Here is a 72089-nt window from a genome sequence, read left to right as displayed (position 1 = left end):
GGAATAGTTTGAGGAGAATAGATATTTCATTCTTTCAGTGTTTGGTAGAATTCATCTGTGAACCCATGTGGTCCTGGGCTTTTGGAGTTCCTTGATTACTGATTCAATTTTGTTACCAATAATTGATCTGCTCAGATTTTCTGTTTATTTCTATTTGGAAGAGTGTATGATTCTAGGAATTTATCCATTTCTTGTAGGTTGTCCAGTTTGTTGGTATATATTTTTTGTAGTTGTCTCTCATAATCCTTTGTGTTCTGTGATATCAGTTTTTACTTCTTCTCCTCAATTTCTGATTTTATATATTGAGTTCTTTTTTTTCTTTTGGTCTGGCCAAAGGTCCTTTTAAAGAATCAGCTCTTGGATTCATTGATATTTTCCATTTTTATTTTTTTTCAGTCTCTATTTCATTTATTTCCACTCTGATCTTTATTATTTTATTCCTTCTATTAACTTTGGGCTTTGTTTGTCCTTCTTTTTCTAGTTCATTTAGCTGTAAGGTTAGATTGTTATTTGAAACTGAGATTTTATGTATAGTTTAGAAACTGACCAATTATTTTTTAGATTGGCAATACAGTTTTATATTCTTGTCAGAAATGTGTGAGTGATCCAGTTTCTCCACATCTTTGCCAACATTGTTAATGTCACTTTTTAAATATGTTTTTTGTTTTTTTTTTTAAAGATTTTATTTATTCATTTGACACAGAGAGATCACAAGTAGGCAGAGAGGCAGGCAGAGAGAGAGAGAGAGGAGGAAGCAGGCTCCCCGCAGAGCAGAGAACCCGATGCGGGACTCGATCCCAGGACCCTGAGATCATGACCTGAGCCGAAGGCAGCGGCTTAACCCACTGAGCCACCCAGGCACCCTTAAATATGTTTTCAATCTGATAGAAGTGTAGTAATATATCATTATGACCTCAAATTGTATTTCTCTTATAGTTAATGATGATGAACATCTTTTGACATGCTTACTTTTAATCGGTGTATTCTCTTCAGTAAAAGAAGGCATGCTTCTGTCTTTTGCCGATTTTTAGTTAGATTGTTTATTTTGTTAATGATCAGGTTTGAGAATTCTTTATATATTTTGGATTCTAGACCTGTGTCAGATATATAATTTTTTAAAAGATTTTTTAAAATTTACTTGACAGAGAGAGACACAGTGAGAGAAGGAACATAACAAGGTGAGTGGGAGATGGAAAAGCAGGTTTCCTGCTGAGCAAGGAGCCCAATGGTGGGGCTCCATCCCAAGACCCTGAGATTATGACCCGAGCCAAATGCAGATGCTTAATGACTGAGCCACCCAGGTGCCCCAGATATATAATTTTTAAATGTGTTTCTCCTAGTCTGTAGTTTGTCATTTCATCCCCTTACTAGTCTTTTGCACAGAAAAGTCTTTAGTTTTAATGGTGCTCAATTATCTCTTTTTCAACAAAATGTTGACCATTTCTTTATTGAGTGCTAGAGTTCTTTAGGGATGAATCTAAAGTATATTTTTTCTGAAAATTTTCCTAAAAGTTTTAGTTTTACACTTAAGTCCATGATCCATTTTGAATTAATGTTTATGTAATATACAAGATTTGGGTTGATTTTATTCATTAATTAATTTTTTGTTGGATGGATGTTCAATTGTGTCAGCATATTTTTTTTTTAAAGTTTATACTTCTTTCATTGAATTGCTCTTACTCTTTTGCCAAAAATAATTTGGGTATACTCTGTGAATATATTTCTGGATTCTCTATTCTGTACCATTGGTTTATGTGTCTATCCCCCTGCCAATACCATACTACCACAACTATTATACTATATATGACCATGTATATACTATACATTACTATAGTATGTGATTATATACGATTCTATTATAAGCCATAAGTTTGGGTAGAGTGACACTTCCCACTTTTTCTTTTCAATAATATTTTGGCATTAGGGATAATGCTTTTCTATATACATTGTAGAATAAGCTTGTCTATGTCAACATAAAACATAATAGTAATTACTTTATACTTACAGATGAATTTGCAGGAAATTGATATTTTTACTATGTTGAGTCTTCAATCCATGAACATATTATTTATTTTCATTCATTTAGGTCTTCTTTCATTTTTTTATGAATACTTTATAAATTTCAGTATTAAGTCCTATACATTTCTTGTTAAGTATACATCTAAGTATTTCATTTGCATGAGAACACTTGTACCTGATATGTGGTTTTTTTTAAAATTTAATTTAATTTAATTTTTTTCAGTATTCCAAAATTCATTGTTTATGTACCACACCCAGTGCTCCATGCAGTACATACCCTCCATAATATCCCCCACCAGGCTCACCCAACCCCCTCCCTAATCCCCTCCCAAACCTTCAGTTTATTTCTCAGAGTCCACAGTCTCTCATGGTTAGTCTCCCCCTCTGATTTCCCCCAATTCTCTTCTCCTCTCCATCTCCCAATGTCCTCTGTGTTATTCCTTATGCTCCACAAGTAAGTGAAACCATATGATACTTGACTCTCTCTGCTTGACTTATTTCACTCAGCATAATCTCTTCCAGTTCATCCATGTTCATATAAAAGTTGGGTATTCATCCTTTCTGATGGAAGCATAATACTCCATTATATATAGAGATCATATCTTCTTTTTCCATTTGTCTATTGAAGGGCATCTTGGTTCTTTCCACAGTTTGGTGACTGTGGCCATTGAATCAACAACAAAGTAAGCCAACCCCATACACAGGAAGGGAAATAATCAGGATTAGAGCAGAGTTCAATGAGTGAGAAACTAGATATATGTTAGAACACATCAATGAAACTAGAAACTTTTTTTTATTAAAGAATCAGTAAAATCAATAAACCTTTGGCCAAATTAATCCAAAGAAAAGAGAGAGGGCCCAAATTAATAAAATTATGAATGAAAAGGAAGAGATCACAACTAACACCAAGGAAATAGAAACAATCATCAAAAATTATTACCAACAGTTATATGCCAATAAGTTAAGCAACCTGGATGAAATGGATGAATTCCTGGAAACCTATAGATTTCCAAAACTGAATCAGGAGGAAACTGACAACCTGAATAGACCAATATCTAATAATGAGAGTGAAGCAGTGATTAAAATCCTCCCCAAAAAAAAGAGCCCAGGACCTGACATATTCCCTGAAGAATTCTACCAATATTCCAAGAAGAAATAATACCTATTCTCCTGAAGCCATTTCAAAAAATAGAAACAGAAGGAAAACTTCCAGACTCTTTTTATGAAGCCAGCATTACCCTGGTCCCCAAACCAGGCAAAAATCCCACCAAAAGGAGAATTTCAGACCAATATCCCTGATGAATATGGATGCCAAGATTCTTAACAAGATCCTAGCTAATAGGACCCAACAGTGCATTAAAAAGATTATCCACCATGACCAGGTGGGATTTATCCATAGGATGCAATGGTGATTCAGCATTCACAAATCAATGTGATAGAACAAATCAGTAAGAGAAGAGAAGAACCACATGGTCCTCTCAATGGATGCAGAAAAAGTATTTGACAAGATACAGCATCTGTTCCTGATTAAAATCCTTCAAAGTACAAGGATAGAGGGAACATTCCTCAAATTCATAAAATCTATCTATGAAAACCCCACAGCAAATATCAGTCTCAATAGAGAAAGGCTGACAGTCTTCCCTTTGAGATCAGGAACATGACAAGGATGTCCACTCTTGCCACGGTTGTTCAACATAGTACTAGAAGTCCTAGCAACAGCAATCAGACAACAAAAAGAAATAAAAGGTATTCAAATTGGCAGTGAAGAAGTCAAACTCTCTCTCTTTGCAGATGACATGATACTTTTTGGAAAACCCAAAAGACTCCACCATCAAAGTACTAGAACTCAGAGAGCAATTCAGTAATGTGGCAGGATACAAAATCAATATACAGTAATCAGTTGCTTTCTTATACACTAATGATGAAAAAATATAGAAAAGGAAAATAGAGAATTGATTCCATTTACTATAGCACCAAGAATGATAAGATACCTGGGAATAAACCTAACCAAAGAGGTAAATGGTCTGTACTCAAGGAACTACAGAATACTCATGAAGGAAATTGAAGAAGACACAAAAAGATGGAAGACCATTCCATGCTCATGGATTGGAAGAATAAACATTGTTGAAATATCTATACTGCCTAGAGCCATCTATAGTTTCCATGTCATCCCAATCAAAATTCCACCAGCATTTTTCAAAGTTCTGGAACAAATAATCCTAAAATTTGTATGGAACCAAAAGAGACCCTGAATTGCTAAGGAAATGTTGAAAAAGAAAAACAAAATTGGGGGCATCAGGTTGCCTGATTTCAATCCTACTACAAAGCTGTGATCACCAAGACAGCATGGTACTAGTATTGTGTTTTTAAATCAGTTTCCATGTTTTCTTTTGGTATATAGTAATAAAATCGATTTATTTGTGTTGATCTTTTATCCTGCAACCTGGTGGTCTTGCTTCTTAGTTCTGGACTTTTGTTGTTGTTGTTATTGATTCTTTAGTCTATTATATTCCTTAGCATGTTTCATACTTGACAATGAAGACATCTGCAAATAGGGACATTTTCATTTCTGTTTTTCAAAACTGCATGACTTTTATTTCTTCATGTCTATTATAATGAATAAGACTTTTAGTTCTATGTTGAATAAATATGTGAGAGTGGACATATCATAGGACTGAGTTACACAGTTTTCTACCATTACAATGATGTTAGCTACAGAATTTTTGTGAGTGCCTTTTATTAAGTTTAGGTAATTCTCTTTTATTCCTAACTTGCCAAGATTTATTTTTTTTTAATCATGATGGGTTTTACATTTTGCCAAATATTTCTTATGCATGAACTAATTTGTTCGAGTTTTTCTTTCTTAGCTTGCTAGAAATGATATGATGTTCATATCATTAACAGTAAGATGATAGTTGGCAGTGATTGATTTAAAATACTAATGTAGACCTGAATACCTGTAATAATTGCATTTGACTATAGTACATAATTATTTATATACATTTTGATTGTTATTGGAGTATTTTGTTGGGGATGTTTGTGCCTAAGCATATGAAAGATATTACTCTATAATATTTTCTTTTTACATTCATTGTCTGAATTTGGTATTAGATTAAAACTGACCTCATAAATTGAATTGTACGGTTTCTCTCATCTTAAAGAGATTGTGTAAAATTGGTGTAAATTTTTCTTCAAATATTTTGTAGAAATCACCAATGAAATGATCTAAGCCTGAAACTCTTAAATTGTATTAAATTTAATTAATGGGTGTTAGAACTATTCTCTAAGATTGTCTCTTCCATTTTGGCGGAATTTTGGTAGTGTGGTTTTCAAAGATTTGTTAGTTTATGAGTATAAGGATGTTCATTAAATTTCTTTTTTATCCTTTTAACCATTGTGGTGTCTGTAATGATATCCCCTCTTTCATTCTTGATATAGATCATTTCTGTTTTCTCTTTTATATTGTTGTCATACTTGCTAAAGATTCATCAATTTTATTGATAGTTTTCAAGACCAAGCTTTTATTTCATTGATTTTCCTTTATTGTTTTTTCTGTTTTTATTTTTTTTTTTCTGCCACTGTCTCCATTATTTTTTTCCTTCTGCTTTCTTTGGATGTATTTATTTATTTTTTTTTCCCCTAGGTTCTTGGGATAGGAACTTAAATTTAAGACAGTTTTTGTACTAATGTATGCACTTAGTGCTACTGTTTTCCTTTTAGCACTGTTCTAGCTATGATTAGCTACCTCATATGTTTTGATAGGGTACATTTTTATACGTATTTAGTTCTATACTTTTTTTTTTTTTTTTTGAGACATTCTCTTAGACTCATGACTCAATTATTTAGTTCTCCCATTTGGAGATTTTGTTATTGTCTTTCTCTTACTGGTTTCTTATTTGATTCCACTAGGCTCAGAGAACACACTTAGTATGATTCTGACTTTTATAAACTTGTTATTTGTATTATGGCCTAAGATATGATTTTCTTGGTGACTATTATATAAGAACTTATTTTTTTTTTTCTTCTGCCTTTGTTTGATCAAGTACTGTATATGTGTCAATTAGATCTTGTTGCCTGGTTGTGTTATTCAGATCTTTTATATCTGCTTTTTTGTGTGTAGTAATTCTATCAGTTGCTGAGAGGCAAATATTCATATTCAATCATAATTGTACATTTATATATTTCTCCTTTCAGCTCTACTTTTTTTTTTTTTCTTTTTGAACCTTGAGACTATTGTTTAATGTGTCCACACTCAGGATTGTATAACTTTCTGGTGAACTGATTCTTTCATCATTATTTCATTTTCCACTTTGTCAATATAAATGTTCTTTACTCTAAACTCTACTTCATCGGTTAGTAATAAGACTGCTTCTTTTATTTTTTTATTAATATTTTCATGATATTATTTTTTCCAGACTTTTATTTCAACATACCTATGCTATTGAGTATGAAGTGAATTTTTGCAAACATAGAGTTGGATTATATTTTTGTACCTATTCTGCCAATCTCTGTCTTTGGTGTATGTAGATTTTTACATTTAAGGTAATTATTGGTATTATAGTACTTAAAGTCTGCCATTTTTATTAGTATTGTTTTCTATTTGCTTCTTCTCTGTTTTTGTTCCTCTGTTAGTGGGATTCTCTATCTATTGCCCTTGACAATGGTGCCAAACTCATCTTATGTTCTTCAGAGTTCTCCCATTTAGTCTGAAGGAGGAATGAAACTATCTGTGCTGCATTCCAATCCTAGGATGGGAAATGCCAGACCTGGGTCATGTTCTTTTGTTCAGTGGGGAAATTTAAGACATGTAGCTGCAATGATGTTCCTCTCTTTCTGGCTTCTCTAGTCAATTTACTTCCTCTTCCTACCTTTACAAGCTTCCCTTTTGCTGTCTCTTGTGTTGTTCTAGGGTTTTTAGTTACACTTAATAAGGAACAGCAGCAAGAAAAGAAGAGAAGCAAAGAATATCTTGTCTCGATTAGAAATTTTCCTTGGTCTCTTCTAATTTACTTTTCGCACAAATATTTCTTGAGAAATCTGCTGTGAATTATATATTTTGTTAGACATTAAAAATACATAAATTAAGCCAACTCTCTTCCTTTAAAGAATTTCTAAATTCTTTAAAGGAAGAATTTCTAATATAAAGAGACCCAGATATAATATATTCATTTTACCCTGCTGATATGAAGAAATATTAAAGTCACCCATCTCAGGTCAAAAGTTTTTAATAGATGAATTTGAAACATAGACCTATGTAATCCTTTATAAGTTTAATATGATATTAAAGTGAATGAATAGCTCAAGCTGAGGAAATTATTAGTGTCAAAATAAGTCAGTCCTTGAGAGAGCTTGACATATTTGAGGTGTAAAAATGAGCTCAGTATGGCCAAGTACAAAGAGCAAGTGGGACATTCTGCTAATTGAGAGTGAGCAGATGCTAGGACCAGTTTATGAATAGCCAGAGGGATATTTTAAACTGTAAAGTAGCATTAATTCATTAGTACAATAATGTGGAACACTTTATGATATATGAATGTATGTTCCGTTATAGTAAGCTGGTTTCCAATCCTGTACCCTCTTTATCATTTAGTCCCCAGTGCTTCAAGGTGTGTGACTGCTAGCTTTTTGGGAGAAACAGTCCTTCTTTGTGGGACAGTCTTGATCAATAAACAGTGAATTGCATCTTTAGACACTGCACAGAAAAAATGCCAGTATTTCAAATCAGTTACTGCGACAACAACTGAAAAGGTCCCTAATATTACCAAATGTCTCCTGGGGAGATAATACAGCTTGCAGTAGAGAATGATTTACAATAAGCCATGGGCTGGTGGTTGGTAAAAACAAGACTTTCACAAAAATCCCTGGATGGCAGAAACTAGAGTAAAAAGAAATAATATCCTATCATTGAAAGCCAAGGAAATGGAAAGGGTGACTGGAGAGATTTCAGAAAGTCAGCAATGAGACATAGTTTATATTCCATATTTTCTACCTCAAGCCCAATTCATAAGACTATCTGAGAGGAATTTGAAGAGAAAAAGGCTTTTCTCTCCTTAAGTTTTAGATTCTGAAACTTCTCAATGTACTTCTATCAAACCAACATGTCTTACGAAATTTGTAGCAGGAATCAGGAGAGTTGATATTTAATTACACTGATTGCCTCCAGTTCCTGTGTAGGAGAGGGCCCAGAAATTCCATCATGCCCTTGTAGCAAGACAAATTTAATTGTGAATCTGGCCAGAGAGCTGTCAGAAAAGTAAAAGTTGCTTTCCATTTCAAAAGGTTTTATAAGAAGTAAATGTATTAATAAAGTTTAAATTTTAAAAAACTCTGCTCATAATATATATAATGCATATTAGTTCTCATTACTATTGACTATCTACTTTGTGTTTAACATTCTTGTAAATATCTATACAAAAAATATATTTCTTAGAGAACCTAAATTGAATCTAGTTTAAAGTTGTGTAAGAAAGAATTGTCTTGGGGCATCTGGGTTGCTCATTGGATGAAACCTCTGGCTTTGGCTCAGGTCATGATCTCAGGGTCCTGGAATTGAGCCTCACATTGGGCTCTCTGCTCACAGGTAGCCTGCTTCCCTCTCTCTCTGCCTTCCTCTCTGCCTACTCATGATCTCTATCTATCAAATAAATAAATAAAATCTTTAAAAAAAGAAAGAATTGTCTTTCTCCTTTCAATTATATAAATAATTCATAATGCTTCCATATATTGCAAACAGACTAGATATTTACCTTCATTTCAATTACAGTCCTAGAGACTTGGCTTGATAGATATTAATATCAGAGTCATCATTGATAATTCTTGTTAACTTTACAGTTACCACATCAGTTAGACTTAGCCTATGCTGTGCATTAGATAAACCCTAAAATAAGAATAATTATAGAATATAAAATATTATATTTGTTCATGTAGAAGTATGGAAATAGGCATACTGGAGCAGGCTAATCAACTCTGTTCCAAGAAATCCTCAACTCTAGGCTTCTTTCCCCTTTCATTAGATCCTTTCTAATGTGTGGCATTTATCCTCATGGCCCAATGTAACAGCATTCATGTTCTAGACAATAGAACAAAGAAAGAGGAAGAAGAATAAAGACTTCTGCCAAATACAAATGATGGAAGGCTCAATGACAAAACCACATGAGATCCTATTGGCCAAGACTTAGTCACACGGACATACTTACCTGAAAAAGAGGCTGCAAAATGCTAACTGACCATGTGCCCCCCAAGAATGATATTCCTATAGAGAAAAGAAACAAATGACATTGAGAGGCAATGAGAAGTCCTTACAAGACTTAACAAAGTTTTTATTGAAAAGAAACATATGAAGAATAAACCTTTAACTTCAAAATATTAAAGAATGATTTAAAAATATTATCCTTGGGGTGCCTGGGTGGCTCAATGGGTGCCTGGGATGGAGCCCCACATCAGGCTCTCTGTTCAGTGGGGAGCCTGCTTCCCCCTCTCTCTCTGCCTGCCTCTCTGCCTACTTGTGATCTCTCTCTGTCAAATAAATAAATAAAATCTTAAAAATATTATCCTCAAAGTTATATATAAATTATATATTTTCCAGATTTTTGCATATTGTTTCTAATTCAGGTCAAGGGAATTTGGAACTCAGAAAACATTTTAAGGCAGATTGTCCCTTGGATTATCTTATCCTGGTGATCCTTTATCATTCACAAATTACAGTGGGTAAAGTGAAAATTGAGCCTCATAAAAGTAATTTTATATATTGACTAGAAAAGTCAACCCTAATTTCATTCATGAACCCTAAGTTCATTCAACGAAGACAGAAAAGTTTACAGGCCTCATCTGATTTGCATAAAGGTATGAAATAAAGTAAATAAGATTGCTATTAAATTTAACTCATAGAAATTAATCAATATCTGCCCTTAATAAATCACGGACTAGAGATTTTTAGTATAAAAATGATTTTTAGTTCACATGTAGAATCTTAGAAATGAATTATTTTGTTAACTATTGCACATAAGTGTACCTTTCAGCCTAATCATCTTTAAGTCCTGAAAGTGTAAGGGCCTGCTTAACCAGAGCAAGCCATTTTGTTGTTTATGCAGTAAACTTAGATTGACCCTGCCCCCCCAGAGGAGCTTACTTAGAAACAAGTCTGGGAAACCAATAAAATATGACTGACCAGCCCGTGATAACAGAGCCCATATACCAGGATGTGTCAGGTCAGGGGGAGGTAACATAGCCCAGAATACAAGGATGAGTCAAGCCAGATGGAGAAATCCAATCAGGAAAATACCTCCCTAACCACCCAAGAATGTGGGCCCTGCCTTTTGGGTGCCAATTCTGACTAGAGTGATAGGCTAGTTCGAATAACTACTATAGGGTAAATTGTAATTCAATTGGCCACCTGTGTGTGGCCAGACTCGACCACATGGCCTTTTTTCTATAAAAGTTAGTCTGTGAGAGTGGGAAGGGTTGCCTCTTTGCAAGAGATGGCCCTGGCCCCTCAGTTTGATTCTCAATGCTTGGCGCAAAATAAAGCTTTGCTTGACCTTTGCTTTGTATCAGTCTCGCTCCTTTGACCATGGACCCAATAAAAGGAAATGAATTTATTTTTCTATTGCAAAGATCTTGCATTTCTTAAGATAATAATGTTTATAAAACAATTTCTAAAAGAAACTGTAGATTATTACATCATTAAAGAATTGACATTCTTTACTTGCTATTGGGATTTGAGAAACTGGCAGATTGACTTACTAACATTCCATATAAATAAGTCAAGGATTTTAAGTAAAATATAAAGTATTGATAATGTGAAAATGCTACTGATAAGATTGGAGAATATTTTATGACAGGAATACTACCCTAAGATAACTATTTGCTGATAAATTCCAGAAAGATTCCTTCTGAAAATCTAAGACCATGAAAACAATTGACTAAGAAACAGCATTTTGGTGAGATTACAGCTTTTAAGTCGAACATATATTACATACAATGGGGATATTATATCAGTTAATATAACATACAAAATTGGTCACTCAGAACACAAATGGGGTTAACTGCCCAATAAAGAAGTTTCTCAACCATTTGAGAGACCAAAATCACCTAGATGCAGGCAGATTATAGCTACCAGAAGTGCATAGAGGAAAGATAAATGTTTTAAGTGACTATTTAATTTAATATGAAAATTTTTACAGTGTTGCATGAAAAATAATAAAGAGAGCCCAGAACAACATTTCTTAATTTGTTAATGAGTTGTATCTAGTAGAGAGCTATTTGGACTACCGAATATGTGGTGGTGCAACACAGATGTTAGCAGTAGTAACACATTTCCTTTTAGTCATTTTTACATAAAAAACTAAAAGGAAGGACTCAATCTGCGGAAAGTGCTATTGTCATGCTATTGTTAATGGACAGGAAAATACATGTTTCTTCCCCTCCTCACTGTAAATATTCACTCTGTTGAAGTTCGAACCTTAGCCATGGATCACTGTATGGAAACTATGGAATATATTATTTAGGGTTCAATTGGGAAGTAAAACTACCATGAAGAATGGTGAATACAAAATTTAATTGTGAGATTGGACCTAACACAACTATGGGAGCTGATAAAGACTTGGCAAAGCTGAAGCAAGACCTTCTGCTCCAGGAGCAAGAGCTGCTGTGCCATGCCTACAAAGTGAGCCAGTAGAACAGCAGGAACCGCAAGTGAGCTGTAGCATTCACGTTCTACCCTGGATTCCACAGGGAGGTGGCTGTTGCTCCAGTTTCACCTTCCAAATCTCATACTCCTTTCTTCAGTGGCCAAGCCCAAGAACCACAAAGGAAAGGAAATGTTGGCAGTCTCAGCTTAGCCAAGTTCAACCAGTATAAAATCACTGCATCATTATATTTTCTGAGCCTCCATTTTTTATTGTCTAAAAAAGAGTGGGAAAAATATTTCCCTGAGTTAATGTGAGTTTGAAAATACATATGTTGAAAAGTATGCTAGTTCAACTCACTACCATACGGTTATGTGTCTTTCTTCCTCTGCCAGAACTACCACACCTGTGAAAAGCACTTTGTCATAAAAGGTAGAATTACAAAGACCATAAGAAGTCTTTCTCCTGCTTCTCTCAGAAGTATACCAATTCGCAACTCTTACTTGGAGAAACAGCCACATGGAGACGTGCTGAAATGTTTTTTCAATCTTCCAGGCTGTGTGTTCAAAGCATATTCCCAGAGAAATAATGCTATAAAAGATGGGTTAGGACAAAATCACAGATTTTTGATTCAGAAAGATTTGTAAAAGGACTCTGCTTCCTATTTAAAGTATCTTGATTTTCCACTAAATAGATAATAATATCAATATGTAATAATTATTGCCACCTACAGTTCTTTTCTGAGGACTATTAAAATTCCTAGAACATCTAAAACAATGCTATGCACAGTGTGCTTTTAACAACCAATATTTTGTTGTCTTTTCCATCCCCATGGACCAAACAGATGTTTGTAGATCTGCATGGAATGTACTCCCATTTATTTCATTGCTCTTATAGAAGACCTGCTCATTAAGTTGAAAATAACCTACTGCCAAGTAAATTTTTAAAGGTAAAAGTAAAGAAAATATCTGCTTATATTTAAAGGTTAAGAGGAAATAGAACAGACTTCTTCAAAAGATGCAAATGAGCTAGTTAGAAAATCAGAAAAGAAAAAACAAAACAAAAAGACTTTTATAGGTCAAATGATTCATTCTTCTGCTTGTCAAGAAATGGTATCAGTCTTTGAGATAATTCGTTTATCTCCATATCTAGCTTCCATTTGTAATGTTATAATTAGAATTTGAATCCTTCACTCTTCTTTCAAAATGGGGAGCAAGTAAGTGATTTCATAACAAGCTATCAGGTATTAGAGGTAAGCACTAAAAGCAGTATAATGGATTACACCTCATGGAATATTACAAAATCATTTTTGAACAGAAAACTATTTTAGCTAGTACTCATAAAGATTTAGACAAACAGATAGTATAGCTTTTAAATTAAGTACAAGAAGTGAAATTTTATGCTAATAGGCCATTAACTGGAACTAGCCTGAAATACTTACATGTAAAGAAATGACTTCAGGAGCAGATAAGCGGTGTAAAAAATTTCTTCTAAAAACAAATTTTATATCCTATGAAAGATAAATGAAACTTATAGAGTAGGTTTGGTATAATCAAATAATTAATAATTTCTCTTGGCTTAAGAGGATTGAAAATTATTATTAAAATTTATAGTCAGAGCTGGTAAAGCTGGGTCAAAGGGAAATTAATTTCATGCTATCTTTTTCTTAAATCACCTATTTCAATGTCTCTTCCAAGAGAACTAGCATGCCTATTTATATCAGGGACCTAGTTTCTCTCTTGGATTATAACTTCCTGTTAAGCTACAGTGTAAGATCAGTTATTTTTATCATATTCAGTTCTTAATTTAAAGTTTTAAACCTTAGCTTACTATTATTTATACTTCATTTGTTGAATAGTTTTGACCATTGCTATGAGTTAGAGCTTTTTTCTTTTTCTCTTTTCTTGCCTTTCCTTTCCTTTCCTTTCTATTCTGTTATTTCTTCTTTTCTTTCCTTTTCTTTTCTTTTTTTGGCACATTGTTTTCCTAAGATTAAACATACAGTGTCACATAGTTAAGAGCTTGGTGTTTGGAAAGTTCTCTGCCACATTCAGATTGTGACATCCAGGGTCAGTTATGTAACTTTTCTCAGCCTCAGCCTCCCCACCTGTAAAAGGAGGATGAAAACACTTAACCTTATATAATTGTTGTAAAGATTAAACAACATCATGTACATAAGATTATGTAGTATGGTGCTTGGTATATATTGAACTGTGATATCATTATTATTTCTAGATTGCATGAAATTTCAACAACATTACATTCTGATTTATAAAATCAACTCTGTTTAAAGTGACTTTCTGCAAGGTATTTTGTTTATCTGTGTCTTCTTTTCTCAATGGAGTAACAGGGGACTGTACTTCACATCTCCTTTAAAACTGTCCTTGGGGCACCTGGGTGGCTCAGTGGGTTAAGCCGTTGCCTTCGGCTCAGGTCATGATCTCAGGGTCCTGGGATCGAGTCCCGCATTGGGCTCTCTGCTCAGCAGGGAGCCTGCTTCCTTCTCTCTCTCTCTCTGCCTGCCTCTCAGTGTACTTGTAATTTCTCTCTGTCAAATAAATAAATAAAATCTTTAAAAAAAAAAATAAAAAATAAAACTGTCCTTTACTGCACTTAGCCTAGTACTAAGTGCACCTTGAGCAAGTCTTTCCCTTTATAGATATTCAAAACTTTTTCCCAAATGCCTGATGACAACTAGTATCCTTTCTCCCCTTATACTCATCTTGTATATTTAGTGCAACATAACAATAGCAATGCCCCCTATAAACCACCAGGCAAGACAACTGACAAACTATTTTCTTCATTCATATCACAGCTGAGTTGATTGAACTAATTTTCCTCCTGAGTATCCAGTACGGTAAGAATCTAGGGAAAAGACAGAATATTATTTGGCACATTGGTGAAATCTGGAAGAATGAACATTAGTGACATTTTACTAAATAACTATCTTCAAGAGATAGTAGGTAAGATGGCAACAGCTTTGTAGTTTTTCAAACCCATTCACAAAATCTGGTTAAGAAACTAAACCCAGAAACACACAGAAAACATTTAAAACAAAACTAAATGTCAAGGAGACATCTTGAAGCCCAAAATATGACAAACCACCAAAAGCAGCAACAATACACTCTGAGAAAGTCTGCACAAAAACAACAAACAAACAAACAAAAAAGGAGGTGAGGGGATGCACTAAAAGCCTGAGAATCTTGAACTTGCCAAAATTTACTAACAAGAAATGTCATCAGGGCAATCCAAGCACAGCAGCTAAAATTAGGAGCAATGATTTTTTCAGGCACAAATTTACAGGTGAATGTAATTGTATTTCTATGTTTGATTATGCTTAAGTGGCTTGGACCCCACAAATTCTAGAAATTAACCATCTGAAACCCTGATTAGAACTAGAGTGGAGGGGCATCTGAGTGGCGTAGTTGGCTAAGTGTCCAACTTTTGGTTTCAGCTCAGGTCATGATTTCAGAGTCATGGGCTCAAGCCCCAAGTGGGGCTCTGTGCTCAGTGCAGAGTCTGCTTGGAATTCTCTCCCCTTCTTCCTCTGCCCCTTCTGCTTGTGTGCTCTCTCTCTATATATATATCTGATATAAATATATAAATCTTAAAAAAAAAAAACTAAAGTGGAATTTATAAGCCAACGTAATCTAAAACCATCATAAATTAAACAAATCTACATGAGGAAGTAGTGATTCCAGTTCTAGGGTGAATGGGGAACAATTTATTATACCACAAAACTAGGAAATTATGTTACTACTGGGGTCATGGCAAAAGCAATCTAAGGCTAATTTGAAGAATCTTTCATTGGCTAAACATAAAATAATTTGAGCAACAAAAAGAATAGTAATTTCAGTGGTTTGTAGCACATCAAATTCGTGAAAATCCGTGAGTTCAAAAGAAAATCACCACCACCATACCACCACCATGAATATACTCTTGACTTAAAAAAATAATTTACTTCATACCTTTAGAAGATGTTAATGAAAAGTAATCATTATTTGAAAAGTGGGAAGTAATGGAAAAGAATCCAGTTTCAACCTGATTGTCCTGTAAATACTTTATCATTGTGTCTTATTTAATCAATATCTTGATGAGAGAAATTTATCTCCACAGAAGTATTCCAGCTAGTAATTGAAGAAGGAATACTTACCAGAAACTATTAGAGACATCACTTATTTAATGAAATATTAGACCTGGGCTTATAAAACCATTGACTGATAACATCTAGAAAATAAGAGAGAGAGCCAAAAAAGAGGGAAGAAGAGAAGGGAGAAAGGAAGGAAAGAAGGAGAAAAGATAGGAAAGAGACCACACACACACACACACACACACACACACACGATGGATGTACACATTTATTATAAAGTAACCTTACTTTTTTTAGAAGATTTTATTTATTTATTTTAGAGGCAGAAGGAGAGAGAATATGGGAGTGGAGGGAGGGGGAGAGGGAGAGAGAATTTCAGGCAGACTCCCTGCTGAGTGGTGAGCCAGACATTGTGATCTGTCTCATGACCTCAAAACCAGGAGTTGGATGTGCAATCAACCGAGCCACCCAAGTGCTCCCAAAGTAGTCAACATAAGAACTTGAAAAAGAAATAGATGAAAACTTGACATATAACATGCAGAGTACAGGAAATATAGGGACCAGAGAAATATATTAAATGCTAGCACAGGAATGCATCAGTAAAATGCAAACTGTGAAACACCGTATAAGAAACAAAGGACAAAATAACTGATTTCTTTTGAAAATAAATTACAAGGGGAAAAAAAAAAAAAAGAGGGTTATCTATACATTCAAAGAGACCCAAAAGTCATAGCAATAAAATGCAATGTATGAATCTTTAAATTCTGATTTCAACAACCCAACTGTTATGAGAAAATCAGAGAGAGATGATTAGTGTTTAGGATAAGATGATTATAGCATTGCCAAATATCAGGTATGATATTGTGGTTACAATTTTTAGGAAGAGTCCTTGTGTTTCATATATTTGTGGTGATATATTTGTAGGGTATTACAGAAGTGCTGATAACACTAACTTCATTTTTGGCCCTCCATCTTGTTCAAGCCCAAACAATGACCTCCTCAGGGTTCCAGGCCCCATAGAGGTTAATATATGTGCTAATTAGAACTCAGGAAGGCTTGTTTTGATTTTCCCTAGAGTAGTACAGTTTAAGTAACTAGTAGAGTTGACTGGTACACAGGAGGCCTCACTTTAAATACCTACCCTGTGAACGCACCACCATGCCTCTCTTGCTCCATAAAAGCTGGGGATTAAGGTCCTGACTGGGTATAGAAGTGGGGCAGAGAACAGCTGCAGGCTGACTGGATTATCTGTCTTCCCTCATCCATCACCTCCCCACCCCTGCCACCTCATCAATAAGTTACTCTGAGTAAGTCTCTGTAAAAGGGACAGAATGGCTTACTTTGTTTTTTGATCTTAAACTTCTCAGTCTATAGGATACTTACTGACTCTCTTCCATCTTCTAACAGATATAGCTAACAGATATAGTTTTGATATATGCAATTTGCTTCAAAATCATCCATTGATGATAGAGGGAATAGATGGGGATACTGATGAAACAAAATTAACATGAATTAGTCATTGCTGACACTATGTGGTAAGTATACAGGAGGTCATTTTACTATTATCCTTACATGTTTTTCCATAATGTAAGGTAAAAATATATAAATAGTTATTGATCCCACTATCTGTTATAATATTTTAGGGTATCATCATTGACAGAAAACTGTATTTCAGATCTTTCCATGTTCTTTTTCAAAACACTAAGGAAATACAGTAAGTGCTCATCCTCAGAAGAATTGAATGAAAGTAGAAAAGTGATAATGACTTTTAGAATCTGCATCTCTCTTTCACTAATACATAGTCATAAATCTCACTCTCTCTCCCTCATTGTAACCTATTTATTCCTCACCACCATCCATATATAAGAAATAATGCTTCTCTGGGCTGGAAATAAGATTTAAAGTAAATGTTGAACAACTTATCTTGGGACTCCTTAAATTTCTATTTGGATTACTTTATTTGAGTATTTCTTACAAAGTATAAGAATTTAGATATAAAATTTTTAAATTATATTATGCTAATAATTGTATTGTAATACAGGCAGAGAAATGCATTGTATTTCATGTTTAAGTTAAATGAGAGTAAATATAGGATATGTAGACAGGTACATCTTACTTGATGTAATAAATATCTTCCTGAAAACTATGTTTATTTGTCTGATTAAAAACAAATTGTCATTTAAGTTATTAAAATGGCAAGTCATTTTCATAGTATCCCATAATTTCTTCTAGATTTTCTTAGTTTTTGATCTGTGTTGTTACAGTTTTTGCATTAAACTTTTATTATATTCAAAACAGTAGGATATAAAGATCAAAGTTATTAAATCTATACTAATTTTATGAACAAGTTTCATTCCCTTTCTTTATTCTATAAGCAAAACAACTTCTAGTAGTAGTTTTACAGAAGAATTTATATGCAAGATTTGTTCTTTTAGCCTATATACCTTCTTCCTTTCCTCAGACTTAGAGTCTGCTACTCTTACTCCTGATTCTTTTACCTTAGAAATAGCAGAAGTCACATATCTTTATTTCAAGCCATACTGGTCATGTTTCATCATTCAGTTGAAAGGTGATAGACCATTTTAGTTCATGTTTGGTAACATTTTATTATTACAGGAAATATTTAAAGTGATAGTCTCAAATATCATTTTTCTGGATGTATTGATCAAAGCTAGAGATCACAGCTCTAATAGCCATGTCATATTTTCTGTTAAGAACAGGAAAATTTAAATAAGATACACAGGTAATAATATAGTTTAGAACATGTTGGGGGGAGGAGTCAAGATGGCGGAGAAGTAGCAGGCTGAGACTGCTTCAGCTAGCCGGAGATCAGCTAGATAGCTTATCTAAAGATTGCAAACACCTGAAAATCCATCGGCAGATCGAAGAGAAGAAGAACAGCAATTCTGGAAACAGAAAAACAACCACTTTCTGAAAGGTAGGACCGGCGGAGAAGTGAATCCAAAGCGACGGGAAGATAGACCCCGGGGGGAGGGGCCGGCTCCCGGCAAGCGGCGGAGTAACGGCGCACAAAATCAGGACTTTTAAAAGTCTGTTCCGCTGAGGGACATCGCTCCAGAGGCTAAACCGGAGCGAAGCCCACGCGGGTTCAGCGTGGCCTCAGGTCCCGCAGGGTCACAGAAGGATCAGGGGTGTCTGAGTGTCGCAGACCTTGCGGGTATTGGAACGGGAAAGCCGGCTACAGAGACAGAGCCGACAGTAAGCTCACAGCTCGGTGTTACCTTGAACTGGTCGCAGGCTCGGAGAGCTCGGAGCGCGGCCGGAGGTCAGGCAGACGGGAGTAACTGGGCGCTGTTCTCTGAGGGCGCACTGAGGAGTGCGGCCCTGGGCTCTCGGCTCCTCCGGGCCGGAGACCAGGAGGCCGCCATTTGTATTCCCGTCCTCCGGAACTCTACGGAAAGCGCTCAGGGAACAAAAGCTCCTGAAAGCAAACCCGAGCGGATTACTCACCCCGGCCCCGGGTAAGGGCGGTGTAATTCCGCCTGGGGCAAAGACACTTGAGAATCACTACACCAGGCCCCTCCCCCAGAAGATCAACAAGAAATCCAGCCAAGACCAAGTTACCTACCAAGGAGTGCGGTTTCAATACCAAGGAGAGCAGCAGAATTCCAGAGGAGGAGAAAGCCAAGCACGGAACTCATGGCTTTTTCCCTGTGATTTTTTTTTTAGTCTTGCAGTTAATTCAATTTTTTTCTTTTTCATTTTTTTGTTTTTTTCTTTTCTCGCCTTCGGGTAAATTTTTTTTTTTAAACTGTTACCTTTTTCTTTTTTAACGATTTTTTACTAGTTTATCTAATATATACATTTTTTCATTTTTACATTTTTCTCAGGTGTTTTCCTTTTTTTTTTTCTTAAATTCTTTTCTTTTCTTTTTTCTTTTTTTTTTTTTTTATTTGTTTTTTGTTTTTTTTTCTTTCTTCCTTTTTGAACCTCTTTTTATCCCCTTTCTCCCCCCTCACGATTTTGGATCTCTTCTAATTTGGTTAAAGCATTTTTTCCTGGGGTTGTTGCCACCCTTTTAGTATTTTACTTGCCCCTTCATATACTCTTATCTGGACAAAATGACAAGACGGAAAAATTCAACACAAAAAAAAGAACAAGAGGCAGTACCGAAGACTAGGGACCTAATCAATACAGACATTGGTAATATGTCAGATCTAGAGTTCAGAATGACAATTCTCAAGGTTCTAGCCGGGCTTGAAAAAGGCATGGAAGATATTAGAGAAACCCTCTCGAGAGATATAAAAGCCCTTTCTGGAGAAATAAAAGAACTAAAATCTAACCAAGTTGAAATCAAAAAAGCTATTAATGAAGTGCAATCAAAAATGGAGGCTCTCACTGCTAGGATAAATGAGGCAGAAGAAAGAATTAGTGATATAGAAGACCAAATGACAGAGAATAAAGAAGCTGAGCAAAAGAGGGACAAACAGCTACTGGACCACGAGGGGAGAATTTGAGAGATAAGTGACACCATAAGACGAAACAATATTAGAATAATTGGGATTCCAGAAGAAGAAGAAAGAGAGAGGGGAGCAGAAGGTATACTGGAGAGAATTATTGGGGAGAATTTCCCCAATATGGCAAAGGGAACGAGCATCAAAATTCAGGAGGTTCAGAGAACGCCCCTCAAAATCAATAGGAATAGGCCCACACCCCGTCACCTAATAGTAAAATTTACAAGTCTCAGTGACAAAGAGAAAATCCTGAAAGCAGCCCGGGAAAAGAAGTCTGTAACATACAATGGTAAAAATATTAGATTGGCAGCTGACTTATCCACAGAGACCTGGCAGGCCAGAAAGAGCTGGCATGATATTTTCAGAGCACTAAACGAGAAAAACATGCAGCCAAGAATACTATATCCAGCTAGGCTATCATTGAAAATAGAAGGAGAGATTAAAAGCTTTCAGGACAAACAAAAACTGAAAGAATTTGCAAATACCAAACCAGCTCTACAGGAAATATTGAAAGGGGTCCTCTAAGCAAAGAGAGAGCCTACAAGTGGTAGATCAGAAAGTAACAGAGACCATATACAGTAACAGTCAACTTACAGGCAATACAATGGCACTAAATTCATATCTCTCAATAGTTACCCTGAATGTTAATGGGCTAAATGCCCCTGTCAAAAGACACAGGGTATCAGAATGGATAAAAAAACAAAACCCATCTATATGTTGCCTCCAAGAAACTCATTTTAAGCCCGAAGACACCTCCAGATTTAAAGTGAGGGGGTGGAAAAGAATTTACCATGCTAATGGACATCAGAAGAAAGCAGGAGTGGCAATCCTTATATCAGATCAATTAGATTTTAAGCCAAAGACTATAATAAGAGATGAGGAAGGACACTATATCATACTCAAAGGGTCTGTCCAACAAGAAGATTTAACAATTTTAAATATCTATGCCCCCAACGTGGGAGCAGCCAACTATATAAACCAATTAATAACAAAATCAAAGAAACACATCAACAATAATACAATAATAGTAGGGGACTTTAACACTCCCCTCACTGAAATGGACAGATCATCCAAGCAAAAGATCAGCAAGGAAATAAAGGCCTTAAACGACACACTGGACCAGATGGACATCACAGATATATTCAGAATATTTCATCCCAAAGCAACAGAATACACATTCTTCTCTAGTGCACATGGAACATTCTCCAGAATAGATCACATCCTCGGTCCTAAATCAGGACTCAACCGGTATCAAAAGATTGGGCTCATTCCCTGCATATTTTCAGACCACAATGCTCTAAAGCTAGAACTCAACCACAAAAGGAAGTTTGGAAAGAACCCAAATACATGGAGACTAAACAGCATCCTTCTAAAGAATGAATGGGTCAACCGGGAAATTAAAGAAGAATTGAAAAAAATCATGGAAACAAATGATAATGAAAATACAACGGTTCAAAATCTGTGGGACACAACAAAGGCAGTCCTGAGAGGAAAATATATAGCGGTACAAGCCTTTCTCAAGAAACAAGAAAGGTCTCAGGTACACAACCTAACCCTACACTTAAAGGAGCTGGAGAAAGAACAAGAAAGAAACCCTAAGCCCAGCAGGAGAAGAGAAATCATAAAGATCAGAGCAGAAATCAATGAAATAGAAACCAAAAAAACAATAGAACAAATCAACAAAACTAGGAGCTGGTTCTTTGAAAGAATTAATAAAATTGATAAACCCCTGGCCCGACTCATCAAAAAGAAAAGAGAAAGGACCCAAATAAATAAAATCATGAATGAAAGAGGAGAGATCACAACTAACACCAAAGAAATACAAACTATTATAAGAACATACTATGAGCAACTCTACGCCAATAAATTTGACAATCTGGAAGAAATGGATGCATTCCTAGAAACATATAAACTACCACAACTGAACCAGGAAGAAATAGAAAGCCTGAACAGACCCATAACCAGTAAGGAGATTGAAACAGTCATTAAAAATCTCCAAACAAACAAAAGCCCAGGGCCAGACGGCTTCCCGGGGGAATTCTACCAAACATTTAAAGAAGAACTAATTCCTATTCTCCTGAAAGTGTTCCAAAAAATAGCAATGGAAGGAAAACTTCCAAACTCATTTTATGAGGCCAGCATCACCTTGATCCTAAAACCAGACAAGGATCCCACCAAAAAAGAGAGCTATAGACCGATATCCTTGATGAACACAGATGCGAAAATACTCAACAAAATACTAGCCAATAGGATTCAACAGTACATTAAAAAGATTATTCACCACGACCAAGTGGGATTTATTCCAGGGCTGCAAGGTTGGTTCAACATCCGCAAATCAGTCAATGTGATACAACACATCAATAAAAGAAAGAACAAGAACCATATGATACTCTCAATAGATGCTGAAAAAGCATTTGATAAAGTACAGCATCCCTTCCTGATCAAAACTCTGCAAAGTGTAGGGATAGAGGGCACATACCTCAATATCATCAAAGCCATCTATGAAAAAACCCACCGCAAATATCATTCTCAATGGAGAAAACCTGAAAGCTTTTCCGCTAAGGTCAGGAACACGGCAGGGATGTCCATTATCACCACTGCTATTCAACATAGTACTAGAGGTCCTAGCCTCAGCAATCAGACAACAAAAGGAAATTAAAGGCATCCAAATCGGCAAAGAAGAAGTCAAATTATCACTCTTCGCAGATGATATGATACTATATGTGGAAAACCCAAAAGACTCCACTCCAAAACTGCTAGAACTTATACAGGAATTCAGTAAAGTGTCAGGATATAAAATCAATGCACAGAAATCAGTTGCATTTCTCTACACCAACAGCAAGACAGAAGAAAGAGAAATTAAGGAGTCAATCCCGTTTACAATTGCACCCAAAACCATAAGATACCTAGGAATAAACCTAACCAAAGAGACACAGAATCTATACTCAGAAAACTATAAAGTACTCATGAAAGAAATTGAGGAAGACACAAAGAAATGGAAAAATGTTCCATGCTCCTGGATTGGAAGAATAAATATTGTGAAAATGTCTATGCTACCTAAAGCAATCTACACATTTAATGCAATTCCTATCAAAGTACCATCCATCTTTTTCAAAGAAATGGAACAAATAATGCTAAAATTTATATGGAACCAGAAAAGACCTCGAATAGCCAAAGGGATATTGAAAAAGAAAGCCAACGTTGGTGGCATCACAATTCCGGACTTCAAGCTCTATTACAAAGCTGTCGTCATCAAGACAGCATGGTACTGGCACAAAAACAGACACATAGATCAATGGAACAGAATAGAGAGCCCAGAAATAGACCCTCAACACTATGGTCAACTAATCTTCGACAAAGCAGGAAAGAATGTCCAATGGCAAAAAGACAGCCTCTTCAATAAATGGTGCTGGGAAAATTGGACAGCCACATGCAGAAAAATGAAATTGGACCATTTCCTTACACCACACACAAAAATAGACTCAAAATGGATGAAGGACCTCAATGTGCGAAAGGAATCCATCAAAATCCTTGAGGAGAACACGGGCAGCAACCTCTTTGACCTCAACCGCAGCAACATCTTCCTAGGAACAACACAAAAGGCAAGGGAAGCAAGGGCAAAAATGAACTATTGGGATTTCATCAAGATCAAAAGCTTTTGCACAGCAAAGGAAACAGTTAACAAAATCAAAAGACAACTGACAGAATGGGAGAAGATATTTGCAAAGACATATCAGATAAAGGACTAGTGTCCAGAATCTATAAAGAACTTAGCAAACTCAACACCCAAAGAACAAATAATCCAATCAAGAAATGGGCAGAGGACATGAACAGACATTTCTGCAAAGAAGACATCCAGATGGCCAACAGACACATGAAAAAGTGCTCCATATCACTCGGCATCAGGGAAATACAAATCAAAACCACAATGAGATATCACCTCACACCAGTCAGAATGGCTAAAATAAACAAGTCAGGAAATGACAGATGCTGGCGAGGATGCGGAGAAAGGGGAACCCTCCTACACTGTTGGTGGGAATGCAAGCTGGTGCAGCCACTCTGGAAAACAGCATGGAGGTTCCTCAAAATGTTGAAAATAGAACTGCCCTATGACCCAGCAATTGCACTATTGGGTATTTACCCTAAAGATACAAACGTAGTGATCCAAAGGGGCACATGCACCCGAATGTTTATAGCAGCAATGTCCACAATAGCCAAACTATGGAAAGAACCTAGATGTCCATCAACAGATGAATGGATCAAGAAGATGTGGGATATATACACAATGGAATACTATGCAGCCATCAAAAGAAATGAAATCTTGCCATTTGCGACAACATGGATGGAACTAGAGCATATCATGCTTAGCGAAATAAGTCAAGCAGAGAAAGACAACTATCATATGATCTCCCTGATATGAGGAAGTGGTGATGCAACATGGGGGCTTAAGTGGGTAGGAGAAGAATCAATGAAACAAGATGGGATTGGGAGGGAGACAAACCATAAGTGACTTTTAATCTCACAAAACAAACTGAGGGTTGCTGGGGGGAGGGGATTTGGGAGAAGGGGGTGGGATTATGGACATTGGGGAGGGTATGTGCTTTGGTGAGTGCTGTGAAGTGTGTAAACCTGGTGATTCACAGACCTGTACCCCTGGGGATAGAGTATTATGCCTCCATCAGAAAGGATGAATACCCAACTTTTGTAGCAACATGGACGGGACTGGAAGAGATTATGCTGAGTGAAATAAGTCAAGCAGAGAGAGTCAACTATCATATGGTTTCACTTATTTGTGGAGCATAACAAATAGCATGGAGGACATGGGGACTTAGAGTGGAGAAGGGAGTTGGGGGAAATTGGAAGGGGAGGTGAACCATGAGAGACTATGGACTCTGAAAAACAATCTGAGGGTTTTGAAGGGACGGGGGGTGGGAGGTTGGGGTACCAGGTGGTGGGTATTATAGAGGGCATGGATTGCATGGAGCACGGGGTGTGGTGCAAAAATAATGAATACTGTTATGCTGGAAATAAAAATAAATTAAAAAAAAAAAGAAATTAACAAAATGTAAATAAAAAAAAAAAAAAAAAAAAAAAAGAACATGTTAGGGTTTGATAATTATCAGTGTTCTCTCAATTTCTTTAGCTTTTAATATTTGATAATTAAATTGAGTCATGCTTTAAAATGTCAGCATCATTTAATATGGTTACAACATAGGAAATATCATAAGACAACTCCAAACATTGTCCAACTTTTTACATCATGTATCATCTTTTGTACATATTGCTTAATTCAGAATGGAATTTTTGTACCTATGTTCTTTAGCAGAGTATTGGTGTCAGGGTTCTACTGGGATAAGTATAAATGAAATGGGACTGATTATCTTTTAATTCTTATTCTTTAAAAAGAATTTATATAATACTGAATAATATGTCCCTTGGAAGTTAGGTAGAACTCACCTGTCATATCACTAGGGTTTATTTATTTATTTTATATAAATCAGGTATATTATTTGATTTATAATAACCAAATGTGTTACTGATTAAAAGATCATTTAAAATTTTTAATTTTTCTCATGTCAGTTTTTTCTTCTTCTTTTTTTTTTTAATATTTTATTTATTTATTTGACAGAGAGAAGTCACAAGTAGGCAGAGAGGCAGGCAGAGAGAGAGGAGGAAGCAAGCTTCCTGCTGAGCAGAGAGCCCAATGCGGGGCTTGATCCCAGGACCGGAAGATCATGACCTGAGCTGAAGGCAGAGGCTTTAACCCACTGAGCCACCCAGGCACCCCATCATGTCAGTTTTTTCAGTTAAGTTTTCTTCTAAGAAATCTGTCCTTTTTATCTTTTTAACTTATATGCATAAAGTTCCTCATAGATACTTATCAAGTTTGTAATTCCCACTCTATTTACAATTATGCCCGCTTTTAATTTCCTTATACTATTTTAAACTTTATTATTCTTTCTTGTTCAATCTGACCAGAATTTTTTTTTAATTTAATAAGTTCAGTTTGTTTTGTTGATCTGTTTATAGTTTCCTACTTCATGAAATTCTACTCTCATCTTGATTATTACCTTAATTCTACTTTGGATTTATTCTGTTCTTTTTCTAATTCTAACTCTGGGAGAGAAGCATACATCATTAATCATCAGCATTTTTCTTCCTTAAAAAAATGTATATCCACACATTTTCTTGGAAATATGATTTTGCTGTACTCTAGAAATGTTGATGTATTTACTTCTTTTTTCAAATGTCAAAATTTCATATTCATATCATATTTTAAAAATATAAGGTATTTAAACTAAAAATATTATCTTCTTTTATAATTAATTAATTCAAAAAATTTAAAGACTTTATTTTATTAGAGAGAATGAGTCTGGGGGAGGGAGAGGGAGAGAATCTCAAGCAAACTCCATGAGTTTAAGCTGGATTTGGAGCTTAACTGCTTGAGGCACCCTGGCACCCCTAAAATAAATTTATTTTTAATTGAAGCCATTTCTGATAGGAAATGTTTTCATATATTCAGATATGAGACTTATTTTAGAGCTGAGCACTGTTTTGTAAAAATTTTGTTCTTAATTTTTATTAGCAGAGTTCATATATATCCCTTGAGTTAAGCTTGTTAATTATGTTGAATAATTTTTTTTCATACTTCACAATGTTCTTTTACTGCTTCTTAACAATCAAGCATTGTGGAAGGTATATTGAAATATCCTATCATGATAATAGACTTGTCAACTTCCTCCTGTAGTTTATCAATTTTTAGTTTCCACATTTTATGCAATCTTAGACATCCCATAATATAACACACCATTTTATGTACCACTTTGTACAAACCAAATACTGCTAATTATTATACATCAATTATTGATTAGTTAATAATTACTGTTAATCAATGATTGTATATCACATGTGTATAAGTAAAAGTGAAAATATAAACTGATAAATTAAGTGAATTAAGTGTGACAAAGTGTTAGTATTTGAAATCTCAGTTATGGATGACTTTTAAGCATCATCAATGTTTATTTTTCCATTTCATATCATCTCTCTGTATTGCAGAGTATTATACAATATGGTAATAAAATATTTATTAGAAGAGTAAAACATTAATGTCTACAGAAACTTTTCTTAACCACTAACACTCTGCAAGCTGGGATAATGAGAATTTATTGTGACAAAAGGTTTTCAGACAATCATGACTTGTGTTCCTTCCAGGAATAGTTTTTAGAGGGCTTCTAAACTGGAACATCAAGGGGTCTCAAGGTGTCCATTTATGCCAACAGATTAAGGATTAAATTTACACACAGTCTAACAATTAAACTTTTTCATATTTGTTGCCAGGCTAGCAGCAATTGTAAAATTCTCTAGATGTTAAGACCCAACCTTATTCTAGAGAAGTTAAAAATATACTTTAAAAATGTCCTTTTTGGGGGCATCTGGGTGGCTCAGTGGGTTAAAGCCTCTTCCTTCGGCTCAGGTCATGATCCAGGGATCCTAGGATTGAGCCCGCAACAGGCTCTCTGCTCAGCAGGCATAGAGGCAGGCAGAGAGAGAGGGGCCTGCTTCCCCCCGCCCCTGCCTGCCTCTATGCCTACCTGTGAACTCTGTCAAATAAATAAATAAAATCTTTTAAAAATTTTTTTAAAAAATGTACCTTTTGAATTATTAAAATATGCTATTCAAGACTATTTTATTAGGTACATTTAAAGTTATAAATATAGCTTCCAGTGAATTTAAATGTTTATCATTATGAAGTGATCCCTTCTGTCTTCACTCAAGTTTTCTTTCTTTAGGTTACAGGGCATATTTTTTTCTCTCCCTTGTTTTGAACATTTCTGTCTATAGCTGAGGTTAAGGTTTATCAATTAGGTCCTGTAAGCCAGATTTGCCCTACCTATTTTTTTTTTTTTTTTAGGATTTTATTTTATTTATTTGACAGATGGAGATCACAAGTAGGCAGAGAAACAGGCAGAGAGAGAGGAGGAAGCAGGCTCCCCACTGAGCAAAGGCCCGATGTGGGACTAATTCCAGGACCCTGGGATCATGACCTGAGCTGAAAGCAGAGGCTTTAACACACTGAGCCACCCAGGCGCCCCTGGCCTATCATCTGTAAAGTTGCTCCCGCCGGTGATGGTAAGAAAGGAGGCTAAAAGGCAAATGGACCCCAGAGATGAACTTTATTGCAAGCACCCTCGGGCAAGGTTCCGCGACTCACAGAAAGGGAGAGAGAGGGGGATAGTGAGTTAGGGAAGTCGCACTGGGAGGGAGTTGTGAGGTCCTTTTATCAGGTTGAGGTAGGGCATAGCCTTGCACCCATTGGGTATGTGGTGATTGGTGGGTATGGGGCGGGGGTGGTCTGTGATGGCCAGTTTCCAATTTGGAAGCTCCTGAGTGGAATGTTTCGGTCTCCTGATGGTGATGTGGAGGCTGCAGTGAGGGTGGCGGGAAAGTCCGCCATCTTGGAGAGGGTTGGCGGGAAGATCCGCCATTTTGGAGTCCCGGTTTCCCAGCCGGCCCATCATTCCGACCTCTTTATGTTTATATTGGTGTCGGGGGCATCGACTTTGCTCTGGCTGCTTCCTGCTGGCAGTGGGAGGTCATTGTAGAGGCCATCGGATGTGGGCAGGCAGCAATACGGCTGTAGGAGGAGTTGGTTGACTGATACTCTGGTTGTTTCCTGCAGGCGCTCCTGTAGGCAGCATATAAAGCAGGGAGCAATAGAGATTAACAGGAGGAGTATACAGAAGGGCCCTGCCAAAGGGAGGAGCCAGGGTACCTAGGCTTGGGGGTTTAAGCCCCAAGTAGAGTCATCTTGATGCCTTGCTCGGACCTGTCCTTGAGTTCCTTGGCTTGGAGGTGACTATGCCCGACTGGTTGACGAAGTAGCAGCACTCCTCGTTCAAGTAGAGGCACGTTCCCCATTTCTCAGTGGTGAGGAGATCCAGGGCGGGTCGGTTTTGCAGGGTGACAGTGGCTAAGCTGGTGATTTGAGTCTGTAGGGTGGTGAGGGAGTCTGCTATTCCTTCCCTGTCTTCTTGAGTGACTGGGAGAGCTTATAATAGAAGTTAATGGAGGTTCCCAGCCCTGCTGCCCCAGTTTAGTCCTGCCCCTATTAAGAAGGGGAGGAAGGCAGCCCTCCTCTTCCGAGAGTTAGGGAACAGCCAAGATAAGAGTTGTTCAGGTGAATAGATGTTGGTGGTTGGAGACAGAAGGATGAGAGTACAATCCAAGGAATCATTGGCGGTTAGGCAGCAATAGATCCCTTTTGGGCAGGAGAGAAAGATTCCCGAGGGGGTGCAGTAGGGGAGAGTGGAGATGTTGTGGGTGGTGTGAGGTGTGGAGGAGGTGACATTCAGGATTGGTATGGGAGCACTGATAGGTCCGATGTGGACCGTCTTAGTGGAGGAACTGGGTATAGGCCAGGAGTTAGGAATCGGTATCCCGATGATGTTAGTGTGGGAGGAAAAAGGAAAACAGATCCAGCAGTCTTGCCCCCTGGAGACATTTTTCCAGAGGTTGTAGCTGGAATTTAGGAGGGTTAGGGTGAGTGGTTCAGTGGAGGGTCCCCCCCCCAACCCCGTATGGAATCAAGGTTGATCCCTTTATATTCGGTTTGTGCTTGTACCTGATTTAGAAGTTGTTGTACTTTCTTGAGGGAGTTGTTGCGGGTGGCCTGGTCCTAGAACGCCCCCCCCCACCCCAAATCAGAGAGTCCTATTTGGGCCAAATAGGTCCAGCAGACTTTTCCAGATTTGGGGTAATTAGTACGGGTGTCGGGAGGTCTGAGAGAGTTCAGAGGTCCAAAAGGTCTTTCCCAGGGCATGGGTCGACGTGCAGAGGGTTGGTGTTTTTCCCTGGTAGCAGGACTTGGGCAAAGAGTTATAGGCCGAGAAATAGCGTGAGGTAGCTGAGCCCCTCATGCAGTCACATGACTCTGCCAGGATCTGGGGACTCAGTAGGAGTACGAGAAGAAGCCCTAACCAAGTGGAGTTTGGTGGGGCCCACCATCTGGGAGGCCCACTTACTGTCAGTGGCGACCTGTTTAAGGTTGTTGATGTGCACCTGTGGCTGGTAGCCCAGTAAATTTGCTGCAGTTGGGGTGGTGAGGATGACAGTGTGGGGTCCTGTCCACTGTGTCTGTATGGGACCGAGGTTGCAACTCCTGAGGAGAACCTGTTCACCCGGGAGTAGTTTCCGGGGAGGAGTCTCATCATCCTTGGGGTCGTTTGGGGCCAGGATGACTGAGTCAGCATGAGCTCTCAGGAGGGCCCGAAGCAGTGTGAGGTAAGGCAGATACAAGAGAAGGGGTAGAGGAACAGCCGGGAGATTGTGATCTATGAGGAAGGGACGACTGTAGAGGAGTTCGAATGGGCTTAGTCCCAAGGGTCCAAGGGGGGCCACCCTAAGCCTGGTGAGGGCTAGGGGCAAGAGGGTAGGCCAAGAAAGACGGGTTTCCAGCATAAGTTTGGTGAGTTGGGCTTTAAGTAGACCGTTGGCCTTTTCTACTTTACCCAATGACTGAGGATGGTAAGAGATTTATAGTCTCTAGAAGATGCTGAGACTTTCAGCCACTTGCTGGGTTATGCTGGATATGAAGACTGGCCCATTGTCTAACTGGAGGGTTTGGGGCAGTCTGAAACAGGGAATGATGTGTTCAATAAGACTGCAGCCATGATGTCCACCGTCTCTCGGGCCATGGGAAAGGCCTCTATGAAGCCTATAAATGTGTCAACCAGGGTTAGTAGGTAGTGGAGGGTTTTATGACGGGGCATGTGGGTGAAGTCCAGTTGCCAGTCTTCTCCTGGCTGGTGGCCCCACAATTGGTGGTTAGGTCCTGGCCTGTAGATCCCACCCTGTACATTGACAGCTGAACAGACAGAACATGCCCTGTGAACGGTTTCAATGACCTTGGACAGGGAAGGGTGATAGAAGAGAGGTTGTAAGAACTGAAACAATGCCTTGGGGCCGATATGGAGCGACTGGTGAATTTCTGTGACTAAGGTGTGAGCCAGGTTTTCAGGTATGGCAATGTGGTTTGGATGTGGATCCACCCTTTGTCCCCCAGTTTGCCTCCCAACTTTTGGAGTGCTAGCATCTCCTCCTCGGTGTAACAAGGTTGGTGCACAGTGTTGAGGAAGAGTACAGGGGCGGGAGGCGCTAAGGGCCATCTGCCTGGCCACCATATCAGCCTTGTTGGAGATCAGGTCAGGGATAGTTTGGTGTCCCCGGCAGTGGACAATGGCGACCTCAGTGGGTAGGCACAGGGCCTTGAGGAGCCTGGCAATGAGCGGCCCATTTATGATAGGGGTGCCTTTGATAGTCAGGAATCCCCTATCTTGCCAAATAACCGAGTGAGTGTGGGATATGAGATAAGCATATATGGAATCAGTGTAAATAGTGATTCGCTGTCCCTTGTACAGGTGGAGCACCCAGGTTAGAGCTATCAGCTCTGCCTTCTGGGAGGTAGTCCCAAGAGGAAGGGGGACTGCTTCGACAACTGCCTCAGAGGTAACTACAGTGTAGGCGGTGTGACACAGGACATCTGGGGTCAGAAGGGAGCTGCCATCCACAAACAGGATGCGGTCAGGGTTAGTCAGGGGTTGATTAGAGAGTCCAGGGTAAGAGGGGGTAAAGTCCTCCAGAAGTTGAGGCAAGAGTGAGAGGGGTCAGAGGTAGGCGAGGGTGCAGGCACTAAAGTCATAGGGTTTAAGCTGGGGGAGACAGACAAAGATATCTGAGGGTTTTCGACAAATAGCAAATGGAACAGCTGCACCCGGGAGGGAGTCAACTGGGCCAGAGACCGATGGCCAAGGAGCTCTGTGAGTCGGTGGGGGGAGTAGACTGTAAGAAGCTGTCCTAGGGTCAATTTTAGGGCCTCCTTAGTGAGGGAGTCTGCGGCAGCCAGCACCCTGAGAAAGGGTTGCCAACCCCGGGTGGTGGGGTGTAACTGTTTAGACAGGTAGGCCACTGCCCTATATGTAGGCCCAGTGGGCTGGACCAGAAGGCTGGTGGCCAACCCAGAACGTTCATCTGTGAAGAGATGGAACAGTTTAGTAGGGTCCGGGAGGGCCAGAACTGGACCCTTGATGAGGCGGTCTTGGAGCTTTGAAAATCCATGCTGGATTGAGGTAGGATCAGTTAAGGGACCCTGGGGGGTTTCCTTGGCTGCTTGGTACAAAGGCCGGGCCAGGATAGAGAAGTTTGGATTCCAGTGTCTAAAAAACCCCATGAGTTCCAGGAAGGAGAGTATCTCATCTGCACCCTGTGGGGGGGGGGGTGCCGTTCTCAGAGGAGGTGAATACGGTCCCCAGTAAGGGATTTAGAGGTAGGAGTCAGAAAGATCCCTAGATATGTGACTGATGGGGTACATAGCTGGGCCTTAGGTGGGTTTACTCCATACCCCCTAGCTCCCAGGAAGTTTAGTAGGGTAGAGGTATTTTCCTGGGAGGTGAGGAGGGAAGGGCTACAGAGAAGCAGGTCATCTACATATTGCAGCAGGGTACTGGTCTCCAGAAGGCATTCCTGGAGGTCGGCCGCCAGGGCCTGGCTGAAAATGTGGGGGCTGTCTCGAAACCCTTGTGGTAGGACTGTCCAGGTAAGTTGCCCAGAAACATGGGTGTCAGGATCTTACCAGGTAAAAGCGAACAGGAAATAGGATTCAGGATGCAGGGGAATAGTAAAGAATGCATCCTTTAGGTCAGGTACCGTGAAATGAGAAGTGCCAGGAGGGATGTGAGACAGCAGGGCATAGGCGTTGGGGATGACAGGGTGGAGGGGGACGACAGGGTGGAGTGGGATGATGGCTTCATTAATGAGCCATAGGTCCTCTACCAGCCGATAAGCCCCTGATGGCTTTCGTACAGGCAGGATGGAGGTATTGCAGGGAGAGTTGGTAGGAATGAGAAGGCCCTCCTGCTTTAGGTGTTCCATTATAGTTTTGAGATCCCGACGATGGATAAGGGAGGTGGGGAACTGAGCCCCAGAGGGGTATGTGGAGATATCCTTTAACTGGGTATGAACTGGACTGTGGTGGGAGGCGACGGTGGGTTTGGATGTGTCCTAAACTTGGAGATTAATGGCGGGTAGGTTTGTTGGCATAGGAGTTGGAAGAGAGGGGAGGAGTGGCAGTAGGAGACACTGCAAGGCTGAAGGAGGAGAGAGGCGGATGGCGGCCCACAGTTTTTGGAGGATATCTCTTCCCAAGAAAGGCACTGGGCAGGTGGGGATTAGGAGGAATGAATGAGAAGAAAGGGAAACCATCCAGGCTGCAAGTAAGATGTTGGGTCATCCTAGGGGAAGAGGAGGTACCGTTGATCCCCATCACTGCCACTGGTGAGGCATGTGTGGGTCCCGAGTAGGATGGCAGGACTCAGTAGGTAGCCCCTGTGTCCAGCAAAAAGGAGATGAACTTACCCCCTACCTGGAGCATTACCCTGGGCTCGGCTTGGGTGAGGGGGTATCCAAGTCTGGGCTCCTTCAGTCGTCCTCCAGCCCCAATAGCTGGAAAGCAGGACTTGCCGGTTCAGGGTTTCCCCCATGTAGTGGCGCCGAGGATTCCCCTGAGGCTAGGATAGTCCGACTTCCAGTGTCCCATCTGGTGACACTGAGGGCGCTGCTTTATGGGTGCCTTTGGGTTAGGGCATTGACGGGCCCAGTACCCTTCTGCACCACATTTAAAGCATGCCCCCGGAGGGGTACCGGTTGCCCCTTGTTGCTGATTCCCGGAACCAGCTGGCCACAAGGCCGCCAACAAGGCCTGGGTTTGTAATTGGACCTTCTGCAGGAGTCTGGCTTGCTGTTTGAGTTCTGCTACCTCCTCTCGGGAGTTAAAAACCTTAAAGGCCATTTTCACCAAGTCAGAGATGGAGGTCTGGGGGCCCTCCTTTGCCTTTTTTAATTTCTTTCTGATGTCCGGCGTGGATTGAGAAATAAAGTGGGTCAGGACAGTGGTTCTGGACTGTGGCTCCCGCCAGGGAGGCCGGGTCTAATCTGGTGTACTGTGTTACTCAGTCAGCCGGTTAAGGAACAGGGCCGGGTTTTCATCCGGGGCTTGGATAACCTCCCTGATCTTACCATAGTTAACCGCTTTATTGGAGCTGCCCTCATGGCAGCGATAAGGCTCTGAACCATGCGGTCTCGCCACTGGCGGCCATCTTGGCCATTCTGATAGTCCCATCCGGGCTCTACAGCGGGTGGCGACCGTGAGATGGACTTGATCGGCATGTTCTCGGGCAGCAACCTGGATGCGTTCCCTCTCCTCGGTGGTGAGGGTAGTGGTCTGAACCACATGTAAGTCATGCCAGGTAAGATCATAGGCTTGGGCCAGGTATTGGAACTCTTTTATGAAAAGTTGGCTCGGGTTGGCCGAGAAGGAACCCAGGCATTTCTCAATTTGGGAGAGGTCATGTAGGGAGAAGGGTGCATGCACTGGGATGACCCCTTCGGCTCCAGCCACCTCCCTTAAGGGCCAGATTAAGCTGGAGGGAGGATCTTGGGACCGCGTCTGGGCTGAAATGGGAGGGGGGGATGGGAAGTCCGGCAGAGACTCCACTTGTGCCGAGGGTGGGGGCTCGACCTCGGAAAAGGCTTTTGGGGCCTACGGGGGTGCTGGGGTCGCCGATTCCCTGGAGGGCTCAGGAGGCGTGGAGGTTGAGGAGGGGGCTATAAGGAGGAGAAGAGGGTAAGGTGGGGAGCTCGAGTGGGGGGTACAGAAAGGTCTTGGGGCGGTTCAGAGAGGACTGAAGAGGAGGGTCTGGTTCCGCGGGTGCGGTAGGGGACATGCGTGGAGTGCGGGGAGGGGCGCGAGCAGGAGGACTTGAGAGGTTGAACACCAGGAGCACAAGGACGGCCGAGACCGAAGGGTCCAGAAAATTTGGACATAGGGAATTTCGGACCATTTGCCTTGACGCCTGCATATGTTGTCGAAATCTGTGAGCACCTGATAGTCAGATGTGCGATTGGTTGTCCAATTTGTATTGAGGCCAGGCAACGGTACAACGATGTATAAGGCGTCGCCTGTGTAAGCCCTGGTACGGAGGTTGGCCAGGAGGCAGCCCAGGGGCGTCTGGGGGTCGAATTTGGATTGGGAGGCTCCCATGGTCCCCTTCACCGACCGACTCAGATTACGAAGGAGAGCGTCCCCTTGTCCGTGCACTGGGTCACCGGAGGGACAGCAGTTCCCGCGGAATGAGGACGTCTCCCGATTCCTTGGGACTGGCGGGGCCCCCAGGTGGCTGGAGGTCTGCTCAGATGCGGCCGCAGCTAGGACAGGGCGACCTGGAAGTGGACCAGGGGCCAGGGAACACTCACCACAGCAGGCTCCGAAGTAAGCCTTCTCGAGGTGGGCGGCGGGAGGTTGCAGTCTGCAGGTGAGGAAGAGGGAGCCTCTGTGCCAGACAAGGGCTCAACCTCCATCCCAGGTGCTGGCACCAAATGTAAAGTTTCTCCACTGGTGATAGTAAGAAAAGAGGCTAGGAGGCAAATGGATCCGAGAGATAAACTTTATTGCAAGCATTCTCGGGCAAGGTTTGGTGACTCACAGAAAGAGAGAGAGGGGGATAGTGAGTCGGGGAAGTCACACTGGGAGGGAGTTGGCGAGGTCATTTTATTGGGTTGAGGTAGGGCATAGCTTTGCACCCATTGGGTATGTGGTGATCTGAGGGTATGGGGCGGGGGTGGTCTGTGATGGCCAGTTTCCAATTTGGAAGCTCCTGGGTGGAAAGTTTGTCTCCTGACGGTGATGTGGAGGCCGCAGTGAGGGTGGCGGGAAAGTCCGCCATCTTGGAGAGGGTTGGTGGGAAGATCCACCATTTTGGAGTCCCGGTTTCCCAGCCGGCCCATCACCGTCTGTTTGTAAAATTTTACAAGAGCGCAGTTGGGTTAGATGGTGGTGGTAAACTCAGGATCTCTGTTTTATTTTTCACCCTCATATTTGTATCCCACTCTAGTTCCTGTCAGGCAGAATCTGCAGGACATTTTAATTCTCAACTGACACTTATTTTCCTTTATCCTCTTAAATTCTTATTGTTGCTTCTGAGATGCATCCTTCCAGGTATTCATTTGTAAATTATGCAGCTTTCCTTGCAGTCTACTTTAAAACCTTCTCCATGTCCTTGGTAATTTAGCATTTTACTCCAAGTACACAGATTTAGGTTGAATATTTTATGAAGCCTTATTAGTTATACTCAATTTATTGTAATAAGGAGTCACTCTTCTGTCAATTCTGAGGTTCTTACTCGTTATCTTGCCATGTATTGGTTCTCCAATATATACTGTTAATATAGCATGTTTAGTGCTCATCCATAGTTCTGAGTTCCAAATTCCTGAAACTTAAGCTAGAGGTATGTTAGAACCTTTTATTTTAGCTATCATATATATATTTTTAACCTTTCTCTCAAAGATCTAATTTTTTGGATCTCTCTTTTCCATACTGGTTGTCTTCAGACCTAACTTCTAGTCCACTAACTCTCATGGTTCTCTAATATGCTGTTGAAAAAATTCCATTACAAAATTTTTAAGAATAGGGGCGCCTGGGTGGCTCAGTGGGTTAAGCCTCAGCCTTCGGCTCAGGTCATGATCCCAGGGTCCTGGGATCGAGCCCCGCATTGGGCTCTCTGCTCAGCGGGGAGCCTGCTTCCCCCTCTCTCTCTCTGCCTGCCTCTCTGCCTACTTGTGGTCTCTGTCTGTCAAATAAATAAAAAATTTAAAAAAATTTTAAGAATAAAAATTTATTTTTCTATTACACATCTTTTTGTTTGCTCTTTGAAAAACAATGCCATGATACTCACTTTTAAGATATCAATCATGTTTTCAAAGTTCGCATTTGTTACTCCATATTATATATCAGGTAATTCTAATATATGAAATCCTTTGTGTTCTAAAAATAATGTTTCCAGTTTATACTTTCACTCACAGTAGCTTGTTTCCTTGTTGTCTTAATAATCTTTGCTCATGAGATAATATTCTTTGATCTTAATCTATGGAAATTCTGAGGAGTAGAATTATGACTGCTTTCTTCCAGGGTGAAATTACATTTGGGACTATGGGTATTATTAAACTTTGACCTACTAGAGACTTGTGGGACCTCTTATTCTTCTGCCAAGGTTTATGCTTCAATACAAAGTTGAAAGTTAAGCTCTCCAAATCTGCCAGTAGTTGTAGGTTCTTTGTGAGAATTTGGACATTTGCATCCAGAGTTTGTTTCAGGTACTGATGGTGGTAGAGATCTCACTTAGGGAAAGACCAACAGTACACTCCAGAGTATGTTTTCTCCAGGATTTAAGTAATGATCCTTTAATGAATGTGTGCCATACTACTGCTAGAATTAGAAATCTTATCATCAGTACCAAACCTACATTTCCTGTTTTCAAAGACAAAATTAATATTACCTATTGTTTGTTCTTTTATATAAGAAGAAATAAATATAGTACCTTAGTAGCATCCCATCTATCACACTCACCCTCTAACTGTGGTCTCTGAACTGTCAGACCTCTGCCAACTCTGATGCAGTAGAATCATGCCAGGCCATGTTCTTCCTGATATTTGCTTTTTAAAAAAATTTTTTTTTTTTTTTGGTGTTCCAAGATTCATTGTTTATACACCACACCCAGTGTGCCATGCAATACATGTCCTCCTTAACATCCACCACCACGCTCACCCATCCTCCCACCCCCTTCCTCTCTAAAACCCTTAGTTTGTTTCTCAGAGTCCATAGTCTCTCATGCTGTCTCCCCCTCCGATTTACCCCAATTCACTTTTCTTTTCCTTCTCTTATGTCCTCCATGTTATTTCTTATACTCCACAAGTAAGTGAAACCATATGATAATTGTCTTTCTCTGCTTGACTTATTTCATTCAGTATAATCTTCTACAGAACCTTCCGTGTTGATACAAAAGTTGTGTCTTTATCCTTTCTGATGGCTGTGCAATATTCCTTTGTATATAGGGACCATATCTTCTTTATTCATTCTTATATCAAAATGCATCTTTTCTCTTTCCACAGTTTGGCTATTGTGACCATTGCTGCTATGAACAATGGGGTACAGAATGACCCTTCTTTTGAGCTGTAATTCCCAGTACCTGAGAGAGATGAGGAGAGAGCATAAACAGTGATTTGAGCCTGAGAAATGTGCTAACTGAACAGAGAAGAGTCAACTTCACAGTTTGTTTTGCTGTTGGTTTTTCTTTTAATTATTTTTTAATTGACTGGTGACTATGGCTTTATGACATAGTAGGGAGAGATTTTAAGAAAGTGGACAGGGTTATAATGTTAGCTAAGATGAATTCTTGTTACATCAGATAAGTGCTTTCTTGGTTCATTTTACTAATTTTTGATTAGTTGATTTTTAATATATATTTAACCAACTCCTTGTAGTAATCTACCCATCAATATTTTTGCTAGCATAAGTGTTCTTATTTTCTGGGATATTGTATTATTTCAGTTGAAGCGTCCATTACTATCAGATATAATCTTAACATATATATTATTAAAATTATTATTATTATTACTTTTTACATTTAAAACACTGATTTTATTCAAATACTACCTATATATACATTAAAAAGAGAAGCAGATTAGAAATAATTGTTTTATTCTTCCAATTAAATTCCAGTACTATAAGGGCAGTAAAACAGTGATATCCTGGAAAATATGCAGCAACAAACAAGCCCTCTTCCTTCACTATTCCACAGGAAGCACTATAGGCCATTTGCTTAATGTACCAGGTATCTAAGTTAATTTTATCTCCGTTTTACATATAACATCTCTTTGACAATTAGACTTGTAATACTAATCAAGTGACATTATCTGTAGAATTGTAGGGTGTATGAATTGATAGAGCCTAAGAGCTAATTAGAGAAAAGTCATCACATGCATTATCTCTCTAAGCCTATGATTCCTGTAAGATTTTTTATATAGAAATTGTGGAAGTGACTAACTTGTATGATTTCATAATATCACTTCATATTATTTTTTTCCACTGAAATAACAGCGTGCAATAATTCAAATGGCTCTTCTAGTGAAGAGGTAGAAAAAATGTTTGGAGAGATTAGAAATCTCGTTCCTGGAATGATTGACATTTCACTTTTTATCTCTAGACAAACATGCATTTTAGAATATTATACTCCAAAATAAATGGTTGAAATAAAAAATGATCTTAGTCATTTTCTTGCAAACCAGTCAAAATAGCTGCTCTTTTTATTTTATTGATTAAAATTGATGTAAATTACTCTTGTGTTTAGAGAACTAAGCCAGTGGGAGTGGTGGTTGTCTTTTTAGTTTAGATTGGTCTAGATTAATGCAGTACCATCCAGAGTTACATAGCTCCTTATTCCTATGGGTGCGAATAATTTTAAATTTTGCTAGAATACTTAACCTGACTGAACTAGTGTTGGGAAAAGGCAGATGTGAGACCAAACTCATGCTTGTTTTTTTATTTTTATTTTTATTTTTATTATTATGTTCAGTTAGTCACCATATAATACATCATTAGTTTTTGATGTAGTGTTCAGTGATTCATTAGTTATGTATAACACCCAATGCTCATCATATCATGTGCCCTCCTTTATGTCCATCACCCGGTTACTCTATCCCCTCACAAATCTCCCCTTCCACAGCCCTCAATTTGTTTCCCAGAATTAAGAGTCTCTCATGGTTTGTTTCCCTCTCTGATTTCTTCCCATTCAGTTTTCCCTTCCTTTCCCTATGATATTCTGCACTATTATTTTCCAAATATGAGTAAAACCATCTGGTAATTGTCTTTCTCTGATTGACTTATTTTACTTAGCATAATATCCTCCAATTCCATCCATATCAATGTAAATGGTAGGTATTCATCCTTTCTGATGGTTGGATAATATTCCATTGTATATATGAACTACATCTTCTATATCTATTCTTCTGTTGAAGTGCATTTTAACTCCTGCCAGTTTGGCTATTGTGGACGTTGCTGCTATGAACATTGGGGTGCGGGTGCCCCTTCTTTTCACTAACTCTGTATCTTTGGTATTTACCTAGTGGTGGAATTGCTGGGTTGTAGGGTAGCTCTATTTTTAACGTCTTGAGGAATCTCCCTACTATTTTACAGAATGGTCATACCAACTTGCATTCCAACCAACCGTGTAAGAGGATTCTTCTTTCTCCACATCCTCACCAACATTTGTTGTTCTCTGTTGTGGTAATTTTAGCCATTCCAACTGCTGTATGGTGGTATCTCATTGTGGCCTTGATTTGTATTTCCCTGATGACAAAGGGTGATGTGGAACAGTTTTTCATGTGTCTGTTGGCCATTTGTATGTCTTCTTTGGAGAAGTGTCTGTTCATGTCTTCATGTCTTCTCCTCATTTCTTGACTGAAATTTTTTTTTTTTTTTTTTTTTTGTGTGTGTGATGTTTGATAAGTTCTTTACAGATCTTGGATACCAGCCTTTTATTTGTTATGTCATTTGCAAATATCTTCTCCCATTTCTTAAGTTTCCTTTTAGTTTTTTGACTGTTTCCACTGCCATGCAGAAGCTTTTCATCCTGAGGAAGTGCCAATAGTTCATTTTTGTTTTTGTTTCCCTTACCTTTAGAGACGTGTCTTGCAAGATTTGCTGCAGCCGAGGTCAAAGGGGTTACTGCCTGTGTTCTCCTCTAGGATTTTGATGGGTTCCTATCTCACATTTAGGTCTTTCATCCATTCTGAGTGTATCTGTGTGTATTGTGTAAGAGAATTGTTCTCCTACTTATGGCTGTACAATTTTCCCAACACCATTTATTAAAGAGACTATCCTTTTTCCATTGAATATTCTTCCCTGCTTTGTTGAAGATTAGTTGCCTATATAGTTGTGGGTCCATTTCTGAGTTTTCTATCCTGTTCCATTGATCTATGTGTCTGTTTTGTGCCAGTACCATTCTGTCTTGATGATCACAGCTTTGTTATAGCTTGAAGTTGGGCATTGTGATGCCCCAGGCTTGGTAAGCACTAGTTTATTTTGAAAGTTTCTACTTCCTGTAAGCACACTCTGCCTTCTCTCAAAGAGTTTCCTGCTCTCTTTCTTTTCCCATGATGTTGTCTGTCTTCAGAAGCAAGCATATTTATCTCCATAGTGGTATTTTTTATAGGTCTCATCTCATCCTTGCACTCCCTAAGTTGTTGTATGCCAATGTGTACCTTATCTGTTCTGCCTCTTGAACATCCAATTCTGTTGTACAGTGAGGTGTCACTGGTTCTTTGTGCTTCCTTTGGATCTGATAAATATGATACTTGCCATACTCTGCACCTATGGAATGCGCCTGAACTGCTCCATAGCCTCCCTTTCCCTCTTGACTTTTTCTCCCCACCAGTCTTTAAGCATTTTTGAAAAGCTGAGGGAAACTGGTCTGTTTTTGTTTGTTTGTTTGTTTGTCATGATATTGCAGTATGCAGTGTCTAGGGCATCTTCTCTCCTAGATATCTTCCCATTATGGCTGCCTTATCATGGGAATGTGCCTGCTGTGTTGGATATAGCACCACATGAAATGTGTGAGATCATTGAATATTATGCTTTTCCATAGGCAGACATGGAAGTGGGACACTAGTCCTGATTTTCTTAAGTCCTTCAAATTATTATGTTTCCTACTAGGGACACAAGGGAATAGTAAGTGCTGATTTCATTAAAAGAGACTGAGACAAGAATTTCATATTTATTTCTCATCCAATGTCTCTCTGGCTTGTCAGAAAGTACTTTCCTAGAGTAAAGACTTTTTGTTGACATTGTTTTAACAATTTTCTTCATATCTGAGGTGGTAAACTGCATGGGTTGCCCTTAAGAAAAGAAAAGGGAAAATTAAATGAACAAATAATCAAAACAGAAAACTGACAGACTGATAGAATATTGACTGCATTTGTTGACTTATTTAGTTTGAGCCCCAGCTAAACTCTTATGCTAGATGAAGAATACATAGCATTTAAGGTCAGGGACTCTGGAATCAGATAGGCTTGGATATCAGCACCAACACTATATATTATAGCTATGTGACTTTCAAAAACCATTTGATTTATTTTAAACTGTTACTTCAGTGGAAATATTACAATGATAATAGTTCTTACCTCATGAGTACAGTGACAGGATTAAGTAAAATAATGTAATGGGACTAATAGCGCAGTCCCTGCTTTAGAGTAAATGTTGAGTAATTCAGTGAGGGATTGCTGTCATTATAGTAATAGTAATAATTATAATTGTAATAATACTAGTAGCAGAAGAAGGAGGGAAAAAAGGAGAATGACAAAGTATAAGAAGAGTCAAGGAGAAGGACAAGTAGAAGAAAACAGCTAAGATGACAGAAAATTCATATTTCAATTGCCTTAACCAAATCAAATAATAATTTATAAGAGAAAGTTATAGAGATCTTTCTACTTTACCTACAAACTTTGCTTATTCTAGATTCATATATTTCATTGATTGTCTTTATTTCTGTCATTTCTCATTTACTATCTCCAATGAGTTTACTTTATAATTTTTTCAACATGAATAAAATAAAAAAAATTGTAGAATTTTGGGTTTCATTTATTATTCTTTTCTAAGTCATCATCAAACCAACATTTGTACTTATTAAAATCATCATCGTCAAAGACTACATGTACATCATAAGATGTCAGTACCACTCATTTATCAGAAAATATGTAACTCATCAGAACATTTATATGCATTTGGGGCATGTAGAGTCTATTAACCTAAACCACTGCAATATAGTTTTTTTTTTTTTCCCAAAGATTTTTATTTAGTTAGTTAAGAGAGGAAGAGAGAAATTACAAACAGGGAGAGGGGCAGAGGGAGAAGTGGACACCTGCTGATCAGGGAGCCCAATAGGGCTAGATCCCAAGCCCCTAGGATCATGACCTGAGCTGAAGGCAGACACTTAAGCAACTAAGCCACCCAGATGCCCCTGCAATAAAGTTTTACTAGTGATCTGGAAAGAATTATCATGGGTCCTGTCTTGCTCAAAAACTTATAAACAGTATAGACACTTGGGGATCTGATAAACATTATGCACGGTTAGCTTATATATTATTAGTCTGAATCAGAATCCCATTGATTTTGACCAAGAGTGGTTTTCATTTGGCAGCTGTTCAGTAGTCCTTGTGAAATAATTTGGATTATTTAGTTCATTTTGGGTAGAAAATTCCCCACACTATAATAATATATGTATGCTATTTTCCTCCATCCAATAAACTGAGGATTTATTAACATCACAATTGAAATATGACAATTACAAACATATTTTATGTAAATGTGTGTCCATGTTTTGGACATAGATTTATGGGGGAATATCATTATGAATAATATGATACCTGTAAAATACATAAAATTGATTTTATCTATGATCATATCTATAACCCTTTAAAATTTGGTTTTGTGGGTGAAGCTAAGGTTCTTGTAAATAATATTTAGTAAAGCTTCTCTTTCCTCCTCTTTCTCTCCCTCTTCTGCTCTCCCTCTCATTCTCTTTTCTTTTTTTCTTTTTGACCCAGTTATAGAATAAATATTTTTATTAGAATTCAGTTTAGATGTTCTTGTTGCTGCTGGAGATTTTACTGGAACTTTTATTGATTTCTCTAAGTGTGATGTCTATTGTTAATGATATCCACAGTGATATTAACATGAAACACAGTTGGAGACTAAGACGTTAAGCTCTGGATTTGTTTTTTCATCTTCAATTCAATCTTCACATTGCAGTCAGGATGATCTTACTACAACACTGTAATAGTTTTGTCACTCATCTGCTTAAAACCTTTATTGGCTTCCTATTGCCTTCCTATTTGCCATTCATCATAGCTTAAAATATTCTTTTCCTAGTCAATCCTCACTATTTATTTTATCTCTTGTTTTGCTATCCTTATTCCCATATCTCATGTGTATATAGTATTAGATTGTTTCAGTCTCTCCGGTTAATCAAGCCCCCTTCTCATATCCAGGCTTTGTATGTGCTCTTCCTTTTCCTATAAACACTTTCTCTGCAATTGCAAATGGTTAACTCTGACTCATCCCATTAGGTTTCAGATGAAATTGTATTAAGTTTTCCTGTTGCTTCTATTCACAGTACATTTCATTAACTCAATCTTATTATGCACTTTTTGTATTAGTTGGATTATTGCCTTCACTAATAAATTATAAGTTCCATGAAAACACAGGGCTTGTCTATGAATTTTACTCTTATCTTTGTGCTTTAATTATTACAGTTTAATTATTACCGTTTAATTATTATAGTAGCTTAGAACATATTAGATGTTCAATAATTTGTTCTTAATTGGTGAATTAATGGATAGATGGATGAATGGGTGGGACCTAGTAAAACCCCTGGGTACGTACTCAAGCATCATCTGAATTCATTTGTAACTGAATTGATGTAAAAATATTAATATTAGTAACTTTAAAATCATGATTCTGTTTGATATTAATTTATTCTTTCATTCAAGTTATTTGCTGAATTCCAAACAGTTGTAAGGTGCCATAACAAGCATCTCCAGTTAAGAAATAAGAAATTAATAAACATAAAATCTCGTGGATTTCACAGTCTAGTTAACAACCAGTATCATATCCAAGTGAAATGTTCAATTAATTGAAAACATGATAATAACTGTATGTTTTAGTTAATTAGTTTTTAACCCTATGGATCTAATGAGGTATTTTTCTTTTCTTTTTTCTTTTTTTTTTTTTTTTAACATTTCTTTTACTTGTCATAGCTTTCTCTACAAATTTTCCCACATGGTTTGTATTCTAGAGAAATTTTATTTAAAAAAAAAAGACAAATATATTTCTTATTTATAGTGGCAAATTCTTGAAGTAAGAATAGTATTTGCTTCATGGAAAGGAGCTAGGAGAAGAAGGTCAATTGGCCAGTTTTCATGATGTTCTATAATAGCAGGTTTGTTTTGGCTGCCTAGTAGTATCATGGCTTGATTTCCCTCTTCCAAAAGACAGCTTAAAAACATTGAGCTGAATGTGAAAATCAGTCTTTTCTTTTTTAATTGCTTCAAGTGTCTTTGGTTTATTAAGCTCCATTCTCTTTGTATCCTTCATGAAATATAATACCTTTATGTTGCCTTATGGCTTTACCTAGCTTCATTGTTCTCTGCAATTTTAGCTTTATTTGGCATATACTTCAAATATTATTATAACCTCTGTGACTCTTTTACTCCTTTATATTATATTATTTTATATTTTAATGTTATATGAAGAATAGAAAGCAGTAATGCAAAAAAAAATAGTTTATTGAACATCATATGAAAAGAAAACGAAAATCCAAGTATCTTTTTTCCATTGTTTACTCCTTGGGAATATTTTTTCAGTCACAAGCAGATCATCCAAATAAGGGTCTCTTGATTAAAACATTAAAGGTAGAGTAACCTCTAGTGGTACTGAGTAAGGAAATATAGTAGATATGTATAACTTCTTGAATGCATAATTTTAATCAAGTTAACTGTATATAAATCTTATTCCATATTGTAACTTGCGGTATTTTCCATGAATCATTTCTGCTGACTTTATAAAAGCATTAGTTTAAAATAACTTTGGATACCATTATAAGTATATGAATCTAGAGGCAATAATTGAGCATTGCACTTAAGAAATTAGTATCAAAGGTAGATAGATCAAATGGATAGTACATCTTCCGGACATAGTGGCAGAATGTGGCTTAATCATGGCAGGCAAAGTTTCAGGTTCTTGGAGTCCTTTGTTCTTGTTCTTCATCAACACATTATATTAATGCATATGTGGGTATTCAGTTAATTAACTCAGAGGAAGCATCCTGTAGAGAACAATTACAACATAACTTGGGCACATGTTTTTTTTCATTATCTACAAGAACAGTGAGGGGAAGATTTAGGTAGCCTGAGAATTTTAGGTCTCAGTTTCTTTCTCTTCACTCCCCCCACTCTGTCACACACACACACACACACGCGCGCGCACATGCGCGCACTTGTTCATTCACTCTTATTGTATGTGGTCTTCCAGTACTGGTTCCATGAGATAACAGATCTACAGTGTGGATGCTTTTTTTTTTTGGTTTGTTAAAATTAAAACTTTGTGTTTAGGGAGAAGAGGAAAATAATACATAACTATAATTCTGCCACAATTATTTCAAAACTATATTAATACACATAAAAACTATATTAATATGCATAAACAGAGCCAACCTCTTGGAATAGTTAAGTTGTATCAGAACAAGGTAGAAATACATCTTTTTCCTTAAGAACTTTGTATATTGTAAAATATTTCACACACTTTTCACTGAGATTCTAGGAATGTGGTGACATTTAGATGGGAAAAGACTATTATGCTGAAAAAAATTATTTAGGCTTGATACCATTGCTTGTCAAAAATTATCTCAAAATATCCTGTGTGGTACATTTCATTTCACAGAGAAATGCATCTTCCAGGAGAGTTTGTGAAAAGCACAATCTAAATTACTTACTTGACTTGACATTTTAGTTGCTATTACTTTGTCCTCTATATTTCAGTATAGAAGAAACCTCACATTAACAAAGATTTTGTGTGTGTGTGTGTGTGCTTCTTTCAAAATTGAGCTTAAAAAAAAAAATCTGTTTATTTTGGACATATTAACTTGGAAGAAAGCCAGTAAACCTACAACAAATTGCTTAGTGTCAGTTAATTAATGCTCAGTTTGCTCTAAAATTCTATTAATCATATTTGCACTTCACATATAGAAAGGTAGTTTTAATCTCTCCACAACTATTAATATAACTTTCAAAGCCAAATTTCAAAATTTTCATGTATTTTAGCCATTTTTTTCAAATTTCACTTATAAATTAGTTCCCTACCTAAAATTCAAGCTTTATTTTCCATGCTTTCAAACTTGTATAAAATAAAATATTTATATTCTTTAAACACACAATCATCCCAAAGAAAATATCTTTTTTTCTTATCTTTTAAGATTCCTCTGAACCTTGCAGTTGCTCGTAAACACTTCCTAGGGTCTGACACTCTTTTCTAGTTTGGGGTCTTAGCATAGTATAGAGTCCAGGACAGAATAGCAATAAATTCACAAACAGAAAATAACTTGTAATAAATAATATATTTTATTTCTATTTTATTATAAATGAGTGCTACTTCATCTTTTTCTATTTTTTGCATATGCCCAATTTTTCAATAGCTTCATTTTTTTAGTATAGTAACATGAAATTTTTTTTTCTAAAATCAAAAGAAAAGTATCCTTAGGAGAAAACACTTAACTCTCTAAATGATGTAAAAATACAATAAAATATTAAAAAATCAAACAAAAATTTATATATAAAATAAAAGTAATTTAATTTATAAAAATTTCATGTCATTTTAACCCAATGGAGAATGACTTTAGGTTATTTGGCATGAATTTATATTAGTTAGTAAAGTCTGTAAGATGTTCAAATAGAAATTTTCAATGCACCTTTTATGTATTGGTGTTTCTGTGTTGGATATATATGTATGTGGGATCAATTATTATATAGTTAGAATTTTAGGTAAATACTACTAGATTTAATCAGCCAAAGAGAGTATATAGAATCAAACCATCACCCTTACAAGATACAGATATTTATGATTGTGGAATTTTAGGGTTATAATAGTGATTTAAGACAGATAACATTTGACAGGAGGATTTTTTTTTTTTTTAAGATTTTATTTATTTATTTGACAGAGAGAGATCACAAGTAGACAGAGAGGCAGGCAGAGAGAGAGAGAGAGGGAAGCAGGCTCCCTGCTGAGCAGAGAGCCCGATGCGGGCCTCGATCCCAGGACCCTGAGATCATGACCTGAGCCGAAGGCAGCGGCTTAACCCACTGAGCCACCCAGGTGCCTGACAGGAGGATTTTGAGACCACTTTTTGGCTCCTTGTATCTCTCACATTATGAAAGTTAAAAAAAATAGCCTTGACTGAAATATGAAGTCAGAATCATATATTTTTTCAAATGTCACATAAACTCTATAACAAAATCTAGTCAACTCCCAAGAGTTCTCTATCACTTACCACCCATGCAACAAAATGGATAAGGGAGTTACTGGTGCTATATTTCTGAGGGATTTACCTTCTTCTTTACTATTTTAGTATTTATAGTATTTTAAGTTTTGGGGTTATGATTTAAAAAATTGTTATGTAATCTCTTATTCATGGTATTATTTTCTATCAGGTGATAATAAAATTCTATTAGAATTTGCCTTGTCTGTCAAGTTATTTAGGCTTAAAGCTTCTTGGGAAAGAAAGGGACATAAAAATACAATCAAAGTTTGTATTCTATGTCCCCCGTTTATGAAATTACTTAACTGTCATATGCTTATTCATATTATTTCTAAATTGAGAGTTGGCTCCATAGCTCAGGAGTTAGAGCCTAGTATTTCTAAATTGGTCTTGTATTTCTAAATTGAGGGGAATATGAACTTATATATAATAAGTGAGAAACATCAGCCTTCTGACTCTATGTTATGGCTTGAGCATTTAGAGACCTTATATATAAAAAAATCTGTATTAAAGTATTCCTGCATTTTATACAAAAAAGTAGATGAGTTTATTTTCCAGCAGATTCCTTATTTATCTATAAATTTTCTAATTTATAGTTTTTGTAAACACATGTGAGAGATTTATCTTTTTTCCCAGGAAATGTTTATCTTTAGATTATTTGATTTGTTTGTATATCAGAATATGAAATTTTAATATGCCAAAGCTAATCAATGTTAATTTTTATTAATACACTAAAAACCTTATGATAACACTTAGCTACTTATTTCTTTTTGGTGGTCTCTATCCTGTATTTATTAGATATTTTAGTATTATAATTAATATTAAGCTGCCTCAAATTATTTTTAAAACAAGTTGAATATGCTTTCTAAATGATCATAACTTGAAGCCATGTATAATACATTATTAAATGTATGATAGCTTTTAGAAATGTTAATTCTTTAGATTATGAAGTTAAAAATTTTTATCAAGTAATTATTAGTTATAGACTATTACTTTAAGCTATTATTAATCTAAATTATTTTGATTGGATAATAAGTTCAAAAGTTAAATTCATTAAGCCTATCATTAATCATATTTATATTTTTATTTTAAGATTTTTTTTTAACAGAGAGAGAGATCACAAGTAGGCAAAAAGATCTCTGCTCCCCACTGAGCACAGAGCCTGATGCAGGGCTTGATCCCAGGACCCCGGGATCATGACCTGAGCAGAAGGCAGAGGATTAACCAATGAGCCACCCAGGCACCCCTATTTTTATTTTAATATTGATTTAAATTTTTGTTAAAATGATATGTGTAATTTACAGAGTATTCTATCAAATAAACTATAGAATAATGGAAAAGTTATCATCCCAAATCCCATCTTCCAGAATGAATATAAGTAAACATTGATTAAATTTCATTTAATAGAAAGAAATGCCTGGATAAAATCAGCATTTAGTATATAGCTATATAAATTCTTTTGAAGTGTTATATTACCTTGATTTAAGTTTTAAGAAGTATTACAGGTAAAAATGAAGGAATTATTGAACCTTGGTAAAGAAGTCAAAGCACTAGGTGCTTTGTATGGAAATGCTGAATCACTATACCATTCACCTGAAAATAATATTACATTGTATGTTAACTAACTGGAATTTAAATAAAAATTAAAAAATAAATGCCCACTTAAACTTGAAAAAGGACATCAAAGTAAACTCAAAGTAGGCAGATGGAATGATTTCATAAAATAGATGAAATGAAAAAGTGAAATAAAAAAACTATGGAGATAATGACACCAAAAGTTAGTCTTTTGCAAAGATCAATAAAGTTGATGTCCCTCATACCCACTCACTTCTTACATTAAATTCACTCTAAACTGGTATGTCTTCTTAAAATTATTGCTGGTGACTAACTTGGCTGGAAACATAATAAGAAGGGTAGTGGGATAAATTACTGTCTAGGCTTCCGCAATTTGTCCTAAGATTTTAACTGATTATTCATTATCTTCCCCCTCTGCAAAACATTCCAGATTAGCCCTGTCCCCCAGAAGCAGTGCTTCTGTTAGTCCGGACAAATTTTCTGAGGAGATGGGATCATAAACCAGCGATTTCCCCTAATTATCATGCCTGGTCAGATTATTGTTATAATATTTGTCTCCACAGTTAAAACTGGGCATTCTACTATACCCTTGGATTTCAGACCTTACCCAATGGATCATTAATTCTATCTCATGAGGATCAGTCCCAGCCTGTACAGCAGCTCTTTTTCTTGCTTTCTGGCCCACAGAAACAAGGAGCTCAAATGACCAGGTGGTGGCCATAATTTATGATTAGTGAAACTTTTGCTGTGTTCTTGATGGAAGTACCCTGATCCGAGAACCAGGACTTCTAGATCCAATAAATCTAAAGCTGTGTTATTGGGAAGCATTAGATGGGTTTCTGGATGTGATGGTGGCTGGAACAACACCTACTTTCCCTATTGGTTTCTGGACCTATGCATTCTAACAGATTACAGCCAAGATTTTAAGGAGTATATCACATTTTGAATGATACTGCCTGTCCGAAATGGTGCCCTACTAGTGACTGCAAAAAGTGCTGTCAGTGTTCTGTCAGGAATGAGACTTTGGGTATTATTACATATAGTAAGACTAGTGAATACCATGTTCATGTGTCCATAGATCTGGAGTAACTTTTGAAGTACAAGGGTCTTGCCAAGGCATCCAGAGTACCTGCCTTTATCTGCTCATTAGGTCCAATTAACATGATCTCAAAAAGTGGGTCAAAATTATAGTCTCCAAAATGTCAAGAACATAAATTTCTTTTCAGATTATATTGTAACAGAGGACAAGACTGTCACAGTATAGCATAACATAATGCCCTGGTGCATGACTTTGAATATATTCTGTTTTCCAGGTGAACATGAATTATTCTTACTTTTCCTTCATGATCAGTATTGAAAACATATCTGTCAGATTAATAGCCATGTGAAAATCACAAAAGGTTATGCTGAAATATTATAGTCAAATAACCATATCTAGCACAGCAGCTGTTGTTGAGGCTACCATGTTAAGTCAATGGTAGTCTATTGACATCTACCATAATACATTGGTTTTTCTCATAGTCTATAATGTTGAAATAATTGGGGAAATGATGAGGCCCACAACCCCAGCATCCATGATATCTTTAATTTTTTAAAAAATTTCATTTATTTAACAGACAGAGATTACAAGTAGGCAGAGAGGCAGGCAGAGAGAGAGGAAGGGAAGCAGGCTCCTAGGTGAGCAGAGAACCCAGTGCGGGGCTCGATCCCAGAACCCCAGAATCTTGGGATCATGACCTGAGCTGAAGGCAGAGGCTTTGACCCACTGAGCCACCCAGGCGCCCCTGCAATATCTTTAAAAGTGAAGTAATCTCACTTGCAATTAGGTATTGTGATTTTTATTTATTACCTTGAGGGAGAAATTTTCTACCTGGCTTATCCTATTGGCTCTTAACTCCACTTGTCAGAGACCAGTATGAGCATTTTTCCAGCTTCCAAATGTATCCAGACAGACTGTGTATTCTGGAACTAGAACATAATTACTTTGTGTGTTTGTGAACCTATTAGACTCACTGTGAGATAGACTAGCCCAAGACTCCATTTATCACCTACCTTCATTATTCTGTTTTAACAAGGGGCCACAATATTGCTTTGGACCCCTAGGTGTCAGTATCAATTCAGACTCTGCATCTCATAGTCCTTGAAAGATATGAGAAATAGTGGTAACCATCTCTCGAAAAGACAAAAGCAGTCACTATAGAAATCACTTGTTGAGGTATTATTGCTCTTTCATTTAATGGATTTTGGTTCTGAAAGTTTTTGCATGTCTGGAGTCTGAGTAAGGGGCAACTGACTTTAATATTCTGCTCATCCCCTCTTGATATTTTTTGATTATCTGTACTAGCAATAATATTGTCAACTGCCCATCTAACCTGAAACTAGGGATATTGCACACTCTATTAGTCATAGCTTAATTTCCCTGTGGTTCAGGACACCATGGTTCCTATTCTGACCTTATTGCTGATTAAGGTAAGCATGTTCACTTAGCTTTTGATGAATAATCACCTAAGTCTCCACTATTCTGAAATGCTATGATACTTGTTAGTATCAGAGAGCACAGTTTCATTAGAATATCTCCTAGTGTCAGCGCTAGCTTATCTAATTCATCTGGCACCAGATGTATTATGGTATTCAAATCTTGGCATGACCTAATTGGTTAATGCTGTCCTTACTAAGAGAGCAGAAGGAGGGATTATTCACCAGAAGAGATGTAGAAACCAATAAAACACACCTAATTTGAAGAGATCTGGGCAGGGCTCTGAGTATTCACTACTGGTTTTCAGTTATTAGTGAATCAAAAAATAATTAACAAATGTCCATCTTGAAGCTCCCATTATACATTCAACAATGATTAGCACTTCCCTAAGTCTGCAATTAAAATTTGGGGAAATAGCATAATGTAAACAACATAGCTTATAATTCATAAAGACTGAGCTTTGATACCAAAGTTGCCATCTATGAACTATGTTACCTTATAAAAGTCATTTAGTCATTCTGATTCTATTTGGTTATCTCTTGACTAGGAATACTAATATCTTATTCAATTATTTACTAACATTATGTGAAATAATAGTTCTAAATGATGTTTGCATTTGTAGAACCAAAATAGAAAGTTAATAGACATTCTTTTTCTTCCCTTGTCTTTACATCTATTTTTGAATGAGTGAAGACAGTCAAGGAGGTAATTCTCTCCCTTGAAAACACTGGAGAATTATTGTGACATGTAAATAATATCTAATGGATATTACAGTAAATCATTCTAGGCCAGTGGTCTTATCATTGGTTGCAATGCATAATACCCCTTACAAGCAAGTATAGTAAGCACTCAATAAAGATTTTTATAACAACAGTAGCTCTTCTTAGGATTAATGAGTGTGCCAACTCAGATGTTTTCTCTTGAAAACATTCTGGGTTACGCTTTCTCATAAATTTCTCTGGTTTGAAACTTTTCACCAATGAACAACTCCAAAGAGATGTTAATACATTAGTGAATAAGTGTTAGTAACCAAAATGAGCAAGGGAATATTGTGGGTTAGACAAATCTACAGCTCATTCATTTCAGTTGCTGAATTACTATAATCTACAGAGGTTGGTTAATGAACACACCCTCATGTCATAATACATGACTTTGTTCTCTGTTTGCTTTGTTGAACAGCTTGATCAATGACCTGAGTGGAAATACAATAAAGATGCTTATCAAATTTACCAAAACTCACAATATGTGATGACAAGATAAATACTCAAACAGAAAGTAGGCCCTTCAGGATTGCTTAAAGTGAATTTTTCAAGTCTTTTCCATTTTTGCAAGTTATGCTATTCAATTTATCTAGCAATCATTTTTAGTAACTTTATTTTATTCTGGAGCCTTCTACTCACAGCTAACCATTTATATATATGCCTTGCTTTCTTTTGTTCTTTTCTAAGATTTCTTATTTTTCTTCTCTTCCACCTGTACTATTACTTTAGAGAATTTAGTGGTAACTTGTTAAGACAAAATCTTTATTTTGCTCAAGTCAGCACTATAAACTAGTCATCTACTATTTTCAGCAACATGTTGAATTTAGGAAGTAGAAAGTCCTCAATAGTTCTGACATATCTAATGAATCGTACTTGGAGTTGAGCAGTAATTAAATATATTTTGATGCAAACTCATAGATAACTCACTCTCTGAATCTTATGTAAATTCCCTAAGGAGAAAGATATGTATTTTATCTCTAGATCAACAGCATCTAAAATAATATTAACAATAGCAGCTAACATATTTAGAACTTATTATCTGTGTCTTAACTCATTTATCCTCACAATGCTATAAAATATATGCTATTATCATCTACATTGTAGATGATAGAGATAAGATTGAACATTCAGTAATAGTTTGTTTAAATCATTAATCTAATGCCATTAAGAAAGGCTCATCTATATTCATCAGTACAATAAAAAAAATTTTATGATTTATTTGGAAGCAACTGGGAATACCTTCCCACTAGTCTAAAGCTGTCACCATTTGGCAATATATTTCTTGTAAAGCCATTCAGTCGGATTCATGTTTAAGAAGAAAATATTCAGTGGTGTGGATAATTATGGGTCATAATTTACTATTGGGACTTAGTTATGGCAGATGATCTTATGATATTATAATATTTATGCATTAAAAAGAAGGAAAATGGATTTGATAGAAGGTAAAAATGCATGATTTTTGGGAACACCTCTGTTAGAAAGAACTGAATTTTATAATCTATAGACAAGTCTTTCTTTTTAATACAAGGAAAACATAGATATTTCTATCAGTTTCTTAATACTTTCCTTTTAGAAGGGCACTGACTCAGACTCTCTGGGAATTTCCAGTTGTATGACTGATGTTTGCAGGGACATGTCTGTCTCTTGCTGAAAGTGTTATAGTAATTACACATTCCACTGTGATTCCAGCTGGAAAGAGAATTGACAGGTTCCACAGAGGCTTAGCCAGATGTCGCAGACATTTAGCTGTTCAATTCGAACACCTGCATTTCCAAAGCATCCACCTGCATCCTCATTATTAACATAAAATTCATTTTTATTTGACTATTAGTAAGTAGAGTTGATAGACCATCTAGGAAAAGCCAAATTAAGTGCATTTACTTGTATATCTAAGCAAAACAAATGCATTTGAAAAATAAAAGAATAATTGTGTGTGATTTTGCTATGTCTTTGATCTTCTGCATTCATATTACTTTAATCTTAGAATAATTATTCATGTTAACTTTGAAGTTTATAGCCTGGTGATGTCATTTTTCAAATATATTTATCATTGAGAACTCAAGAATTGTACTTCTAAATTGCAAGTGGAATATATTTTCAGTTATCCGAAATATAATTGACAAATGAAATTTATCAAAGTGCTTTCCTCTGTTTTGCTTTTTTCTTATAGTTAACATTTTTAATTTTAAAATAATTCTTAATAGTTTATTTTATCACTGCCAGTTTTTTACTTCATTTTCTCCTTCAGATATTCCTGTTTAGGAAACATTTGTGAGAAAAATACAAACTTGATACTGCATGATTCCTAGATACTGCAGTGTGAATCTGCCAAGGAAAAGAACATTGGCTAGATACACATTATACGAGCCACCAAAGCTGGGAATCAATGCTAAAACCACAACTACTAATAATCAAAAAATGGCATTCAAATCTCACCCAATAATATCTCTTTTCTTTTATGGTCCAGGATCCTATCCAAGAAAGGGTGCTGCATTTAATTGCAATGTCTCTTCAAGTCTCTTCAGGCTATAGTTTCAGTTTTTCCATATCCCTCCTATTTTTACAGTTTGAAAAATTGTGGCTCTCAACCAATATCCATCCCATATTTCCAGACTCAGGTCATTTATTCTCATGATGTTAGTGTCTGCTGAATATCTCCATCATAAGTTATCATTTTTTCCATTACAATCAACCCAACACAATGTGAGAAGATACCGAGAGGCATTGTAAGTACTATGACCTTTGTCAAATATCCAACTTGAGAATTCATTGATGACTTCTGCGTGAGTCAATCACCACTCTGTTGTTTGCCATTGAGGATTTACTATATTTCTTCTGAATTTATTAGTGGTAGTTTACTAAAAGAAACAAGTTTCCCTTATTTCCCATTTATACTCATTCATCTACTTATTTGCTTTCATATGGATTCATGAATTCCTGTTTCATGTAATGTATTTCTGAATGCTCAAATTATGCAAATTTTGTCATTAGGGGTCACCTTTAGTTGGCTTCTGTATCATCTTAACACATCCCAATCATTTTTTGAACAGTCTTTGCTCCTTGCTTTTGGAACAAGTTGATGCTCCAGATTAAATTTCAATTTGATTTTTTTTTTTTTTTTTTGGCTACACCTCCAGAATCATCCAGTATACATATGTAAAAAATATGACTATTAGTATAATTATCTCAATGTACTTATGTATATGTAACTGTATATGTATTTATGTATGTATGCATAGTCCCATGTTTAATAGTCCCTCTCCACAGTAGAACCGTATTACCTCAACATATTTACTTATTTGTACAATTAATTTATTGTTTATTCAACATAAACAATATCTCAACCATGCCAGAATGATAGCCACTCTCTCACTTGGCTTCCTGCCAATCAATACCTTCACAGCCTCCCTTGCACCACTCAATCCCATCAGATTTCTTTTGTCACCAGGGATGATTCCAACTTCTCTTTACCAGAAGAAGAAGGGTCAAGGATGCTTTTATATTTATTTAAAAATTTTTTTTTAAATTTCAAGATTCATTGACACCCAGTGCTCCATGAAATATATGTGCCCTCCTTAATACCCACCACCAGACTTACCCATCCCTCCACCCCCTACTCTTCAAAACCTTCAGTTTGTTTCTCAGAGACCACAGTGTCTCATGCTTTGTCTTCCCCCTCCACCAATTTACCCCAATTCACTTTTCCTTTCCTTTTCCTAAAGTACTCCATGTTATTCCTTGTGCTCCACAAGTAAGTGAAACCATATAATAATTGACTTTCTCTCCTTAAATTATTTCACTCAGCATAATCTCCTCCAGTCCTGTCCATGTTGATACGAAAGTTGGGTATTCATGCTTTTTGATGGAGGTGGAATATTTCAGTGTGTGTGTGTGTGTGTGTGTGTGTGTATACACACACACACACTACTTCTTCTTTATCCATTCCTCTATTGAGGGGCATTTTGGCTCTTTCCACAATTTGGCATCTGTGGCCAATGCTACTATGAACATTGGGGTACAGACATCTATATATTTGGGTAAATACACAGTAGTGCAATTTCAGGGTCATAGGGAAGCTGTATTTTAAATTTCTTAAGGAAACTACACACTGTTTTCAAAAATGGATGCTCCTATTTGCATTCTCACCAACAGTGTAAGAGGGCACCCCTTTCTCCACATCCTCTCCAAAACTTGTTTCCTGTCTTATTAATTTGGGCCATTCTAATTGGCATAAAGTAGCATCTGTGTGTTTCTTTATTTGAGTTTCCCTGATGACTAATGATGATGAACATTTCTTCATGTTTCTGTTAGCCATTTGTGTTCTTTGGAGAAGTGTCTGCTTGTGTCTTCTTCCCATTTTTTGACATGATTATCTGTTTTTGGGTGTTGAGTTTGAGGAGTCCTTTATAGATCTTGGATATCAGCCTTTTGTCTGTAGTGTCATTTGCGAATATCTTCTCCCATTCTGTGGGTTGCCTCTCTGTTTTTTTGACTGTTTCCTTTGCTGCACAGAAGCTTTTGATCTTGATGAAGTCCAAAAAGTTCATTTTCACTTTTATTTCCTTTGGCTTTGGAGACATGTCTTGAAAGAAGTTGCTGTGGTCAGTGTTGAAGAGGTTACTGCCTATGTTCTCCTAAAGGATTTTGGTAGATTCCTGCCTCACATTGAGGTCTTTTTTCCATTTCAACTTTATTTTTTTGTGTATGGTGTGAAAGAATGGACAAACTTCATTCTTCTATACATAGCTGTCCAATTTTCCCAGCACCATTTATTGAAGAGACTTTCTTCCACTCGATATTTTTTCCTGCTTTGTTGAGGATTATTTGAACATAGAGTTGTGGGTCCATATCTGGACTCTCTACTATGTTCAACGGGTCCATGTGTCTGTTTTTGTGCCAGTACCATGCTGTCTTGGTTATCACAGCTTTATAGTAAAGCTTAAAATCAGGCAATGTGGTGCCCCCGGCTTTGTTTTTCTTTTTTAAAATTTCCGTAGCAATTCACGGTCTCTTCTGGTTCCAAACAAATTTTAGAATTGTTTGTTCCAGCACTTTGAAAAATTCCAGAGGGATTTTGACCAGGTTGGCATTGAAAGTACAGATTGTGTTAGTTTCTGATCAGTTCCTTTCCTGCTTTTGGGGGTCAGCTGGGGTTCACCTTCCCCATTCCAGGGACAGGTTCTCCTTGAGGTCCCTGCTGCAGCACCTTTGAGAGGCTCATGACTCCATTTCTCCTCTTGTCCTCTGTTTCTCCTTCTCTGCACGAAACCCAGGCGTGGAGGAGTCTGTCAAACATCCAAAGGTCAATGAAGCTTTGCAGTTTCTCCAGATGGCCACCTCTGACCTTGCTCTGGCTGGCGGAGGAGTCAAGATGGTAGAGAAGTAGCAGGCTGAGATGACATCAGGTAGCCGGAGATCAGCTAGATAGCTTATCAAACCATTGCGAACACCTACCAAATCCAACAGTAGATCAAAGAGAAGAGGAGCAACAATTCAAGAAACAGAAAAAAAGACTACTTTCTGAAAGGTAGGAATGGTGGAGAAGTGAATCCAAAGGGATGGGAAGATAGACTGCAGGGGGTATGTCAGCTCTCAGCAAGCGGCAGAACAATGGAGCACAAAATCAGGACTTTTAAAAGTCTGCTCCACTGAGGGACATTGCTCCAGAGGCTAAACCAGGGCGAAGCCCACACAGGGTCAGCATGTCCCAGGTCCCGCGGGGTCACAGAAGAATCGGGGGTGTCTGAGTGTCACAGAGCTCACAGGTAATAAAAGAAGGGAAGCCAGCTAGGGACAGAACCAAGGAGTGAGCTCTCAACTTGGGGTTACCTTGAACTATAATCTGTGGCACAGGTCACTGCTCAGGTCACTCACTCAGGTCACCCTGTGAGTGAGGTCCCCACAAGATCCAGGGAGACACCCCTGGGGGAGCTCAGGGATCTGTAGGGTTTAGAGACTCCAGGCGGAACTGTGTGCCAGAGACAGAGACACTTGGACACAGGCTGGGTGAGCTCAGAGTGCGGCCAGAGGCCAGGGAGATGGGAGCGATTGAGCACTTTTCTCCAAGCTCGGCCAGAAGTCAGGGAGACGGGAGTGATTGAACGCTTTTTTCTGAGGGCACACTATGGAAAGCGTTCAGGGAACAAAAGCTCCTGAAAGCGAACCCAAGCACATTACATAGCCTGGCCCCTGGTAAGGGCGGTACAGTTCCGCCTCGGGCACAGACACTTGAGAATCACTACAACAGGCCCCTCCCCCAGAAGATCAACAAGAAATCCAGCCAAGACCAAGTTCATTTAGCAAGGAGAATAGCAGAATTCCAGAGGAGGGGAAAGCAAAGCATGGAATTCATGGCTTTCTCCCCATGATTCTTTAGTCTTGCAGGTAATTAATTTTTTTTAATTTAATTTTTTTTCTTCTACTAGATTATTTTTAACTTTTATCCTTTCCTCTTTTAATGTTTTTTAACTAGTTAATCTTAATAATACCTTTCAAAGAATAATAATCTTTTTTGAACCATAATTATTATAGTCATATTTTATCCTTCATTGTATTTAACTTTATTTCTTGTATACACATAGAGATTTTGCTTCTAAAAAATTGGGGGTACAACTTCTTCTAATAAATCAAAATATACCCTAAATCTAGCTCCGGGCTTGTTCTAGTCTCCAGCCCGAGCAAATTCCCTCCACTTTCTTTTTCTTTATTCTCCCAACCAACTTACTTTATCAACTCTGTTTTTAGAAATAATAAAAAAAAATGTTTTTCATCTATATAGGCATATTCCATCCCTTTATTCTGTTTACCCTTATATATGTTTTTCATTCTTCAAAATTTTGGGAGGTAGTTTCTTCTAAGAGACCAAAATACTCCCAAAATTAAGTGGGTGACCATGTTCTAATCACCAGTCTAATATATATATATATATATATATATATATATATATATACACACACACACACATACATATGTATATATATATATTTTTCTTTTTTATACTTTTTATTTGTTTTCTTATTCTATTTTTTTTTCTGAACTTTGTTTTATTCCCTTTATCCACCCACAATTTGGGGTCTCTTCTGATTTGGTTAAAGCACATTTTCCTGGGGTCTTTGCCACCCTTTCATTATTTTATTTGCTCCTTCATATCTTTTTATCTGGACAAAATGACAAGGCAGAAAAACTCACTACAAAAAAAAAAAAAAAAAAAAAAAAAAGGCAGTACCGAAGGCTGGGGACCTAATCAATATGGACATTGGTAATATGTCAGATCTAGAGTTCAGAATGATAATTCCCAAGGTTCTAGACGGGCTCAAAGAAGGCATGGAAGATATTAGAGAAACCCTCTCTGGAGAGATAAAACCCCTTTCTGGAGAAATAAAAAAACTAAAATTTAACCAAGTTGAAATAAAAAAAATGAATGAGGTGCAATAAAAAATGGAGGCTCTTATTGCTAGGATAAATGAGGCAGAAGAAAGAATTAGTGACATAGACCAAATGACAGAGAATAAAGAAGCTGAGTAAAAGAAAAACAAACTGGACCAAGATTGGAGAATTTTAGAGATAAGTGACACCATAAGATGAAACAATATTAGAATAATTGGGATTCCAGAAGAAGAGAGAGGGGGAGCAGAAGGTATATTAGAGAGAATTATTGTACAGAATTTCCCTAATATGGCAAAGGAAACAAAGCATCAAAATCCAGGAGGTGCAGAGAACCCCCCCAAAATCATTAAGAATAGGTCCACACCCTGGCACATAATAGTAAAATTTACAAGTCTTAGTGACAAAGAGAAAATCCTGAAAGCAGTGCGGGAAAAGAAGTCTGTAATATACAATGGTGAAAATATTAGATTGGCAGCAGACTTATCCACAGAGACCGGGCAGGCCAGAAAGAACTGGCATGATATATTCAGAGCACTAAACGAGAAAAACATGCAACCAAGAGTACTATATCCAGCTAGGCTACCACTGAAAATAGGAGAGATAAAAAGCTTCCAGGTCAAACAAAAACTGAAAGAATTTGCAAACACCAAACCAGCCCTACAGGAAATATTGAAGGTCTTCTAAGCAAAGAGAGACCCTAAAAGTAGTAGATCAGAAAGGTTCAGAGACAATATACAGTAACAGTCACCTTATAAGCAATACAATCACACTAAATTCATATCTCCCAATAGTTACCCTGAATGTAAATGGGATAAATGCCCCAATCAAAAGACACAGGGTGTCAGAATGGATAAAAAAACAAAACCCATCAATATGCTGCCTGTGAGAAACTCATTTTAGACCTGAAGACACCTCCAGATTTAAAGTGAGGGGGTGGAAAACAATTTTCCATGCTAATGGACATCCAAAAAAAGCTGGGGTGGCAATCCTTATGGCAGATCCATTAGATTTTAAGCCAAAGACTATAATAAGAGATGAGGAAGGCCACTATATCATACTCAAAGGGTCTGTCCAACAAGAAGATCTAACAGTTTTAAATATCTATGCCCCTAACATGGGAGCAGCCAACTATATAAACCAATTAATAACAAAATCAAAGAAACACATCAACAATAATACAATAACAGTAGGGGACTTTAACACTCCCCTCACTGAAATGGACAGATCATCCAAGCAAAAGATCAACCAGGAAATAAAGGCCTTAAATGACACACTGAACCAGATGGACATCCCAGATATATTCAGAACATTCCATCCCAAAGCAACAGAATACACATTCTTCTCTAGTGCATTTGGAACATTCTCTAGAATAGATCACATCCTGGGCCATAAATCAGGTCTCAACCAGTATCAAAGATTGGGATCATTCCCTGCACATTTTCAGACCACACTGCTCTGAAGCTAGAACTCAATCACAAGAGGAAATTTGGAAAGAACCCAAATACATGGAAACTAAACAGCATCCTTCTAAAGAATGAGTGTGTCAACCTGGAAATTAAAGAAGAATTGAAAAAAAATCATGGAAACAAAAAATAATGAAGACACAATGATTCAAAATCTGTTGGACACAGCAAAGGCAGTCCTGAGAAGAAAATATATAGCAGTACAAGCCTTTCTCAAGAAACAAGAAAGGTCTCAAATACACAACCTACTCCTACATCTAAAGGAGCTGGAGAAAGAACAACAAAGAAAACCTAAACCTAGCAGGAGAAGAGAAATCATAAAGAACAGAACAGAAATCAAGGAAGTAGAAGCCAAACAAAACAAAACAAAACAAAAAACAATAGAACAAATTAATGAAACTAGAAGCTGGTTCTTTGAAAGAATTAATAAGATTGATAAACCCCTGGCCAGACTTATCAAAAAGAAAAGAGAAAGGACCCAAATAAATAAAATCATGAATGAAAGAGGAGAGATCACAACTAACACCAAAGAAATACAGACAGTTATACGAACATACTATGAGCAACTCTACATCAACAAATTTGACAATCTGGAAGAAATGGATGCATTCCTAGAGACATATAAATGACCACAACAGAACCAGGAAGAAATAGAAAGCCTGAACAGACCCATAACCAGTAAGGAGATTGAAATAGTCATCAAAAAACCTCCAAACAAACAAAAGCCCAAGGCCAGATGCCCTCCCAGGGGAATTCTACCAAACATTTAAAGAAGAATTAATTCCTATTCTCCTAAAACTGTTCCAAAAAATAGAAATGGAAGGAAAACTTCCAAACTCATTTTATGAGGCCAGCATCACCTTGATCCCAAAACCAGACAAGGATCCCATCAAAAAAGAGAATTACAGACCAATATTCTTGATGAACACAGATGTGAAAATTCCCACCAAAATACTAGGCAATAGGATCCAACAGTACATTAAAAGGGTTATTCACCATGACCAAGTGGGATTTATTTATTCCAGGGCTGCAAGTTTGGTTCAACATCTGCAAATCAATCAATGTGATACATTAATAAGAGAAAGAACAAGAACCATATGATACTCTCAAGAGATGCTGAAAGAGCATTTGACAAAGTACAGCATCCCTTCCTGATCAAAACTCTTCAAAGTGGAGTGATAGAGGGAACATACCTCAATATTATCAAAGCCATCTATGAAAAAACCACCGCAAATATCATTCTCAATGAAGAAAAACTGAGAGCTTTTCCACTAAGGTCATGAACACAGCAGGGATGTCCATTATCACCACTGCTATTCAACATAGTACTAGAAGTCCTAGTCTCAGCAATCAGACAACAAAAAGAAATTAATGGCATCCAAATCAGCAAAAAAGAAGTCAAACTATCACTCTTTGCAGATGATATCATACTATATGTGGAAAACCTAAAAGATTCTACTCCAAAACTGCTAAAACTTGTACAGGGATTCAGTAAAGTGTCAGGATATAAAATCAATGCACAGAATTTGGTTGCATTTCTTTACACCAAAAACAAGACAGAAGAAAGAGAAATTAAGGAGTCAATCCCACTTACAATTGCACCCAAAGCCATAAGATACCTAGGAATAAACCTAACCAAAGAGGCAAGAATCTATACTCAGAAAACTATAAAGTACTCCTGAAAGAAACTGAGGAAAACATAAAGAAATGGAAAAATGTTCCATGCCCCTGGATTGGAAGAAAAAATGTGAAAAATGTCTATGCTACCTACAACAATCTACACATTTAATGCAATCCCTATCAAAATCCCATCCATTTTTTTTCAAAGAAATTGAACAAATAATTCTACAATTTATATGAACCAGAAAAGACCTCGAATCGCAAAGGAATATTGAAAAAAAAAGAAAGAAAGAAAGAAAAGGAAAGAAAAGAAAAGAAAAGAAAGAAAGCCAAAGTTAGTGGAATCACAATTCCAGACTTCAAGCTCTATTACAAAGCTGTCATCATCAAGACAGTATGGTACTGGCACAAAAACAGACATATAGATCATTGGAACAAAATAGACAGCCCAGAAATAGACTCTCAACTCTGTGGTTAACTATTCTTTGACAAAGAAGGAAAGAATGTCCAATGCAAAATAGACAACAAATGGTGTTGGGAAAATTGGACAGCCACATGCAGAAAAATGAAATTGGACCATTTCCTTACAGCACACATGAAAATAGACTCAAAATGGATGAAGGACCTCAATGTGAGAAAGAAATCCATCAAAATCTTTGAGGAGAACACAGGAAGCAACCTCTTTGACCTCAGCTGCAGCAGCTTCTTCTTAGGAACATTGCCAAAGGCAAGGGAAGCAAGGGCAAAAGTGAACTATTGGGATTTCATCAAGATCAAAATCTTTTGCAGAGCAAAGGAAACAGTGAACAAAACTAAAAAGACTAAAAAACTAAAAACTAAAAGACAACTGACAGAATGGGAGAAGATATTTGCAAAGGACATATCAGATAAAGGGCTAGTATCCGAAATCTATAAGGAGCTTACCAAACTCAACACCCAAAGAACAAATAATCCAATCAAGAAACGGGCAGAGGACATGAACAGACATTTCTGCAAAGAAGACATCCAGATGGCCAACAGACACATGAAAAAATGCTCCACATCACTCGGCATCAGGGAAATACAAATCAAAACCACTATGAGACACCACCTGACACCAGTCAGAATGGCTAAAATTAACAAGTCAGGAAATGACAAATGCTGGCGAGGATGCGGAGAAAGGGAAATTCTCCTACACTGTTGGTGGGAATGCAAGCTGGTACAACCACTCTGGAAAACAGTATGGAGGTTCCTCAAAAAGTTGAAAATGTGCACAGTAGTGCACAGCAATTGCATTACTGGGTATTAATCCTAGAGATACAAATGTAATGATCCAAAGGGGCACATGCACCCAAATGTTTATAGCAGCAATGTCCACAATAGCTAAACCATGGAAAGAACTTAGATGTCTGTCAACAGATGAATGGATAAAGAAGTGGTGTATATCTACAATGGAATACTATGCGGCCATCAAAAGAAATGAAATCTTGCCATTTGTAACGACATGGATGGAACTAGTGAAATAAGTCAGAGACAACAACTATCATATGATCTCCCTGATATGAGGAAGTGGAGATGCAATGTGGGGGGTTTGGGGAGGTAGGAAAAGAATAAATAAAACAAGATGGGATAGGGAGGGAGACAAACCATAAGAGACTCTTAATCTCGCAGAAAAAACTAAGGGTTGCTGGGGGGAGGGGGGTTGGGAAAGGGTGGTGAGATTATGGACTTTGGAGGGGGGGTGTGTGTGCTGTGTGAGTGCTGTGAAGTTTGTAAATCTGGTGATTCACAGACCTGTACCCTTGGGGCTAAAAATACATTATATATTTATAAAAAAATTTTTTTTAAATTAAAGAAAGTACAGATTGCTTGGGTTGCTTGGGGCAGTATAGACATTTAGCAATGCTTATTCTTTTCACCCATGAGTGTGGAATGCTTTTTCATCTTTTTGTATCCGTTTCAATTTCTTTCTTGTGTGTTCTGTAGTTCCTCAAATACAGATAATATACCTCTTTGGTTAGGTTTATTCCCAGGTATTTTATGGTTCTTGGTGCTATACTAAATGGAATCAATTCTCTAATTTCCATTTTTATACTTTCATTGTTAGTGTATAAGAAGCAGCTAATTTCTATGCATTTTGTATCCTGCCACATTACAGAATTGTTGTATGAGCTCTAGTAGTTTGGGAGTGTAGTCTTTTGGGATTTCCATATGAATTATCATGTCATCTGCAAAGAGAGAGAGTTTGATTTCTTCATTGCCAATTTGAATACATTTTATTTCTTTTTCTTGTCTGATTGCTGTTGCTAGGACTGCTAGTATTATGTTGAACAACAGTGGCGAGAGTGAACATCTTTGTTGTATTCCTGATCTCAAAGGGAAGGCTGTCCACTTTTCCCTATTGAGAATGATATTTGCTGTGTGTTTTTCATAGATAGATTTTATAAAGTTGAGGAATGTTCCCTCTATTCCTATACTTCGAAGGATTTTAATCAGGAATGGATGCTGGATTTTGTCAAATGCTTCTTCTGCATCCATTGAGAGGACCATGTGGCTCTTCTCTCTTCTCTTACTGATTTGTTCTATCACATTGATTTGCAGATGTTGTACCACCCTTGCATCGCATGGATAAATCCGACCTGGTCATGGTGGAAAATCTTTTTAATGCACTGTTTGATCCTATTAACTAGGATCTTGTTGAGAATCTTGGTGTCCATATTCACCAGGATTATTAGTCTGAAATTCTCCTTTGTGGTGGGGTCCTTACCTGGTTTGGGGATCAAAGTATGGTGGCTTCATAGAAAGAGTCTGGAGGTTTTCTTTCTATTTCTAGCTTTTGAAATAGCTTCAGGAGAATAGGTATTATTTCTTTGAATGTTTGGTAGAATTCCCCTGGGAATCCATCAGGTCCTGGGCTCTTGGTTTTTTGGAAGGTTTATGATCACTGCTTCACTTTTTTTTACTAGGTATTGGTCTATTCAGGTTGTCAATTTCTTTCTATTTCAGTCTTGGAAGTTTATAGATTTCCAGGAAATCATCTATTTCATCTAGGTTGCTTAACTACTGGCATATAACTGTTGGTAATAATTTCTGATGATTTTTTCTATTTCCTTGGTGTTAGTCATGATCTCTCTCCCTTTTCATTCATAATTTTATTAATTTAGGTCCTCTCTCTTTTCTTCTGGATTAGTTTGGCCAATAGTTTATCAATTTTATTGATTCTTTAAAAAAAAGCTTCTAATTTTGTTGACGTGTTCTACTGTATCTCTAGTTTCTATCTCATTGATTTCTCCTCTGATCTTGATTATATCCCTTCTTGTATGTGGGGTTGGCTTAATTTGTTGTTGATTCTCCAGTTCTTTAAGGTGTAAAGACAGTTGGTATATTCTGGATTTTTCATTATTTTTGAGGAAGACTTGGGTGTCTATGTATTTCCTCCTGAGGACTGCCTTTGCTGTATCCCATAGGTTTTGGACTGAAGTGTCTTCATTATCATTGGTTTCCATGAATTGTTTAAGTTCTTCTTTGATTTTCTGGTTGATCCAAACATTCTCAAGCAGGATGGTCTTTAGCTTCCAAGTGTTTGAATTCTTTCCCTACTTTTTCCTATGGTTGAGTTCCAGTTTCAAAACATTGTTGTCTGAGAATATGCGGGGAATAATCTCAATCTTTTAGTATTGGTTGATCCCTGATTTTTAACCCAGTATGTGGTCTATTCTGGAAAAAGTTCCATGTGTGCTCGAGAAGAATGAGTATTCTGTTGTTTTAGGGTGGAATGTTTTGTATATACCTATGAGGTCCATCTGGCCCGATGTGTCATGGAAAGCCTTGTTTTTTTGTTGATTTTCTGCTTACATGACCTTTCTATTGCTAGAGTGGTATGTTAAGATCCCCTACAATTAATGTGTTCATATCAATATGATTCTTTATTTTGTTAAACAGTTGGCTTGTGTTGTTGGCTGCTCCCGTGTTGGGGACATAAATACTTAAAATTGTTAGATGTTCTTGGTGGATAGACCTTTTAAGAATTATGTAGTTTCCTTCTGTATCTCTGACTACAGTCTAACTTAAAACCTAATTTATCTGATATGAAAATCGCTACTCCAGGTTTCTTTTGAGGCCCATTGGCATGAAAGATGGCTCTCCACCCCTTCAATTTCAGTCTGGACATACCTTTAGGTTCAAAATGTGTCTCTTGTAGACAGCATCTGGACAGTTCCTGTCGTTTTATCTAGTCTGCAACACTGTGCTGTTTTATGGGAGCATTTAGGCTGTTCATAATGAGAGTGATTATTGAAAGATAAGTTTTTATTGACATCTTATTACCTGTGAAGTCCTTGTTTCTATGGATTGTCTCTGTAAATTTCTGTTCTATGTCGCTTTTGGGTTCTTCTTTTACAGAACCTCCCTTAACATTTCTTGTAGTGCCAGCTTAGTGGTCACATACTTTTTTAAAACTTGTGGGTCTTGGAAGCTCTTTATCTCTCTATCCACTCTGAATGTCACCCTTGCCTGATTAAGTATTCTTGGTTGCATGTTCTTCTCATTTAGTGCCCTGAATATGTCTTGCCAGCCCTTTCTGGCTTGCCAGGTTTCTGTGGACAGATCTGACATTATTCTAATGGTCCTTCCTCTGTACATAAGTAATCTCTTCCCCCTAGCTGCCCTTAAGACCTTCTGTCTGAATTTATGATTCATAGATTTCACAATTAACTGTCTGGAGGTCTTTTTAGACTCATTGATCTGAGGGTTATCTGCTCTGCCTTTAAGACACAAACACTATTTCCATTCCCAGATTAGGAAAATTTTCATCCAGTATTTGTTCAACTATATCTTCTATTCTTCTCTCTTTCTCTACCCCTTCAGGGATCCCAATAATTCTGATGTTGGAATATTTCTTTCTTTTTTTTTTTTAAGATTTTATTTATTTATTTGACAGACAAGAGATCACAAGTAGGCAGAGAGACAGGCAGAGAGAGAGAGAGGAGGAAGAGGTTCCCCGCTGAGCAGAGAGCCCGATGCGGGGCTCGATCCCAGGACCCTGGGACCATAACCTGAGCCGAAGGCAGAGGCTTTAACCCACTGAGCCACCCAGGCACCCCGATGTTGGAATATTTCATGGCATCATTTATTTCCGTAATTCTGTTTTCATGGCTTCTAAGCTATTTGTTCTGAGCATGCTCCTGATCCTTCTTTTCTATCAGTTTGTCTTCTAGATCACTAATATGATCTGCCTCATTTTTGCAGCTGTTAGAGATTTGGATTAGTTTGGATATCATTGATAGCATTTTTAACTTCTGCCAGATCAGCTCTCACTGCTCTCAGGGATTCTATGTTGCCACTAACGGTCTTCTCCAACCTAGCCATTGCCTGGATAATTGTTACCCTGAATTCCATTTCCAACATATTGTTTATGTCTATATCCAATAGTTCTGTGGCAGAGGTCACAGTCTCTGAATTTTTCCTTTGTTGGGTATTCCTCCTCCTAGTCATTTTGTTGGGAGGTGGTTGAGTGGATGTATAGCTGAATATATCATTCATGATCCAGTCAAGGTGCACCTCTCTATTGATGATCTCCCACCACCATAGAGATCCAGAAGTGTTTACGCTTACATCTCAGGCTGATTTTATGGGTGTTCAGAGTGTTCTGGTAGTTATGTAGCTCAATTCAGGGGATCAGTTGAAACAGGGTCTCCACTTCTCTGCCATCTTACCCCTCCTCTCCCATGTATGTTTTTAAAACACAGTGAAGCAGAAAAGATCACATAAGTAGTGAGAGGAATTTATATTTTATAAGTGTTTTTAAGGAAGATGACAGAGTTTGCTGATAAATTAAGTGCATGTTGAGAGAGAATAAACAAGGATAATTCAGAAATTTTGGCCTGAATAAATATCATTAAACTACCACTGATTGATATCATGAATAATAAGGGAGAAAAATATTGGGGTGGATTGGAAATTAATATATCTTTAGGTATATAGAGATTAAGATGCCTATTAAACATTCAGATGGAATAATATTGGGGCAGTTGGTTAAGTCTGAACTTTAGGATGGAGTTCTGGTAAAAAGATATAAATTGAGATTCAACAACATACATATGACATTTAACACCATGGACTGGATGATTTCATCAAGGAAATAATTGAATGCAAACAGAAAAAATAAATATACACTACCAAATACTAGTGAAAGGTAAAGTGAGGATTGAGAATTACATTTTGGATTGTATCTCTAATCTGTTTTTTGTTGTGGTTAGGATGAAAGCTTGGTTAAGTGGTAACAAGAGAATAAAATGTGAGAAATTTAGGACAGCAAGTAGAAACAAGTCTTGTAAAATGGTTTAATATAATGAAGAACAGACAAGGGGTGTGAGCTGTAAATAAAATGGGTATACTTTTTTCTTTTTTAAATAATACTATCACAATATATTTGTATGCTTATGAGCCAATATGTCCACTTGAAGCTGGAAAAATAATGAAACTGGAGGAAGATAATGGAATTAATCCCCTTTATAGAAAGGAGTGCATGACACATGGAGTTTTAGCTTTATATTGGAATAAGGGATGTGCATCTATTAAAATAAAGTAGCTGGACAGGGCACATGTATATAAATGCAGGTAAGTTGTTAGATTTATAGATATGATGATGAAATTCTCTTGTTATTTTTCAATTTTTTTAGAGGCAAAGATCAGCTGAGAGTGAGGAAGGAAAAAAACATGTTGAATATTAACAGGGAGGTAAAAATTTTAAAATAACTTTCTACAAGAGTGGGTGAGTAAATGATCTATGAAAATATAACAATATTTTAGGATAGAACTGAGGGCACACTTAAAGTTGTGGTGATGAATTTAAAGTAAGAAAAGCATTATATATTTGTTCAGGTTTAGAAGCAGAGAAGGCAGAAAGTTGAATAAACAAGAGTGTGGGTCTTGACATATAAATTCCATGGGAAGAAAGGTGTGGGGACTGAAAATGTGTTCAAGAGTATGATTTTAATTTTGAACCCTAATCCATGTAAAAAAGAATATTGGCTAAATATGGTATATTCTAGACCACTAAAGTTTCGGTAGATTAGAGTGCCCATTTGAATTGAAAATTGTAGACATATGAGTTGTATGCAGAAATTTTGGAAATATAAGTTTTTCTAGAGAAAATTGTGCTGAAAAGATAGGTTATTTAAAATTTAAATTTTTGAAGTGATGCAACTATTGGTAATATCCAGATATGGTTATGATTGCAAGGTGGTGGCAGTGGAAGCATGGAGAAAAAGTATGTTGGACAGGATGAGGGCAAATAACTGAGATGCTAAACTGTATCAGTTTCTAAGACTGACAAGAATGATGACTTGGATCCAGTCAAGGTTGACTTTTCTTCATTTAAATATAGATTCTGCAAACATTAAATGCAAAGGATATAAAAAAGGGAGTAAACTTCCTAATTCTTCAAAGTAGTGACTTGAAATTTAGTAGACACACTGCCTGATGGTACAAATGAGTCCAGAACTGCTACCTTCTATTTAAATAGAATGAAGACTGGCCTTGTCAACACTCAAGAGTATTTCACCATCTAAAAATGAGATTTCTTTACATGCTCTATATATGAGTTTACACATTTCTGATTTTTCATAGTTATCTTATTTATAGCAGATGTATATGTGCCTAACACAGAGGGTTTATGTGAATATTGAAATCACTAGGAATTTTTATATTAATCATAGTGGAAAAGGAAATGAACTTAGAAGCTGAAATGAAAAGTAGTAACAGTTCAAATAAATAAGTTGTAGCAGATAGTAATATTTGATTGTCTGTACTTTTTTGGTGCTGGGAAATGGTGGTGGCAATGAAGATCTAGAAGGAAACCTGCCTGCCATTCAGCTTTGGTAGAAAAAAGAAAATAGGAAAAAAAAAAAAAGTGCCTTACATTGGCAGTCTGTAGGAAGGGCAATGCTCTCAGTATAAAAGAACCAGTTCAGGGGTGCCTGGGTGGCTCAGTGGCTTAAAGCCTCTGCCTTCGGCTCAGGTCATGATCCCAGGGTCCTGGGATCGAGCCCCGCATTGGACTTTCTGCCCAGCGGGGACCCTGCTTCCCTTCCTCTCTGCCTGCCTATCTGCCTGCTTGTGATCTCTGTCTGTCAAGTAAATAAATAAAATCTTAAAAAAAAAAAAAAGAACCAGTTCAGTTTTATTTGGAAGAGAACTTTTAGAGAGGTAGTCATTTTGTTGATGGCACACTGTTTAATGCCCATGAAGAAATTTGGAGTGATCAGAGAAGGATAAGGGAGTGGGTGAAATTAGGGAATTTAAAGAGATTTATGGGAATGCAGGTATAGATGTTGAGGAATAAGCTTTATCATGACCCAGGTAGTTAAAGATGTAAATCCTAATGAGATTAGACATCATGATCTCTTAGATGGAGATAGAAAATCAGATATAATCACATCATTTTACTTAAGAATAGTCTCTGGGCAGTTGTTCTGGTGATATGAGGAATGTTGGGGTAGGTTAGAGGTCTCCTCATAAACAATGAGGGGGTTTGTGGGCCTCCTTCCCATTCCTACTAAAGGCAGCATTAGGGCTAAATGAAGGATTATCTTTTCAGGAGTACCATTTAAGGACTATGACTATACTTCATTTGATTCTTATAAAAC

The 72089-nt window shown here is 37.4% G+C and overlaps 1 long non-coding RNA gene across 1 annotated transcript; it reads right to left on the bottom strand.

Moving 5' to 3' along the window:
• Positions 1–51620: 51620 nt before the first annotated feature.
• On the bottom strand, positions 51621–52570 carry LOC116582908. Its single transcript, XR_004282554.1, has 3 exons — positions 52488–52570; positions 51809–51895; positions 51621–51724 (listed from the first exon to the last, which is right to left on the bottom strand). It is a non-coding gene; the product is annotated as an uncharacterized LOC116582908 (long non-coding RNA).
• Positions 52571–72089: the final 19519 nt, after the last annotated feature.

Source organism: Mustela erminea, chromosome 2 (assembly GCF_009829155.1).
Source record: "Mustela erminea isolate mMusErm1 chromosome 2, mMusErm1.Pri, whole genome shotgun sequence".
In the NCBI taxonomy this organism is placed as follows: Eukaryota; Metazoa; Chordata; class Mammalia; order Carnivora; family Mustelidae; genus Mustela; species Mustela erminea.
This window is presented reverse-complemented; position numbering and strand designations above follow the sequence as displayed.